We start from the raw sequence: 72,089 nt of genomic DNA on the forward strand, positions 1-72,089 counted from the left end.
GCTTCTCCCTCTGCCCCTCATCCCACTCTTGTACTCTCTCTCACACTCTCTTTCAAATAAATAAATAAAATCTTTTAAAAAACAGGTTGTTACTCCCAAAATCACCTACTTGCCCTGTGTGAAGAAACACAACTAGAAAACTGGGAAACATAACATAATGCTGGGGGGTGGCTTTTGGAGAAAAAGATCAGATTACCAAATGCTGTATTAGTGATTAAGCTGATTGACAAGATGTGATCTTATGACTAATCGCCATGGATACAACTTAGAAATTCATTGCAATTTAGCTTAAAACTGTACAAAATAATATGCAATTTCAGGAGCTTCTTTCATCAGTGATGACAATAAGAGAGGGACCACATTTTGCTATTTAAACTATTTTATGTCTAAGATGAGTACCTTTTCTAACATTACTAAATACTTGATAGGGGCTCTCTTCCTTTTAGTCACTCACTAAAATTGGGCTAAAGGAACATTTAACTGTTAGGACTATGTCATTGTTAATAATTATTGGCAGGAGATATCTTTGATGTTAAAAATGTTAAATGCATTGGCTATCTAGACACACTTTTTACAGCTTTGAAACATTTGCACATTCAGAGAAATGAGAGAGATTTGACCAAGGAGTTATTAAACCCAAGCTGTGCAACTTTCCTTGTTTGGACCTGGCATTCAATAATTCTGCTCACAGGCTCTATACTGGAGTGTGAATACACAAGCAGGAGTGGGTGGTTGAACATGGGATCATAGACAATAGAAATAGAACCTGGTGAATGTGTCCTCACCAAGTTACTAAAGAGGAATTATGGGTTGAGAATGCAAAAGAAAATGTGAAGTCCTTTGACTTTATTCAAAAAGTACAGATTCAGGCTCCGTATTTTTGTCTTGCAGAGATTCCTGAACAACTCCACTATTTGCAGCTTATATTTTTAGTCCTTCTGCACAAATCTGATTTGTTTCATCTTCCCAATCACTACTTTTTTCCTTCTACACTCTGTCTAAATTTTAGGAATTCTGCTAGGGTTCCTCTCCCCAACTCCTCTTAATGTCCACTCCCCAAGTGTTTGCGTGTGTGCACGTGCACTGTAAGTTTCTGGTCTTGAATAATTCTTTCTGTTACTTGGGTGACTTTTCTCCCAAACTGATGTTTCCTATTACCAGGTTTCCCTGGATGGCACCTTCTTTCCTTGAGGTGGGTGAAAGGTACTGGCTTTCCTATCAAACCAAGGATAAATAGAAAATGCCCAGTCCTTCTTAAGAGTGGGAATTGGTAAGATGGGGTGACCACCTGGTATGCCCTTCCTCTTTCCTCTCCAGTCCTTTTCCCCTTGTCTTGATCACAAAGAAAAATTTTAGATAAATTTCCATAACTCCAGACCTTGGGAGTGATCTCTGTGGTTTTGGGTCTCTGCTGTTCTCACCTATGACTTAGGGAATTCCATCAGCAGTTTCCTGCCATAGAACTGATAGCAATTTGTAAATTCCAAGAAACATTCACTTCCCTGGTTTTCTTTTTTTTTTGAGTGTACTGTGTGGCTGGTCTCAAACATACTCCTGCACAGGAAACAACTAGAATGGAAAGATAGTATTTTTTATGGTTCCCTGCAGATAGCTGAAGACCTTGGTCTGCCAGACCCCACAGAACCATAGGGCTGGGGCTGCTAAAGCTTTTTAATGTGCCTTAAGATGTGTCAGGTATGTTGTAAAAGGCAGTGTGCATGTGTTATGTGTGTGCATGGATGTATGTGTGTTTATGTGTTGTACATGTATTATGGGTGTGTCAAGTGTACATACACTGTGTGTGTGTGTGTGTGTATGTGTGTGTGTGTGTGTATAAAGCAGAGCCAACGGGTCATTACCAGTTTTGACTAGTCATCTATGGTCCTGGGAGGCATCATGGGATCTGACTTGGTGATTCTGGACAGGGGGCAAAGTCAGTTTTGGCAGGATGTTAATTTAAAAAATAAAGATCTGAAAGTCTGAGTTAAACATGTTCAGGGTTCATCCTGGAAATTAAGTACATTGTTTAGCCAAAGAGAATCCTGGGTTTTCCCAATGATGAGCCTGGAATGGGTAATGGAAATGGGCCAAGTCTTCGCCATTTTGTAGAAAGTAAACAAAGCACTTTATAGATCTCAATGAACAAAGTCTTCTCACTTCACATCAGATGCTACAATATGGAATGAATATTCTTCCATCTCACTAGAAGGCTTCCCTTATCATGCCTGGGCAGAGTGTCATATAAATGGCACTGTTCAGCTGCCACTGCCTTCTTTGTGCTTCAGGGAAGACCAGGCAGTGATTCCCTGAGCCATGCCATTAAGACAACCCAGGTACATGCCTTTGTGCCTAAAGTTATACTAGAAAAAGCACAACCAACAGGTACAAATAGAGTCATTTCTTTTCCAACTTCCTCCATCAGTGTACACTATATCTAGCTTATGGCTAGGAGTCAAGAAAACTGGGCTTCTATTTGCATATCTGTGTCCAAGACACACCTGTCCTTAAATGTAACCATATGTCCATGGCCGTGATTTCCTATTTGCCTACTACAATTATGATCATGATGAATGGGACACATCCTTTCCCCATTTGTTGGTGAGTCAGCTGCTGCAAGTGTGTGCATGCATGCCTTGTGTAGACATCTCAGGATAGCCTGGGAACAGCCCTTCCAAGCACATGGTATATTGCTGCCCCACAGCTTGTACCTATATAACTTGGAAGTAGGCTGTTCTGATCCTGGTTCTTTAACAGGACCCTCTTTCATATGTTGGCTTTGTTGGATGCCCTGTGTATGTATGTGTGTGGGGTGTGCTTACTGTAATTTTGAGGCTACATATACTTTGCTGCAACAGTGAGAATGTGGTAGCAACCTGGTATTCTTCCTGCCAAGAAGAGCACAGTGCAGAGGGGTCCTTTCCCCAGTTTTGCCCTGGAGAGTATGTTCAGCTGGTGCTAGGACATAAATGTGCAAAATAAATAAACAGATGAATGAATGAGGAATAAATGAATGGAAGTAGGCACTTGGCTGAGCATGAAGGGACCAATATTTAGAAGCAGTTTTAGTTTCTTGGAGAAAAGGTGGTTGAGGAACTCTTGATTGCCTAGTAGCCAAAATGAGGACACCAGAGTCACACTCCCAGTGAGGTCTTTATTAATTTAGGACAGTGGTTCTTCACCCTTTTTGGGTCACAGACCTCTTTTGGAATTTGATGACAACTATGAACTCTCTTTTTAGGAAAATGCACATATTAAACATATACACACATTTTTGCATATAATTTAATTTTGGGGAGTTCAGAGTCCTGCCCTCCCACCAACTTATTCATGGCCCCCAGGTTAAGACCCCATAATTTAGATACATAGAATTTGGCAGTAAAGTGGCAGAATGGAGAAAGGACTGAGGCTAGGAGACTTGAATTATAGTCCTGTATCTGCTTCTAACTAGCTCTGTGCACGTAACTTCACTTCTCCGGGTTTCAGTTTTCTCACGTGAAAAATGAGGGAGTAAGCTTAATTCTATCCAAAGAGTCAACTGGTGTGAACATTCTGGAGGGAGAAGAGACCAGTACATTCCACAGGAACAGTATTCCTTCCACCAAGGTTCCTCTGTGGGCTGCCTCCTTGGTATACATTGCTTTCTTTGTACTTTGAAAAAAGCCTTCTTTCCCTTCCAGGTAGGCTCCTCTGAACACTTGTGGTGCTAATTTTAATCTAACTTGAAAATCTGCACAGAGATCATAGCTCTCTGGTTGCCTCACTTCTTCTTCCTTGTATGGTACCCTAGTAGATATCAAAGAGGACTTCAAACAGATCACCTAGGCAGAAGGGGGGCAGGGGAGAGGCAAGGCTGGGGAAGACATCATGACACTGCCTATTTGGGTGAACGGATTCTAGCTCATTCACTTTCCTCTTTGCTTTCTCCTGGACTGGCATGAAACAGAAATAAACAGTTGTAACCACCACGGGGAGGAACTCTGCCATGTGCTGGCTGCAGCCATCCTCAGGTCTTTGCCAGAGAATCCACTAGTACTAATTTATTATTTTCCTCCATGTCACAGCTTTACCATGCTTTTAAAAAGTGGGAACTTTGTCTTCAAATACCTGGTGCTTTTTGTGTAGCACAAACTTAAAACCAAACTACCCAGCAAGAGTGTTCGAATATTCAATCAAGTCAGGCATAGTAATTAAATAGCAAGTGCCCTTCCCTCCCGACTCTCATCTCCAAGGGCCTATCACCGAATGGTGATCCAGCTGAATTTTGAATGTCCTGAAATGAACAGGAGAACTCATTGCATCTTCATATAGCCCTAATTCTGTGCCCAAATCTGCAAAAAATGTACTTCTCTATAGCTTTACATCATGGGCCCTAGTGCTGCTGTGTGGGATAGAGAAATTACAAATAATATCTTGAATTTCTTCTCTACACCAGCCCTTGCCATGAGCGCTTTCTGGATATCATCTCCCTTGCCCCTCACAGTAAATCTGCAACATCACTCAAATGTAGACTCTCCCAGGGCTGGTATATTTGATCTGTTCACTGCTCTGTCCCCAGTCTCTAGAACAATATCTGGGTGATATTAGGCACTCAGTATGTATTTGCTGAATTTAGAGATAGTTACTGTTATCATTCCCATTTTGCAGATGAGAAAACAGAGAGTCACAGAGTTCAAACACTACTACAAGCTGCAGGGCTACTTTAATAGGATCCAAAGGAATAAAGCCATTCTGAGGAGGATACCATTTGTGTTCAAGAGGCTCTGCCTCTGCCACACCCCTAGTGTGGCTGCCCCACCCACCTGTTCTTGAGATAGACCCAGCCACGCTCCACTGCGGGGGGCTGGAGGAAAGTGGTGCCGTGGTCCTGGAGTGCCACTTAGAACAACTGGGTGGTGGTTAGTTAAAATAACAGGGTTATTAAGGGCCTCATTTAGAGCAGCATATTGCATAAATAGCCATAGCCATGGAGGATGGCATCTGATTACCTCCTTTCTGAGTGAAAATTGAGGGGGTAAAAATGGTAGGAAAGACGGGAGCAGAACAAGCAAACACAAACAAACACTACAAACCAAACCAAAGCAGAACAAAACCCCCAAACCCAAAATCAAACCAAAACAAAACTTAGGAGCTGGAACAATGAAGAGGGAGCTTCATGAGGGTTAGTCTTATTTTTTTCTGTGGAGAAAATGTCCTCCTTTTAGCCCGAAGAGCCCTCATGGTACTTGTTGTACCATTGGTATAGGGCTAAACAATAATGCCCTGTTCCGGTATCATTTTCTTTCTTGCAAACCCCAAGTTTCTTGCGAATTTACATTTTCTGCGGAGTTCTGTTCAGTGAAAGAATATCACCCTGACCCTGACTTTTCTTTTTTTCACAATGACTGGCCAAAAACGCCCAAGTGTCACAGTTTTTTAGTTGACCAGGAGAAATATTTTTGATGAATGGAATGTTTTCTTTGGTAAACAAACACCAACTCAAAACCAACCAAATAAGTTTCTTTGGTAAAGTGAACATCAATGTCTTGGTTGGAATTAATTGAAAGATAAAACTTTTGCAAGTGTTTGCTAGGCTTGTTCCTTCCCTCTTTATAACAATTGAAAAAGTAAAACTTCATGAAGTAAAGACTTAAATTTTATGGGAATGTGATTTGGAGTTGCTTCTGAAGTGTCTTCTCCATGGTGGGGCTAAACTGATGCTGTCAGAGCAATAATCATTAACAAGTAAATAATAATGATCTAACAATAAATAATAAATCTTGGCATGCAGAGTCCCCTAGTTAAAAAAAAAAATCATTCCACAGTCAGAATTCCATAAGCCTTGATTTCAAGTGCTGAAAAGGGAAGTTGACAAGGTTGAAAATGCCCTTCATTTAAAAATACAATATTCCAAGGTATACAGAGACTCAATCAAGTTGGAAAACTACTATCTGTCATAAAACAAAGTTCCACAGCAAGTCATTCTGGTTGACCAAATTGAATGATTAAATTCTCAACAAAATCCATTTAATTGGTGTGTGTGTTGTATCAGTGTTGTGGAGTCGCTTTAACCCGAGGTGCTCCACGTGGCCGACACTAAATCAATGGCTGATTTAGAACACACTGTTCAGAAAATGATTTAGCAACATATGATTTAAGAATAAAACCAATCCCCTCTTCGGCTGTGTTTTATAAATAATAGCCTAGTTGCAGGCCCCTTGGAGAGAGAATTGATTGCAGGTCTATTATGCGAACTTGCCCTTTTTCGAGGACTGTACTTGTCCTCAGATTAAAGCTCATTATCTTCTAGTTGAGTGCATAACACGTTGGTATGATCGCTTAGTGTGTCTGCAGGAGAGACTGAACAAGTGTGTAATGCACTAGCTATGTATTGAGAACTGTGTGAACAACAGTACAGGAAATAGAAAGCACAGGTTTGCACTTGGTGCAGTTACATCTGAATCATTTGGGCATTTTTGCTGTTTGGAAAGACAATGGCAAACCTAAATCCCAAACATTACCCAGACATTAAAAAAAAAAGTCTGCCTTGTGGCCAATAAAGTCCTATGTTCTTTCCTTGGAAATGTACTTTGAAGGGAGTAATAGCCCTCTTAAGGGAAAATCTTAAAGTGGCCTGCCCTGTCTTAGGCATGCTAAAATGATGGAAACACTCTAGTGGTGTGACCCTGGCTGAGTCGCTTTATTCTCCTAGGTCTCAGTTTCCTCCTGTGCGGAGGATGGGGGAGTTGCACAGTACATTCGCTAAGGTCCAGAGAGCAAAGGTGCTTTGGGGAAATGCTTACCACTATAGATGTCTGAATAAGCTACATCTCTAAAAGGGAAAAATACTGTAGACATTTGCCTCAAATGTGACCAGGAATTAGCTTCATTTTTATAGACATAAAGAAATGCAGGGGTCTAGGGCAGCATACACAGCCACTTCCAATCAAAGTGTTTCCGTTTAGAGCCTGTAAATACTGCAATCAACAGTATAAACATCTAGGCTCGTTAATGTACAGAAGGGCCATGCAGCGCATTAGACGGGCACCAGCAAAAGTGTTGGGGGTTGGGGGGGTACCAGGAAGATGAAAGTGCAGCCAGCTTAGCAGGAATGTTTGACTGCCATCATTGATAATTGTGTATTTGTGATTACATCTTCCAGTCATTTCCATCTATCTCCACTTCCGTCCTTCATCTCCCTGCGGGCACTTCTACGAAGTTTCTCAGTTTTGGGACTTAACACTCACCAAAGAACTTCCTTTTCTCCTCTGTGTCTCTGAGCAGCCATGTCTCATAGTGAAGGCAGACAGGCTCTACCAGTTGAAAGCTATGGCAGATAACCATTTCAGTGTTCATTTCTCCTTCCTGAGCTATGCACAGGCAGATGTTGTTTCTGGGCATCCACGCAAAAACTGCATGTAGGGTCAAACCACAAACAGCTGTACCAGCTGGCTGTATTTTTTGTTAAAATGGAGACACTGCCTCTGGGTTCAAGTTGACACCAGCTTTTCCTCAATCCTGCCAGGTATTTGGGTTTGGCTCTGCAGTTTGGGGTACTCAGAGCCTCCTGCCAAGAGCTGTAACTAATAAAGCAGATCCGTTTGGTGACAAGCAACAAGATATTCCAAAATAGAATTGCTACAACTCTGCAGTGCTGGGGCTGTCATTGGTTTAAAGGTGTATTCACCAAATCATACAAATGCTCAAAGTATACTGATGGGGGGCTATGATGGATTCATTCTAGACAACAAAACTGCCTCACCTGGGTGAATTTAGGGATCACTCAATTTCATTCCACAGGTGATGGCCACTCTACCATGGGTCACTTCCAAGGCTGTGGCTTGCTTTTCCTGGCCAGAATTTTTGAAAGCATCTTCTTGGGGTGCTGGGGAGCTAGATGAGACAGCTAAGATCTCAAACCACAGACTCTGCCTGGAGCTACTGCTCTGCAGAAGTTCTGGAAGCTTTATTGTTTGAACAATGCTTAAAGCTATTTCTGCCTTGGCAGCTGACCTTTCAATCAGTAGGTTTTTGTCACAATATCAGCAACATCTGCAGTGTGAATAAAATAGGATTCTGCTTGCTAATAAGCTTTCTTCTATTTGATCTTAGTTTAAGAGACGTGTGTGTGTGTGTGTGTGTGTGTGTGTGTGTGTGTGTGTGTGTGTGTGTGTGTAAATTATTTCTGGTAGCAATCCTTTTGTTTTAAAGACTGAAAATATGCAATGCCCATTTCCCCCCTTGTCATTTACTTTGGCAATGTCTGTATCTTAAAAAAGAAAGAACAACTTTGAATTTGTTTCATTAACATAATCTCTTTGCTCTCAATAAGACCTAGGGTGAAAATATACAAGCAGACTCTATCACACTGTTGTAATTTGGTCAACCACTCGGGTACTGTCAATATCCACCATTTCCACACATTCAATTTCCTCCCGGTTTTCAGGATTTTTCTTCTCTTTCCTTTTTTTCTTAGAGGGTGGCAGGAAAGTCAGTATCACAGGTAAAATGGCAAAGCAGTGAAAGAAGGTGACAAATGCTATTAAAAACAAGCACCTGAACAGTGTACAGGTCAGATTTGAAGGCACAGCTGCGAGAGGAATCAGACCAACGATATAGCAGAGGTAGCTCTGTAAAATAGCTACCCCGTGCACTTCCAGGGCATTCTTTACCCATTTAGTTCTTGTGAAATCCTTGCCCAGAACGAATGTGGATAACAGTGGAGCACAATTGTCAATTGTGTAGTTAATTCCATAAATTAAGCATAGCACAGAGATGCAGTCCAGTTCTACTTTCCATAATGTCATGAAACCTATAACTCCAAACTCCACGGACACAACCGTTAGAGTGAGCCATACATTAATCAGAGAATCTGCAACCAGAAATGCCGAGAAGAAGAGCAGGAACAAAGCACTGATGCAGGAGTTGTGCAGGGGGGCTCCCAGAGAGGAGGCATATCGATCCATATACACGAAGGATGGGTTGAAGACAATGAACTTCACCTTGGAGGTGACAGAAAGTCTCCTGAGGGTCTCCAGGAGATCATAGAGTTCTTCTCTGTTAGTTTCCATGGTCTTGGCCACCAGAAACATTCTGGAGGCCACTACATCAACCTCATCATTGTACTTTTTAGAGAAGATGATGTCCTCTTGAAAATGTGAAAACTGGGGAGCTTTCAGGAAGGAATTCCTCAACATGTCTGTGAAGTTTTTCTTAGGTAAGCCAGTAGACACATTGAGTTTCCGAAGGTAATTTAAATAGCTCTCAAACCAGGATATCCGCACGAACCCCTTGGTGTATTCTAGCACATCTTCTTGGACACTAGTGTTCCAGTATTCTATGGACTCGTATATATAAAACCCAATCACCGGACTGTAGTTACTAAAGTACTTTTGCTGGGCAGTAGTGTACTCAATGGTTTGCGTCGCAGTTGCTACGATGTTACTAAGGTCTGACCCTTCACTGACCTGCAGATAGCCCATTAAGGCAAAGGAAATATAAATAAGGTAAAAGAGAACTACAAAAGGCTTGACATAGGTGTTGGTTATCCAGTCACAGTAATAGCGTTTGAGGAAACATACCAATAGGTGACTCTCGTAAGTATTCGCTTCCTCGCCGTCGGTTGTGTCCTCGCTGAATCTGGCTGTCAGGAGAAACCTGTACCATGCCGGCTTCTCCTGCAATGCCTCGGGCTTTGGGACTTTTCTACAGAAGATACTATGCTGGTAATTGTTTTCTATGTAGCCAGTGAATACCAGGCTGGAACCATAAAACGAGAGTACATAGAGGTAGTTGAAGAAGATTGCAATACAGGAATTGCAGCAGAAAATCCTGGCTGCCTCAATGTTCGTGAAAGGGCTGGCCCCTATGCCAAAGGTGACCAGGTACATGGCAGTGGTGAGAGAAAAGGAGAGCATGGAGTCTGCATAGACTGCTGCAGTTCTCTCTTTAACATGTTGGTCTTCTCTAGTTTTCCTCCAGGAGGATAACATTTCAAAAGTCCCATATAATCCATGACCTGAGGGGGCAGAAAAAGACCAGATCAAAAATTTGAAGGGAGTAACCTCTTGAAAGAGAGGAACTAACTTGGTCATGGGCAACTACTGGGTCAAGGGAAATACAACCAGCCTTGGTGGTGACAGTTTGTAAATGCCAAGAATTTCTCCTGTGGGAGAGAGCCCTGTATTTTAGTGAATCCTAAATGGTAATGGCAAGTGAAAGAGAAGATCAAGGGGCTAAGATCTTCATGCTCCCTTCTGGCTTAAGAATGCGGGGTGGACTTTTGCCTATGGAAGCCAAGTAGACTGGCGTCTGTCCCTTGGGGATTATATACAGCGAGAGGTTAGGGCTGTGGATGCAGCTTGCAGAGTTTGTGTTTCCCCTGGTTGGTGGAACACTCCAGAGAAGGTTCCTGGCCACTCACCGCTTGGCTTGTCATCCCCACAAGTCTGGCTGGAAGTCAGCACAGAGGAAGGTAGTGGGCAGAGGGTTCTGAGTTAATGTCTCATCATCTCCTCTAAGTTTGGCCAAGTGGAAGGCTTTAGGGAGAAGGAGGCACTGTATTTAATTTGAGTCTTGACGGGAACCTAAATCACAGCCTCTTCCCCATGCCCCCCGCCCCCACCAAGTATCAGTCCAGGGAGCAAGAAATCTGAGACATAGAGGGAAGCACAATAAGTAGCACTGAGTTTGAGTGAATAGGAAATGTGGAAGATGGAACATGATTCACACAAACTCTCCCTGCAACTGATAAAAATCAAAATTCCACTTGTAGGTGTATAGCTTGCATTTTGTCTTCAGGGATCTGTTTGACCAATTTTGCTTGTTCGTAGATGATGTATCAAGCAGGGGCTGACTCTGCTGGTTTCTCTGCACTATTTGGCAATGGCGTCTGACGAGGAGAGCCAGATCAATAACCTTTTTCCTTAACTACTTAGTGCCTTGGCCTCCTTGGTTAGTATTCCAGAAGCACTGGAATAGCAGAGGTACACTAAGTGCCCATGTTTTCACTCCATTCTAGTGCTTGAGGCTGGATCTAGCTAGACTTCCCCCACCTCTCCTGCTTGGAGGCAGACACTCTGCCTGGCTCTCCTGGGTTTCCAGGCCACTGTGACATTGAAAAGCCCACCGGAAGTGACCTGTTGTGGCTTTCAGTAACCCCTATCTTGGCACTGGGATCAGCAGATCTAATTTTCTCCTTCTATGCCTTGGCATATTCAATCCCATTATTGAGGATAATAAAATCTCTACCCGGTGGTACAATAGTCTTGTTTTTAAAAAGGAATTAAAAATCTCTGGCCAAGCGTAATGCTGAGTGAAGTGAGTCACTGTTATTTTGTGTGTACAATAACTGGGTGAACATCTTCCCTTGTGCCCAGGCTGGTATTTATATCCTTATTGTGAAGTCTTGCTCAGTCTCAAACCTGAATGCCCATTCCATAGTCGTGATATAGACCTGTTTCCTCAGAAGGATTTGGCATTTATCTTAATTTACTGAGCATCGTTCTGCAGCCACTTGAGAGGGCAGGTAGAGACTGTCAATTAGATAACTAGCACTGTGACCCCTACTAAATTGGAGGCACCTAAACTCCCCAGACCTGAAGTCAAAAGTGCACTCATTGACTGGCATCTGCTTAATTATGTTTTAGAAAGTTAACATCTAGTCTCAGAAGGGAAGACTATTTGTTAAGTTTGTTTCCACATTGTTCTCAGGAAGGATTGACAGACCTTTTATTAAAAGTAACCAATTCCAGGACAATGAGCATAAAAGGAGGATTAATATCTCCAAGGTGTCTGCACCCTGGGCAAACAATACTGACCATTTCATCTGGGGCCAAGTAGACTAAATTCTCTTGGATAAAACACACTAAAGTTTCCCTGAAAATGGCAAATGAAGATTTTTTTAATAGTATTTACATGCTAGAAACAAGAAAAATGTTTTAAAACAGGGCTTTAGTACTGAGTCATTAAATATGGTAAGAACATAAGAAGGCATATAGCAGGATTAGAATTAGTCGTGCAGTGCATTAGAGGGGCACCAGAAAAGGTGTTGGGGGCTGGGTGGGATGTTTTACGACATTATCTGACCCTGACTCTTGTTGGAAAATACCCTAAGAATCCATTTCTTACCATGCTGTTGAGTAGTCTTAGAGGCTAAGTGATGAAAAGAATTGGAATTAACAGAGCTATTAGGTGAAGAGAGTGAGGCTTGAGGGTCCAGAATGAAAATAATCAAACTCAAGGAAAGATGGAAATAGGCTTTGAGCTTATCTCCTGAGTTCTGTTGCTGCATCTTAAATGCCTTGTCCTTCTACAGTTTGATCATTTTTATTGAGTCCTGACTCTCTTTGCATATGCTCTTGGTTCTGGGGGCAGCTCCAGAGAGAATTTTTATTTCATTCTTAGGGGCTGTTGGAAACTACGCCTTTCCTTCTCTCCTCTCCCTACAGGGGTGTACATGTGGACATTCGTAGAGGCAAGAAGAGGAGGCCCCAAGAAAGAATACATTCTACCAGATCATTCAGAATTTGTTGCTAGTCATTGTTGGTCTTGCCTCCAAAGGCCCCCACTATCCTTCCTGATATAAGGCCAAATTCTTGTTTCTCAAGCCACACCTTTCTGGCAGATAGATGCCTATACCCTAAATTCCAAACTGGAGGTGTGCAGTGTCTTTGAAGAGCTCTTTGGATTTCAGGGACAACTGCGGACACCATAACTGGGCCTCCTTCCCGCAGTTCAGTCAGTCAAGAGAAGGACGAGTGCCAACAGAGCTGGAGGTGCCTCCTGGGGATTAACAGCCTGGGGCGCCTCACTGCAGCTAGACCTGATTCACAGCTGGGTAATTATGTTGAAGAGGTCAGTCTGTTACCCTAAAGGAAAGCTGAACGACGGGGTCTCTGTTTCCTGGCCTGGACTCAAGGGGAGTCATATTCTGGGAGTCCTAGGACATGACGAATACCCTGCCTGCTCCCACAACTCCCCAGAATGCCTACTCTGCCCATAATTATAGCCAAATTACCTTTGGTTTTGGCCTTCGAGGGTGTTCTTATAAATGCAGACCCCTCCAGGACAGTGGTGTACTGAAGCAGCTTCCCTTCAGTCTGGGGGTGGGGGGTGGGACAGAGGCTGGAGATGGGGAGGCAGTGAAGAGGAAATTATAGGTAGGTGGATTTCACAGAGACTAAATCCTTTGCAGTTTTTCCTTCAGCCAGCCCTGGCCTTAACTCTTGTAGCCACTTCAGAAATGGGCCAGTGAAATCAAGAAAAGGCAGGGGAGAAAGGTTTTGGTAGGTTCCGTTCCTCTCCACTTTCCTCTCTCAGCAGGTGCCTCCCTTCTTTAGTGTCACCATCATCCATCACCTCTTAGTTTTGGGGCTGAGGTCCAGTAAACAGGACTCTGAGGCCAAATCTCACAGATGTAGGCAAACAGATACTGCATGTGGATGGAAGATACTTTTCAGAGGTTTGGCTATCATTTCCCCTATTTTTAAAAGATGCTTTAAAAGCAGAAATATTGCTGTCTTCTTTGCACTTCAGTTTTTAAATTTTTCTCTACGAAGTCGGAACTCCGTAAGCCTCTCTATTAAATCTGACCAAGGGGCGTATGTCATTGGCGCAAAGCATTATTTCAGCAAGGGACCATTATCCATCTCCAATGTTGCAAGACTGTTCACGAGCACTCCCTCGTAGCAGCACTCACATAGGGAGCTACCCAAACCTGAAGTTCCAAACAGACTTAGCCTTTGGTGACCAGAGGCCCTGTGGTGGTTATAGGAGCCAGGGCTCCACATCCCAATGGCAGGTCCATAGCTCAAGACCCGGAAGTAAAGACTATCCTGAGCACGCCAGGAACTGATCAATATCCCACAGCTTCCCTGTCTTACAGTTAAAGTGTTCAAGGCTGAAGAGTTGCCAAAGGGAACTGTTAAACACCACATATTGATTCTATCAAATTCTTAAGATAAAGAAGCTTTTAAAGTATTCACTTGTCTTTTAAAAGCACATGCAAGATGTTTGTTTCTATTTTGGCACACTGCGTGTCTGTATAGTTCCATGGGTGTCAGTATGTGTCAGGATACATGTACAGGCCCAAGTTCTAATTAATCATGAGTGAACACTTTGAAGCGGTGGGGGCTTTTAGCCAGGTCCTGGGATAAGGACTGTAGAGCTCTTCACCAATGTTCAGATACAGTTTGTACCAGGAGTGCAATTAATGTTTTATTAGCAGTAGGCTTTGGGACTGTCATTTAGTAAAATCAGATACTAGAGAATTTAGGCTAATAGTTTTCCTTCTTTTCCAAGTGATTTTATATCTGTATGTGCACATGAATTTCAGGCTTTGGAGCCATGAAGAGAAAAAGCAACACAAGTGATAAATAACACTAATGGTAGAAAAACCTCAACTGGCTATCCTCCAGTCACTTAGGGTGAGGCTCAAGAACACTCGCAGATTAAATCTCATCCTCACCCAGACCCTTTTCTGGGGCCTGACCAAAGCCTTCAGGGTTGTTTATAATCCACTAATGCAGGAATCCACCAACGAATAGTTGAGAGTTAACCCAACTTTTCCCAGTAGATGTGCTTCTGGAAAGCTGTTCATGAAACGAATCATATTTTCAATGTATTTAATGGTTTTGCTATCAGAGGCAGTCTGGGTGATTTGTTTATTTTTTTTGTCAATGAATAATCACAAGCAAATTGATCTATTTTGTGCATCTGGATTCTGTAAGGCAGATTTTTCTCCAGGCCCATATTCTCCTGCCTTCCCCAACACACAGTGACATAGCACAGAGGCTGATGCCTTTGGGCACTACTCACATTTTCATCCTTTCCATACTAGCAGGATTTCCTCATCTGGAGTTCCAGAACATAAGGAGTAGCTGAGAAGATGAGGAGGTGAAAAGGGATGGCTTGCTAATGGATGATCTTTTAGTTTCAGTGCAAAAACATTTAATATCAGGAGACAATGAAGCCATTTATAGAATGCCTGGGCAGTGCCAAATTTCTTATGTGGAAATAAAATTACTACATTCTTCTAGAAGATCCATAGTATAATGAATGCATGAGCAAAATCTGCTAAAACATATTTTACTCTTAGATGAGCTTCACTAAGTAGCTCATGTTCTTAAAATGCTTTACTTTCAGTGACATCCCCATAAATTCATGATTTTTGGTTTTTTTGGGAAGAAATTTGAAGTGTATGAATGTCTGGGTTGAGTAACATCTATTTTCAGGGAGAAGTTCATTAATTGGGTTACATTTACACTTTGCTAGTTATAAACATTTATTTTCTATGCTGAATTGTTTGGTTTATCACAGCCTGTTTTGTGTCACAGTTAAGAGTGAGAGTAAAGGGGGGCGCCTGGGTGGCTCAGTTGATTAAGCGACTGCCTTCGGCTCAGGTCATGATCCCAGGGTCCTGGGATCGAGCCCCACATCGGGCTCCCTGCTCAGCGGGAAGCCTGCTTCTCCCTCTCCCACTCCCCCTGCTTGTGTTCCCTCTCTCGCTGTCTCTCTCTGTCAATTAAATAAATAAAATCTTTAAAAAAAAAAAAAAAAGAGTGAGAGTAAAGGAAGGTGTACTCTGCTTAATTTAAGAAGGATGCACACATCAGGGCAAATACACACATCTTATGCTTTCTACCAGAGACTTGTCACAGTTTGGCAATTCTAATCATAGCATTGGATTTTAATCTGAGAAATGCTTTTCCCTCATCAGAGAGCTGCAAATAAGAGTCCAAGAAATGAATATGCTAATAGCTCTTCCTTGTTGAAAGAAAGGTATTTAGATACTGAGTGTGTGTGGGCACTATATAAAATCAGTGTCTGTAAATGGGGCCCACAGTATATGCTATGGTCACTGTGCAATATCTTTACATATAAGAGACATATGTAATATATAAATATATACATATATGTCATATCCTATTCAAACATATTTTATATATTTACATATAAAATGTGTGAATATATACTACATAATAGGGAAATATATAGTATTTATACTCAAATATGCAAACAATATATGTTACATAATGCTATAAACACATGAAATACATATATATGTACATGAACTTATTGCATAATACATATTACATATATACCATGCGCGCGCGCACACACACACACACACACACATACAATGAATAGTAGGCCGATTTGAAAGTTATTTTACTGGTAAGGAAGAGAAATGCGAGTGCTACTACACTATCAGTGCAGAGGAGAGGCTAGAATCCCTCGCTTAGGTTCCATCTGCATTTTGGTTCTTGGCTGCTGAAGTAGCTTAGGTGAAATGCAGGATTTCCTTGAGGATGACTGTATATCTGCTTGCATTGTGAGCTCCTATAGACCCATCTGGTCACTACTACCTGGTCCCAGCAGTGACTTTCTCAGATGCTGGTCCAAATGCAACACCAAACTAGGTATTTTTCTTCATGGTCTATTTTTACCAGCTCAGTGTCCTGACGTTGCCTCTTGCTGCCTGACCTTTGTAACATCTGCCGGTCCACCAGTCCCTAGACTAGGTGGGGCTAGACGACCCAGAGTATACCCGGAGATCAGGGTCAAGGAGGAAGTGTCACTGCATTCCTCTGCCTTACTGAGCTCCGCATGGACCTGCCCCCTCAGTCCTATTCTTGTCCTCCTTTATGGTTAAGAATAGAACAATAAAACACGTTTTGCTCCATCTCCCCAGACCTATTTCTCCCCACCCACCCCGTACTGGAATATGATTGGTGGAGCATAATAAAAGGGTGAAAACTACCCACAAAACTAGATTGCACAATCTCCTTGTAAATCAGTCCCCAAATGACCGTCAGACATTACAAAAAAGATATCCAGGGAAAAAACTTTGAAAATATTGTATGGAATTACTGTCTTATTTTAAATCAGATGTAAACAAAACTGAGAACAATAAAACCCTTATCAACCATGGTTTTTTTCTCCAGAAATTACCGAACCAATTAGTGATTTATATCCAAGCAGAGTATTTCCACAGCATTCTGCTCCATTATGTAGACTGTCATATTGTTGCAAATAACGGACTTGTACAATAACATATTAGGTTGACCCATAAGAAATTACTGCTTTGTAGTTCAAAAAGGGCTAGATATTGGTACTAATTTTGTAGGTCAAAAATAGTTGAATATTGGCAATTTCTTATGGTTTGAACTTTATTATTATCTGGCTGATTTCCCTGCCCTATGTGTCTCATAATTTTAGAAATATGCCAGAATGGGGTGCCTGGCTGGCTCAGTCAGTAGAGCATGTGACTCTTGAATTTGGGGGTCCTGAGTTTTGAGCCCCACAATGGGCATAGGGATTACTTAAAAAAAAAAAAGAAATATACCAGCTCAACCTGAAAACAAAACCTTTCAGGTTTGCTTGAGTTTAGAACAAAAATAAGAGTTCTGATTTCTCAGAACTAAATTTCCTGCACAAGAACTTTCACCTCTTCAAAGCCTGAGCTCCATATTCTGCATTATATTCCAGGTGGCATCAAATGAGAACAAATTCTTGGAAAACTGAACCTGATCTTCTGGTTTCTGGTAAATACAGATAATCTTAGAATATACCTGAAAGGTACCAAATGCCCCTGCTATTATTCTCCTAGCACTTAATTACATCCTTTCTTCCTTTCCCATCCTTGAATTTGAGTGGCCTGGCTTGATAATTCAGAAGGAAGAGGGTACCCTGGATGTGGTATTTGACCCTCTCAAAAGTCCCAAACATTTGAAAGGGCTGTAAATCCCCAGTAGCTCACTGTGATCGTATAGTGGTTAGCACTCTGTGTTGTGAAAGGGCTTGAAGAATATTTTTCTTGAAGAATATTTTTTCGTCTCATCCGATCTCCATGGCTCTTTTATCTTGATAAATGCAAAGCAACCCTTATAAATTAGATTACCACTTACAAACTAATATCGAAACTCTTTCACCACAACTTCGGTTCTCCCCTTTCAGCTGGTCAGAATGTACATGAAGCCACAAACCTTCCAGATGAAAAAGGAAGAACTCTTCCTTCTGTTCCCTTCTATATTCTTCAACATTCCATTCCCTTCCTGATTTGTGTCTGACCAGGAATGCTGTGGAAATAGTAAGCCTCTAAGGAGAGCTTGCATGCACAAAATCTTTGCCAATTTCTTAAATCATAGCCAACTGGAGGACAATGGTGTAAATCCTCATCCTTTAAAGGAAGTTCCATAATGGATTAAAATGATGAGTGTCCTGTGTTTACAAATGGCAGCTCAAGTACTTCAGTACCTGATATTAATACAGTTTGGAAAAAAAGGATAGTACTTTATGCATAACGGGATGATAGAAGCTCTTCTCCAAGTTTATAGTAACTAAAAAATGTCAATGGGCATTTATAATGCGGTAGACCTTTAAGGATTTCAGCTCTAAATAAACTGATCTGACTCATATGGACGGGGTTTTGGCAGAAGTGGGATTGTCTAATATGCATGACACTGATTAAAAACATTCTAAATCATGATGTATCTATGCTTACATCATTGCCAAAATGATTCATCTGTGTAGGATATATTCTTATTGCCAGAGATGTCACGTATCGTCTTGGCTAGAAACACATAGTCACATCCCATTATGGCGTACTCTCAGAGTTTTTCCAAATTCTTTCCTATTCTGGAATTTTGTCAGGTTAATACTGCTTGACACACGTGGTCTTAAAATTTTCCATTCTAAATCTACTGCCATTTTGGCATTTGGCTGGATCTGGCCTTATGTGACCGGCATCACACTGAGAATGTTTAGTTTGCTGAATTTTAAATATAATGTTTATCACATTATGGACCTGTTGTTGGCCAAGGAAATCTCTGTATTAGAGCCTTTTTTCTGAGATACTTTTCCTTTTAAATGAGGCCATATAGTTTTAAATTTTTATTTGATATTGTATTTATATAACATGGAAAATCAAGACATTTTGCTTAAATCTTAGTTTAGGCATAGCCATTTTATGTCATAGACAAATTTTAAAACTGGACAGTTTATTGACTCATAGTGCAAAACCCTTAGCACTGCATTTCTTCTTTGTCGTTTGAAATATTTATTGGTATTTTGGGACTGGTCATCAAAAATCCAGAATTAAACATGGGCCCTAAACGCAACATTTATGAACATGCTCTTGCCTATATTTCATTTTATAATCAAATTCTGAGAACAAAGAGTTTATCTGTGAAACACAGAAGGGTGACCATCCTAAATCCAGGCACTGTTGGCTTTCTGAGCATAGTAAGCACCCATTACATGGTGCAAAGTATTTATTGCAGATGGGCCCTAGCTACTAAAATGCATAGCTTCCTTTCATGTTGTGACTAAGTAATAGATCTCTTTGGGCTAAAATGTGCAGAAAGTTTGCATACTGATTGTCAGCAGGGAAAACTGCCATCAAATCAATGCATATAACTTTCCTCACAAATTGCAAACAAGGGAGTATTGGGTACCTGCGGCACTTGGTCTCTTTCACCATGAACGCCAGATTTTTCTGAATTGAACTTTGACGTCAAGTTCAGTGATCCTCGGTGTCTGGGGAGTTGCGGCGCTACTATTTCTGGATTTGTTTTCTAAAGCCAATTCTCAGCTAACATCGTCCAATCTCTTACATCCTTCCTTGCACCAGTCCTAGCTGGTATATTCCTTTTTGTGCTGCCTTTGATTTACGATGTTTAAAACTTCTTTAGGAAGTACAAAAAGAAGTTTTAAGAAATCTTAAATATCATAACTTAGTTTACTTAATAAAATTAATTTAGAGAAGTTTCGAATATGCTATTTCATTTTATTTGGTGAAATTGATTTTTTTGTGAGGTTAATGTTAAGAAGTTTTGACTATTGCTATGTTGTTTTACTTGAAAATAATTTTAAGAAGCTCTAAATATTGAAGTTTTATTTTAATTAACGCAGTTAGTTTTTAGGAAGTTTTAAATACTGTATCATACTTGGGGCTCACTGGTCACAACTTGGGAGTGTCATCAAACCTGGGCCAATAGTCCTTTTTCTAGATTTGACATTCTTTCTTCTTGATCTTAGAAACCCACTGCCTCCCTTCAGTCCCCCACTCCTTCCTTATTCCTGTTTTTTCTTCCTCCCGCAAAAACAGTCACAACAAAAACCACTGCATTTTTAAAATGAAAAGCTAAAAAATAAAACCCAAGCGTGGGACTAATCATGGGCAAAACATCTTCATTTAAAGAAACCTTGACTCAAGCCTCCATGGAAGCTACTACCCAGTTGCACTGAGTCTTCAAGGAACTGCCGTGGAGCCCACCATCAGTGCACATCGTCTTGGGGTTCAGGAGGCTTCTTATGCTTCCTTCTTAAGGGACTGACTTCAGGAGGAAGTATGGCAGCCCCCTTCTCTGTTGTGTTTGGCAGTGATGAGCAAAGTGACCTGGTGAATGTAGGACTTGCTCCATCTCCACAGCGCCCCCTTTCCCAGGAGCTACCATATATGTTTTTATTGCCCAGGTCTGCATTCCCACAGGCCTCAGAGCCTGGAGGGCAGCATGTCATTCTGCGACCTTGCAGCCCTGCCACTCTGCTTATCATTTAACTGAAAGGCAGCTGAGATCTGAGTATATTCTTTTCTTTCTTTCTGCTACCCCTAAACAGGGCATTAGGCATTCTAATGAACTCAACCATAGTTCTTATCTCATTCAATGAAAAATACAACTTCATTTGTCATGTCAGTATCTGATTCCAAATGACATTTTAATTTTGCTAAAGGAATTGATGAGAAGTGGCCACAGAAAAGGGACAAGCGAGCCCCTGGAACCCTTGGCCCACAGGAAGCCTGCCATCAGGCTTGCTGGGTATGCCATCTTCAATACCAGATGAACAGAGCAACTGACACTGTATTATAACCACACTGGCTTTGTTTTCACCGTTATCTCTAATAGGAAATTCTTGCAGCCCCTAAGAGAGAATATACTGGGATTCTCACACCGTCATTTTAAAACATTCCCCTGAGTTTATAGCAAGGACAGGAAAAAAGATACCTTCTTATTTATTTCTCACTTGTTGCTTTCAAGGTTTTTGTACATTTATCATGTCCCTTTTTTGTGATATTCACATCCATTCCATCCATAGGGTGGGGAAATGGAGGGTAGCAGACCCTGTCAGTGCCGAACCTGTGTGCCCTCCTAGTCACTATTCTGGAGCTCAGGGAAGGCTTCTCACGACAAACACCATCCACCTGGGGGATTTTTGCAGCTGCAGGAATGTGTTCAGTCTTCCCCGGGGAGAGCCGTCAATGACTCATACACAGGGTTTCTGGGTACATGGCCCAGCTTGCAGCTTCCTCACCCCTCAAGGAGGACCTCTCTGAGGTGTGTTCTGTTAAGTCTCCCAAAGGTCCCCAGTGGGATTGAGCCACCAGAGCCTAAAGCAGTAACCTGCCCATTAACATAGCCTGAATTGTCTTCCTTCCCTGACTCACATTCTCACTCCCACGCAGGGGCTTCCTGGGCTCACCTCCTAAATTAACGACTTACATCTAAATCCTTGTCTCAGGGTCTGCTTCAGGGGAAGCCCCACCTAAGACACTGGGGAACCAGAGAAGATTAATATGTGCTGAATGCCATACCACTCCTTACTGGAGAACCAGGGCTGGGACCCAGGGCTTGGGACTTAGGGCATATTTACCAAGTGAGGTTGCCCCTTGCCAATGGCCAGCACATTATAGAATTGGTCCCAGGACTTTTGGGCAAAAAGAAGACATGATAGACAAAACAAAGTCATGAGATGGCTACTCCTTGCCTTTTAGGGAACCAGTCACCACCAGCAGCAGGAGGAAATAAAAACAAAACGAAGGGCAGTAATTACCTAGCATGACGAAAGGGACTCCCAGGAAGGTGGAATTGTATTTCCCACCAGTAAGATTGATGATTCCGGCCGCGGTGAGAGTGGCCAGGGTTATGGTCACCAACCCGAGCAGGCCCAGCCAGGGTTTGCTGCGGACGCAGTCCTGCATTGAGCAGCACAGGATGGCCATGGTGACCACCAGGATCAGGCTGGTGACCAGGTAACGTTCCGATACACGGCTGGTCTTCTGGAAATCTTCCCTCAGTGAGGAGGACGTGTAAGGGTACATTTTGACTTTGCTATTGGATTTCTGGAACAGTCGGACAGTGTCGCAGAAGCTGGACTCCCACCTCTCAGCCACCATGTCATTGAGACTGTTGATTGACTGCAGGTAGTAGGTGAGCTGGACGGCCTCTGCGGATTTTACCCGGTCCTTGCTGTGCACAGTGACGCCTCCAAGCTGGTGTCCGTTGTACACTGCCCTCCCATCCTTTAAGTGAGTGATCGGGTATGTGATAGCAAAATTGGTCCGGTTGGTGGCCCGAGCATTCTTTAGCTCCTCCAGAACATGCACTATGTCATCCACGATGCAAGTCTTATCATTATTCAGGATACATATGTGGGCGAATGTGTAATTAAAACCAGGCCTTGGAACCTGGATCCTGGTCACAGCAGCATGCAACTATGGGAGAAAAAAAATGAAAGTCAATTTATTATTAAAAATAAGACATCAATGCATGATATTAGCTCTGTGGATTCAAATATCTCTATTTGGGGTGGTGGAGTCACTTGGGTCATCTCCAAGTTGAAGAGTTCAAATGAAATGTTATAACCTTATGATAGAAATAGGTAGTAAGGATGCAAAACCAGCATCAGCACAACTTGGGAACTTGTCAGAGATGAAAACTGTCAGACTCTACCTCAGACCTGGTAAATTAGAAATCTCTGGGGTGGGGCCCGGGAATCTGGGTTTTCACAAGCTCTCCAGAGGATTCTGATAAAGGTACAGTTTGAGACGAGCTGGGTCAAAGCACCAGCATTATTTCCACATGTTCTCTTCTTTATTTGTGACTCAGTTGGTCTATAAATGTCTGAAAATCTCACATACGACCACCGTCTTGAAGATGTAATGTACCAGGTGAACTAAGGTACGACTTCTTGTGGAAGCCCATCCTCTGCTGCCAATTTCTAGGGCCCCTAAATGACTTCCCCATCCAATTCAGTCACTTGGTGCCATAAAAGAAAAGAGGCTCACCTTGAGGGACCTCATATTCTCTGGCTTTCCTTGTCTGCTTATATGGGAGGGGAGACGTAACTGCAAGAGTCTGGCTGGGCTATATGGCGGTCACGCTAAAGGAGCACAGTGGGATTTATTCTATACACCTCACCCCAAGTCAGATTCGCCATGTTCAGGCTCCATACACCTGTGATCAAAGCGGACACTAGGAATACAAGCGCTCATTTAACAACTCCTACCATATGCCAGGCACAATTCTAGGCCCTTTATGCAGATTAACCCACTTCACCCTTACAAGAAACTACGATGTGGGTACAAGTACTAGGCTCATTTTACAGATGAGGAAACAGACGGTTGCTTGCCCAAGGTCGCACACATTGTAAGAGAAAGAGAGAGCTAGGCTATCCCAGGCAGCCTGGCTCCAACACCTGTGCTCCTAACCCCTGACCACAGACCTCTAGGCTAACAATGCCGGGAGTTGAGTCAAAGTTCTTGCTAGCAACTAATGGTTAAATTGGGGCTTGCCCTGCCCAAGTGCTAAGGTGGCCTAAAAAATCACAAGTGCTCAAGTTCAGATATGTAGGAGTATATGTACTCTACAGTCTAAGGTGAGAAAATAAGCCCTTTTCTCTGTAAAATGAGTCCAGTCTGCAACATGAGGCCAGCGGTAGACATGTAATTGAGTGTTCAGTAAATGAGTGTGCCTGTGCCTCCCACTGAGTGGGCTCTCGCAGGAGCAGAGATAGCCACTGTGTATCTAATGAATGAAGAAAAACATTTCATATGCAAAGGGAAGGAAGTTTAACATCCAGTTCTACACCGTGACTGTGCCATTATAACTCATAACCTTCTGAGCGTCTCCATGACCCTGATATATTTTCTCTTACATCTGCTCTAGATGGATTATTTGTGAAGACATTTTGCTGTGCATGTGCCAGGGTGAGTGGGATATTTATTATGCTTTTTGAAAATGTCGGAGGGGTACCAGCTGGCAAAGTCCTTTAGTTAGCATAGAGCATGAGTTGTTAATCCTAATTCTCAGCGCACCCTCCCCCACATCTCCTCATGGGCACCAACCGTCAGGTTCAGGAAACACTTCACCATATTATGTTTGGCTGAAATAATTTTGAGTTCTTTCCTTCACTCACACACACACACACACACACACACACACACACACTCTTGATCTCCCAGAGATACCGAAGAGATTATTTTCACAAAACTCTTACCATCTGCTTAATTTTTGCTTTGGTGCTTTGGGATTAATGATGAACAAAATGTCTTCAATGATTTTAAACTCTGTGTCTTTTTATCCATTCTTCTCTAAGTATGGCCCAGTGAATTTTGATTAAAAGAACTTCTAACTACAAAAAAAAAAAATCCCAAATATAAAGTTATTTTAGGGGAGAGAAGAAACGAGAGGAATTTAAAGACAAGAGAGAGTTTTGATTAAGTGTTGAAAGAAAGACTTTGGGGAAAGATTCAGAATAGGCTAGAAAAGGAGTGGTATTGAAAGCATGCATATGTGTAATATTTAGTGCATTGTTTGTTCCTATGAACAGTCTAATAAATCTCCCTTAGAGTGATTACTAAATATGTCAAGAGAAAGATTGCCAAATAAGATGGTGTTAAGCCACAGGGCCAAACCCAGTTATAGCAAGGGGATATTTTCCATCCATTCTCTAAGGCGACCATGCCCTGCTGGGTGGGGAGTTATAAACTATTTAGTGATCTGCCAACTCTGCAGATCTGCTGCTCCGATCCTTGGGACCACAGACCAAAGAAAGCAGACACCCTGTTAACTCCTGTACCACCAGATCATAGGAGGGAGACTTGGGAAAGCAGACCTTAGTAAAGTTTGAGAAGGAACGTTTCTTAATTCTCAGCACCACAGCTGCCGTGAGACGCAGCTGCTTTGAATTGCCAATGGAGAGGTGGGTAGAGCGTGTGTCACTCTTGCTTCTGAGTGGCAGAAGCATCCATAGAGGGAGTGTTGGCTGTGGCCACCCACCTGGCAGGAGGCATCTGTGGGATTCTACTGTGGGATAAGAGATGAGAGGATAATAAGAGGCATGCAGAAGAACCGGAACTCCTCAGTTCTGATCTTTGGTTCTTATGACTGCGTATCAAGCACGCACGCGATGTATTCTTGGCTGCCTGCATAGCCTTCGGCAGGTATGCTGCACATGCTACCTGGATATCACCCTGTTAGGGTTTTAGAATGCCCTGATTTACTTTCCTAAGGGATCCCCACTTAGGACAGCAGACACATTAGTAGGCATTCTTAGATATATTCCCAGGGAAAAAGGGAAGCCAGAGATTGAAGCTATGCTCTCTCTCTCTCTTTTTTTCCTGTATACTTACTTTAAATTTCTGCACTGGGAAAGGAAGATGAAAATGATGACAGGTTAATTTATGGTGACTTCATCTTTGTCTTTAAATTAATGTTTTCTCTTGGGGCCAGAAAGGGGAAAGCAAGCCAGGAAAACATGAAAGCATGATAGTGAAATGGTGACTAAGACACCTCTGTCTACGAAACGGACAACCTCCAGCCACACAAGCTTGTTTTTTTTTAAAGATTTTATTTATTTGACAGAGAGTTGGAGAGAGAGCACAAGTAGGCAGAGAGGTAGGCAGAGGGAGAGGGAGAAGCAGGCTCCCCACTGAGTAGGGAGCCTGATGTGGGGCTCGATCCCAGGACTCTGGGATCATGACCTGAGCCGAAGGCAGCTGCTTAACTGAGTGAGCCACCCAGGCGCCCCCACACAAGCTTATTATTGAGCTTGGTAAGAGACCCTCAGAAAAAACAAGGGAAAGTGACACAAAGCAATAGTCCTGACCCTTAATACAGTCTGAATCTGTCATGTAAATCAACACATAATCCATGTTTCCATAACTATGTATAGATTCTAGATTATTCACTCAACACACATTCAATAAATACTCATCAAATCTACCGTGTTGTCAATAATAGGATAATTTCCCTGAATTTAGTGTGCTCATGCTCACACATGGAAAATCACAGAAAAGATACAGCATTCGAAACAAAGGGAATATTCTAACAGTGGACAATGCCAAACACTTTGTACTAGTAAAGCCCAATCCAATGTCGATCCTGATCACAATATTTTCTATTCTGTATTTGCTGCCAAAGAGGCCAGAACTGAATGTTAAATTGAGATTCATTCCCAGGCTCTGAACATACCATTTCAGTTGTTAGCTTCTTTGCTCTCATCACCCCTCAGGTTAAGAATGATAACAGTAATAGTACTACTCTGCTAAGCACTAGCAGTACTAGTACTGCTAAGTACTCTTTACAGTTTTAACAATTTATTCAATATAAGACTCAATGGAAATGATTAAAGGATTATCCTCATTTTATAGCCGGAGCAGTTGAGGCCTCAAGGATGTCAATAGGTCACCTACACTGACCCAGTGAGTAAAGGGCAGAGGTAGGATCTTGGGGGTAGCGGGATGCGTGGCCCTAGCCCAGCACAACTTTGAATGAGGACTAAGAGGATTTGGGGAGGGGTGAAGCGCTGTCAGCTCACCAGGTTCACATGACTGGCCATGGCTGTGATTGAGCTGTGGGATGGCCATACTTGGGGATCTGGGGTCCATTAAGAGAGACCACACGTAATCCAAACAGCCGAACCTCATCTGTAGATGGCAGCATTACGTGGCAATACTAATAGGTAGCAAAGGGGATGGGCTTGGAGCTTCCTGACTTTTCTTATTCTCTGTCCAGCCTCTGTAGTTGCCAGATAAAACTTTTCACAGACAGGCTTACCAAGAAGAAAGGCTGTGGGACACAATGGAATCCAGTAATAAGAACTTCTGGCTTCAAGTCTGGCTTCCGCTGCTTCCACTGCTTCCGTGGGAATGTCAGAGACCCTAGGAATGTCATTCCTTCAGGTCTCAGATTTATCAGTAAAAAACAGGAGGTTGGTTTAGCTAATCTTTACGGACAGACCCTTTTGGTTCTAACACGACATAATTCTAAGATGAGTGACATCCACATACTATACGATCAGATGCAAGGTGAGAGAAAGTTAACTTCATAAATATCAATTTGAGATTTATTATAGCAGCTTGAAGTATGCTTTTCCAACACACTGAAGTTCTTTTTAGGTCAATGACAGATCTGATAGTAGATGAAACCCAGAAAGAAAACCACAGGGTAGGGAAAATAGGTTTACTGAAAAAAAAAAAAAAGACTCCCTTCTCTGAGTGATTTCCCGTTACTGGGGAGGCACTGGCTCTTCTAATCCCCTTCTGCCAGAGCCTGGGACAAAGCCAGTGTAGGCTGCCGGTCACGACAGGCCAGAGTCTAATTTCCTCTCTGCCTCTCCTTGGCACACTCAGATCTTCCTCAGAAGACAGCAGGGGCACCTTGTAGAGAGTACAGAAGGGATCTGGGAGGAAGGAAGTGTCTGCTCCTGAGTGATGATTAACATAGGAAAAATACCTGTGGGTTCACAGGATCTTCTACAAAACCTTTCAGCTCCTCTTTGTATTTGTTTTTTATTGACAAAGGGTAGAGTCAAGGCCAGACGGCCACTCTGCCAGGCAGGGCAATTAACTGGCTCTGGGAGCAGCATCAAGCTTTCCCCAGCAACCTCGCCTGTGAGGAGAGAGCAGCAGGAGGTGAGGGTCCCCAGCTCCCTAGGGGGAGTCAGTCTTTATCAGCTGCCTTCCTTTCCTTGCCTCGCCTTCCTACCCCCTCCTTCTGACTGTCACAAATAAGTTGCACTCGTTAAAACATTTTTTAAAGATTTTATTTTGAAGTAATCTCTACACCTAACCTGGAGCTTGAACTTACAACCCTGAGATCAAGAGTTGCTTGCTCTGCCTGCTGAGCCAGCCAGCCGGGCACCCCCATTAAAACACTTTAAAAAGGGAGGTCGTTAGTTAGCCTTTCTAACTTACATCATTTGCCCCCAAGTAATTACCTTCAAAGTGACACTAAATCAAAATTGCTTTAAAAATGCTTTCAAGGAATATCTGGTTTTCACCCCCAAATGAAATCTTTTCTTCGTTGAATCCCTCCAAATTCCACGTCTTAATCTGGGTCTATATTCTGCAGCTGTAAATGGGTAGGAACCGACTGGCAAGGGATCCTCACCCAGGACACGAGAAAACACCTTGAAGTGGATGGACCTGGTCTCGGCAGTTCATCAATTACACTAGCTCCCTTGGTGTTATGTTCTGTCTTTGCATGATCTCACTCTCACCCACTCTCTTTCCTCTTCTTTTAATAGAAATGCATTACATCAGAACACCAGAAGTCGCAAGTTGGGGATTGTTACCGTGATTCATTTGTAGTGCAGCCAAAAGCAAGTTAGTCATCCCTTAATAAGTGAACAGAAATATCATTCTGCCTTTGAAACATTACATGTTTGGAGGACACCAAATTTAAGCTGTGGATGTAGCCAAACAAGTGACTATCTGTCTACACGCTTCTTCTGTACATGTGTGCCCAGTGTTGGCCTGACCTGCTCTAGTGTCACAAGACAAATGGGTGCCTCTGTCAATACTGTTGTGTAGTGGAGCTCTGGGAGAGTGGCATGTGTCTGTTGTTCTCCTTGCTTTCCCGCCAGGGGGTAAACACTCTTGCTGCTGATGTTGACACTAAAAAGCAGCCAAGAGAGCCCCACATTGTAATTCCCCAAACAGGCTGTTTGTCTTTGCAGCCTTGGCTGAAAAAGCAATGCAGCTTTCGATCTGAAGCGAATAAATCTGAGATTTTAGAAACAAAAAACAGTAATGATGGAGGAAAAGGCAAGTATAATATCTCCTTGCAGCTTTGGCCCAATTCCACATTGGTCTGGAGGAGAAAGACTATGTGGTGAGGCAGAGGTCCCGTAACCTCTATTTGCATAGTCTGGGGGAAATTTTCATGTGGTCTTAATTTAAAAAATTCCTTGATATCATGAAGACCCCTGGAAATGTGTTATGTTAAACTTTCTGATTAGAGTGGTTATCTTTTAATCCCATTGTCCTCACTTGACTTGCACGGTCAGGAGTAAGCTCTGGTAGAGCAAGTTTGTGGGTCATGAGTTTTGCTGAATATCTCTAAGAGGACAGGATGCCCTCAGAAATGGGAGAATGTTAAAGCTGATTGGCCAAGAGGCAAAGAAAAGTCCCAAAGAGCCACATGCCTGGGGAATATGCAACAGCAGTTTTAAGATTTGGTCAGGAGAACACAAATAACTCTTCAAGGGACCAGAAAAACAGAGTACCAAGGACATCCAAGTCTGAAAATGACCATGAACCTGAGTGGGAAAAGCACTGGATCAGGGGTCAGAAGACTGGAATTTAAATCCTGGTTTTATGTCTTGCTGATCACATGAGTTAGAGAGAAATTTTAAAAAAATGGGCCTTTAAGAACATATATCATGCCACTTCCGTGTTCTAAATCCTGCAGTGGTTCCTCCCAGCACTGAGAGCCAACACCTAAGTCCTGACTGTAACCAACAAGATGGTACACTGTCCTTGCTGACATCTGGGGACTCACGTCTCACCATCCGCTAGTCACATGGCCCATCCCTCTCTTAGTTCTGCCAGGAATGTCCTGCCTCCACACAGCCTTGCTTCCTTCACTTCCCTGCTCAGATGTAATTGGCTTCCCTGACCCCACCCCCCATTTTAAAAAACAGTATCCCTCGTCATCACCATCATTTTTTCTCACTTAAAGTTTTTCATGGCACTAGCTGTGATATGATGTTATATTATGCATCTCTTTTTGTTTCTTTATTCTGCTGCCCCCGCTAGAACACGAGTTAAGCCACGCCGGTGTGTCTGTCTATTGGGTCTACTTCTATGTAGATCTTTGCTACCTAGAACAGTTCCTACCACATATGCTCAGTAGTTACGGAGTAGACATATGAATATAATAATCTTGTGCATGAATGGATTTTAGTCTGTGTCATGTGCAAGAGGCGGGCCAAATGAAATGATAGAGTGTGTGCGTTTTGTAAACTTTAGAGGGCTATGCAAAGGTGACTGCAGTTATTCTACAGCAGGGAAGCACGGGGTGGTATTTCTTGTGGGAAAAGTGTCTTACAGCTGTCCACATATGACCTAGAGTTGATTCCTGATCATCCTGCAGGCCCTGATCTTTCCTGGGTTTTGACAATATCTTGTGCTTTAGTGGGAGGGACATGGGTTATGAGGTCAGATGCCGCAAGTTCAAATCCTGCCTCTGTTGGTGCTACCTATGGGACCACAGCAGACACGGCTGGGCCCTGCCCTTGTCCTCTCACGACTTCGGTGCAAACTGGCCTTCCTTCCAGCCTGATGCAGGAATACAGGGGCATTAACATACTATACTCTCTTAGTCCCTAGCAGCCTGGAGCTATGACTAAAAACAGTTCGTGTATAAATACCCCAGCTCCCGGTCCCCAAGGTGGGATGACTCCGGGGCACGTGTTCCTCACCATTTCCCAGAGTTCCCCGGCAGGATTAGGCTGCCGTTCCCCGGGGGGGGAGGAGGGGGTAAACTAGCTTGACAAGGACCTTGTAACTGACCGCTTGCTTTCCCTGTTGCATGTTGCCACTCTCTGACCAGTGTTTCCTGGGATTGTCTTCCAGATAGACTGCTCGTATGGAGTCCTTGACTCTGGGTCAACCTTTGGAGGAACCCAAACTAAAACAATGACTAGGCATTTAATTCCATTTCATTGTCTGTGAAGTGGGGTCATAGGGTCATTAGGAGGATCGAGTGTGAGAAGATAGAAAAGGTGTCTGCCCTGGCATTTATTATGCAGTAAGCCATATGGAATCGCCATTTGTGTAGGGAACAAAGTGGTTCGGTGTTGGCAATTTTATGTAGTTCACCAAACTGACCTTCAGTGAGGGTCTGTTCTTTCCCCCCTCTTGGCCCCTCTTCCTTTCCAAGAGTCCTGACAGAACCGGGGCTACCCTCGTTGGAGCACCAGACAATCTTATTTGGTTTCCAAGGTATAGTTTGGTGGTACCAGGACCGGCTTTTAGGAAAAAGACAAGAGTTCTGGGCTGACAAATGTCTCACACATCCACAAACAAGACTGCACAATGAGCCCCTGCATGCAGCTGGAATTCACACGTGTAGCAGTTTCGGCTTAAGAAAAAAAATGTAAAACATCATATAACCCACATCCCTGAAATACTTGAAACTGCAATAATTAATAATAATGTTAAATCTACAAAATTATGAAAAAGTGTCACCATCAGATGAACTCTGGCAATTTTTTTTTCCTTTTAACAATTTACTAAGTTTCTCATGAGCACTGAGTTTGAGCACAGTGTAAATTATATGGCTGATAAAAGAAGAAACAAGAAAAAAAGTTCCACCTGATGACGTGGTAATGGCCATCCTGAACGATGGACCGTGAGCTTTCTGAGGCTGAGCATGTGATGCAGTTCATAAACGAGTGTGTTACCTGATGCTGCATTTTTTCCACTGGAAATAATATTGTTTTTGGTTTTGTTATCAAGCTTCTCTAACAAAACTACTGCCCTTAAGAATCACAGGAGTGATCCCGCCAGTGCCCTCCTTTTCCAGATCTGCAGAGGCCTATGGAGCAAATAGCCAAGGGTGTGATGGTGTCTGTGATTCAACGTGCCCGGGGCCTTGACCCTTCTGGAAGTGCTACTGCTGGTGGCCTACTTTGGCTTGGCGGACGTTGAATGCTGGCTCGGGCACTTGGGAATTGTGTGATCCTGGCCACAAAGCTGTAGCAGCTCTTTGTGCCTCACTTTCCTCATGTGTAAAGTGGGGCCTAGAGGGGACTATGAGGAGGACCTACGTAGTAGGACTGCTGGAGGGTAAGTGAGAAACTGCGTGTGAACTGCTCGATACTGTCTCTGACACACGAGTGGTACCCAGTATAGGTTTGTTAGCAAAAACAAAATGCCCCATTTCTATCCTCTCCTTTGCCTTGTCCCCCATAATGTCTTTTTCCTTTAACTGAACAACTGTTTCTCAGTTGTTCTTGAAAAGCATATTCAGTGGGATGTAAAAGTGACCTATTTGTGTTCACATCTTCCCTGAGGGACTAAGGGGTAGATGCCTGCCTCAGTACACAGATTTGAAGAGAACAGCTGCGTTGTATGCGTGTAAAAACTGGCGCTCCCTCATTCCAGGATCAGCTACGGCCTGACACCATCCCACCTTTTCCAGGTGAGCTGCAGGGAACTGTGGGGTGGGGGGCAAAAGGAGGAAACTAAAAGGTTTGAAGTGCCTACTGCATGCTGGGTTTTGTGCAGAGAATGCTGCATCTGTTACCTCATTTATCCTTGTGACAACTCAGGGAGGTATATGGTACATTCACATTGGCAGGTGGGGAAACTGAGCCACAAGGAGCTTAAATAACTTGCCCCTGGTCACAGATTGAGGATGTAGATCAGTCTACATTTAAATCCTGGGCTTGGAACATTGTTCCCTCATGGGAGTTCCTTTGGCAGAGTAAAGACTTCACACTCTGATCTCTGTGCCTTGGCCACTGGGATAGTGATGAACCTGTATTTGGGTACTGGGCTTCAGCCCAGTCCAGCCACAACGAGAGATGTTTAGCATCAGTTATGAATTGAAAGGAGTGGTGATGTAGCAAAGTCAAGGGGCCGAACATGACAAAGCAGCCTAGCAGAAGCAGCAAGATTCAAGTACTGAACACTGAGGCCCAACCAATGCCGGATATTTACAACAGAAACCTCAGGGAGAAGCCACAACCCTGTTACCAATGACAGGCATGTACGACCCACTGGAGATGAAGAAGACAGATGTGTAAAGAGATGAGACTTTCATCAATCCAAATAACATCCTTTCTGTCTTGCATGTTTCCTGTGTGACTACCCGCCTCCCATCCCATGCACACGCCGAAGGAAAAAGGGAAAAAAGTGCTTTACAGAACATACTAGTGGAAAGGGCTAGCAACTTCGGAATTTATTGCAAAACACTAGGCTGAAGTTGGGGATGCTATAGGATGCAGGTATCATCCCTCCCCCAAGGCTGTTTAACACCAGAATATATATGTTCCATGAGGGCAAGGACTCTCTTTCACTCCATCCCGTATCCCTGACACAGACGGGAAGCCCAACAAAGATGTACTGACTGAACTTTCTGTGTTTGTTCCTTCTTGCTGATTTACATTTTCTCTGGTGACACTGAATGATACTTCATTTGTACCCAAAGGCTACTGTGCTACATGCATATCATTTCCATCTTAAATAAACAGATGACATTGAATTTAGTCCTGTCGCTTACACACTGCAGACAAATGGCTGATCTCATTAGATAAATGGATATGGTTAGACTATAATCTAAAAAATATAAGAGCAGAGAAGCACTTTAGGTAGGAGATTGGTAACTGGAATAATTATGTATTATACTTCATTATAGAGTAGTTTGAAGTTTTATTGTGTATTTGTTTGATTTCTGTTTTTGAGGGGAATTCTTTTTAAATACAGAAATGTTTAGAGACTAATATAAAAATGCTCAAGTACCTACATCTAGTGTCATTCTATTTGAAGATTCTGCCCACCCCCCCATGTTAATGCTGTCGGTGGGTAGGTTGATCATATAATTTATCATCCAGACTGGAATACTTTTTAGAGTGCAGGAAGGCACTGTTTTTTTTTTTTTAAAGAATTTATTTATTTGACAGAGAGAGACACAGTGAGAGAGGGAACACAAGCAGGGGGAGTGGGAGAGGGAGAAGCAGGCTTCCCGCTGAGCAGGGAGCCTGATGCGGGGCTTGATCCCAGGACCCTGGGATCATACCCTGAGTTGAAGGCAGCTGCTTAATGACTGAGCCACCCAGGCGCCCCCAGGAGGGCACTGTTAATTTCACAGAAACACCAGGCATAATGTGGGACTGTCACAAGCAAAGCACGATATTGTCCTTATCTATGAATGTCTCAGAGGATGTGAGCACTGATGTGACTTCATCCATTTATGTCTCACAGTGGGCATGAGATGGCAGTCCTTTGGTTTGCAGACCCATCGCTGCTGATGGAACCTAGACTTTTACTACAGGTGACACTAACCTGTCATCAGACAGTCCTCTGGGAAAGGAATCTGGGAAAACTACTTCTGTCTCTAACTACTTCCTACTCTCCCGCCATTGCAACTGCCTTCCATGGTAAGGCTCTGATGTTTTGCAGAATTCAGCTCTCATGTAGCCCAGTTCTGCTCTTTAATGCGGAGGTGGAGTGCATCTATAGCATCCTCAGAACATTCCATCTACTTGCCCCTAAGCACACCAGCCCTGCTGGAATTGACAGATGGCTTCCACTTAGTTGTCTCAGTGACGTGGCTTCACCCAGCCAGGAGCAAAGATTGCTTTCATGTCCAAAGATGTCACTCTGGGTGATTCTGTCTTGCTTTAGGGCTGGCAATGGCTCACAGATTTGGCTGATTAAGGTTTTCAAGGCTCGCACATGTAAAGTCTTTGATTGGTCTGAGAGAGGCAGCAGGTGGAAGGCCAGAGCATTTTTGCTTTGTTGCGAGAAAGTCTTCTCCATTTCCTCGCCAGTTATAGCAATGAACCATTTACTCAACATTTATTAAATGTCTACACTATGTTGGTTATTAAGAAGCCCTGGGAAGATAAAGAACATCAAGAGAGTTTTACCCTCAAGAAACTTAAGAATCTAGCAGAAGGACTTCAGGCAGAGTCTCAGAATTGATTAGCACATGCAAACCACAAAATGAAGTAAAGTGTTACAGTTCCATGATAGAAGTAGCTAAAGGGTGTAATGGGGCTACGGGGAGACTAGTATGTTGGCATGTGTGTGAGTACAAGTGCACGCACACAGCATGTGTGTAGCAGTGGGAGGGGCACGGTGAAATGCAAAGTTGGAGCCGAAATGGGGCCAGATGAGGGAAGATCTTCCCATTCACCCATTTGAGGAATATTTCTTAGTAGCTATTAGTAAATCTTACATCAAGCTGTGTGAACAAGACAGATAGGGCTCTGCCTTCACAGAGCATTCAAACTCTGAGAGATACACCAACAAGGCAATTACAAGATTTGCATGAAGTTCTAAGATGGGAGAAGTGGGAAAGGGCATCTCTGGCAACCTTGCTGGCACCAGGGAAGACTTCTTGGAGGAAGTGACTTAAAAATTGGCACCTGAAGAATGAAGAGAAATTAACCACAGGCAGAGGCTTGGCATGGGGGTATGGAACCAGTGGTGACAATTTGGGCAAAGTCTGAGAGGCACAAAATGGATGTCAGGGGAAGCAGAAGTGGTTCGGGCTGGTGGGAGAACACGGGGGAGCCAGAGGCAAACAAAGTCCAAATCACACAGGGCCTTGTCTCCTAAACTTGAGAGAAAGACTTCGTCCTGCTGGTAACTGGGAGCCAATGAAGAGTTTCAAGCAGGGGATAAGATGATCAGAACTGTGGGCAGATTACTCTCTCTGCCATGTGGTAGACAGCCTGGGAAGGCTGGAGAGCAGAGGCAGGGAGATGGAAAAGAAGGTCTGAACCACAGTGTACATATTGGCAGGAAGGAGGCAGAACACTGATGTCTCTACCTTTTTAGAGATCGGGATGGCCTTAGCCCAGGGAGTAAGCCACGTACTCAAATTTGATGATAATGTTTAGATCCATGGTACCGATTTAACATTTGAGCTGCATTTCCTAGGTTTGGGTCTTAATGTGTCATCTATCAATTGTGGATTTATTATTGTGCAGATCTAACTCATGTGCGGCCTTGCACTTTTCTATATGTCCGCTTCTAAAGTACAGTCATAGATCACCCAAGTACAGAAGTTCTTGGCCAATTGCTTTAAGTTCCTCTGTAGCAGATGCACTTGGCATCCTGCTCGTATCCTCTAGTGCTTACCTCTTGAGAGCACACCTGCCCCACTGCAAATGCCAGCACCCATGCTTCTTTGTCAGAGAGCCCACTTTGCCATCTGCTTGGCAGACCATAAGTTCTGGGGCATTAACACCCCCTGGGAACAGACTTCAACCAATGACAGATGGGAGTTGGCATGGAAATACCCAGTTTCCCTCCCCATGGGTGGGACTATTCATGGGGGAGTGTGTTTTAAATTGGTTCCCAGAGCTTCCCCAGTGGGGGTGTGCTCCATTTGTTTCCAGCCATGGCCTGCCTGATCACACACCCTTTTAGGCTCCTTCCCCTTTCTGTCTTGCTACCTTGTTCCCACCCCACTTCTGGTTGCCCTTCACCTCCCAAACAAACTACCTTTACTTGGTTTCTTGTTTCAAGTACAGTTTCTGTGGGAACCCAAACTAAGAAAATGTGTAACCATGGTCAAAGCCTCTGGAATTGGAGTTTCCTACTGTTCTCAAAACACTAAAGCATTCTAAAACCAACTGCTAGTTTCCTGTGTATTCAAATATGTTTATGTCAAAAGAAACAGACTCTTAACTCTAGAGAACAAACTGATGGTTGCTGGAGGGGAGGTGGGTGGGCGGATTGGGTGAAACAGGTGAAGGGGATTAAGGAGGGCACGTGTTGTGATGAGCACCGGATGATGTATGGAAGTGTTGAATCACTATATTGTACACCTGAAACGCATATTACACTGTATGTTAACTAACTGGAATTTAAATTAGAAAAAAAGTAAGTATTTAGAGCCCCCCACGCCAAAAACCCCTCAAAACCTAAATATGGTTCTGTCAAAATAAAACAACCCATAGGGAGCAAAGTTAGGATCTTTCGAGCTCCTCTTTATACTCAATCTTTTGATGGTGGACACATGTTTGGGGATGGTGCCCACTTGCATACAGTAGGTACGTAACAAATATTTCTCAAGTGGCTCTGAAAAGTTCATGAATACAGATGGCTGATGCTATCAGCAGCACTTCTCCCTCATTTGGGATATAGTCCAGTCTTTTCATTCAAGTTTAAAGCTAATCACATGTTGGGTCCAAGGTACACTGACGACAAGAAGGCACCATAACTCCTCAAGAAGGGCTTAGGCCTGCATGCTGCCGGGAACAGGGAACTGTGAGATGACATGATCTCTCATCTTTCTTCTTGATGATGATGAAGCAGGCATTTCTTTGGCTTTTACTTTATTTGGAAAAAAAACCACCCAGAGACACAGCAGCCTCTTTGCATCCTTCTGGAGTATGTCAGCAGGTAAGGTCTCAGGCTTCGGTGTTTTCTGTTGACAGCAAATCCTGGAATATTGCCCAAGTTGGATGAGAGTCCCTATCTTTACATTTCTGGGTTTCTGCTGTTATGGCGGTTGGTGTGTGGGAGAGACAGCTGATGTGTTCACTGGATTCCTTCCCAGGCAGTGATGTGCCTGGGGAGTATGTGCTGATGGAGGCAGATTCTTCATGTGTCAGCCCTGCTGCCGGTACAGGTGTGGAAAGGTTCTATGATGGCAGTGTGTCCGATGTCAGGAAAACTGAGCTGACTTGTCTGCCAAGATTCAGGCTGTCTTTCTTGTCGTTCCTTACCACCGCTGGCTGCTCTGCACTGCTAGGATGGTAGCCTAACTCTTCCACCTTATTCGCAGGATCACTAAATAGAATGTATGTGAGTATACTCTTCATTATTGAGGTATAACATTTATAAAGTATACAAATCTTAAGCGTACAGCTCAATGAATTTTATGTGCACATACCTCTATAAGTATTGCTCGGATCAAGACGGGACAACCAGCCCCCTGACCCCCTGAAGGCTCCCTCATTTCCTTTCACAGTCAATACCCCCACCACCCCCAGGGCAAAATTATTTTGATTTCTAACAACGCCGATTAGCTTTGCTTATTCCTGAGCTTCTGATCAATGCAACCATGCCGTAGGTACTGTTTTGTGTCTTCTGCCTTTTACTCAACCCACAGCTCGTGAGATTCATCCATGTCGTGTTTATCAGTAGTTTTTTTCTTTTTGCTGTATAGTATTTCATTGCATGAAGGATACCAGAATTTATTGTTCTTTCCTGTTGGAGGACCTTTTGGGTGGTTTCCAGTTTGGGGTTTTTATAAATAAAACTGCTGTGAACATTCTTGTGCAAATCCTTTGGTGGACATACACGGTCGTTTCTTTCAGGTATATATATAGTCGCGTTGCTACGTGTTTAACAGTAAATTCTCTAACCTAACAAAAACAGCTCTGATGGCCGATTTCAAGCTCCCTAGGGGACGTGAGTTAGGAAGAGATATGCCAGGAGCCAGTAGGGGGCGCCAGCCTCAGGATACCACTGGGTGGGTAGACAGGCCCAGGAGTGGAATTTGGGGATCAGAGAGTAAGCATATATTTAAAGTTTTCCAAAGTGATTGTACCATTTTACATTCCCACCAGCAATGGGTGAAAGTCCTAGTTGCCCCATATCCTCAGCAACACTTTGTCTTTGAAATTTTCACCATTCTGGACAGTGTGTACTGGTATCTCATTTTGGTTTTGATTTGTGTTTCCACGATGCCTGAAGCGAAGCTCCTTTGCACAAGCACATGAGCCCTGTGGCTATCCTCTTTTCCAGCCTTCTGCCCCTTCGGATGGTGGGTTTGTTTTGTCTTTTCCTTGTTGATTTGTAGAAGAAGATCTAAATCAAGACAATTGAGACTGACTGGAAGGACTTCCAGAAAGAAGCGCTCCAGAGGCAGTCTGGCATGCTAGAAAGAACCTGACACTGGGGTCATACAGACTTGTGTTCATAGAGAACTAAGTCAGTGACCACCTGGTAACCTTGAGCAGATTCCCCCCCCCCTTTTTTTTAAGATTTTATTTGACAGAGACACAGCAAGAGAGGGAACACAAGCAGGGGGAGTGGGAGTGGGAGAAGCAGGCTTCTCGCGGAGCAGGGAGCCCGATACGGGGCTTGATCCCAGGACCCCGGGATCGTGACCTGAACCGAAGGCAGCCACTTAACAACTAAGCCACCCAGGCGCCCCCAGATTCCCCTTCTTGAGCCTGTTTCCTCCTCAACAAAATGGCATTACTACCTAGAAGAGTCCGTGAGTTCTGAATGAGACAATGGAGAGAGCGCGCCTGGCAGAAGAGCACATGACAGGTTCTTAGTAAATGGTGGAACCTCTCCCCACCTCAGTCGGAAAGTGTAGCTGGCACTTTCGCCCATGGGTTGCTATTCATGAGACACACGATGGTTTTCATTTAATGCCTGGAAAGCCCATATTCTTCCTGGCTGACTAGTGGTGTTCTTGTCATAGAGCAACTGCCTGTCTCTTGATGTGAGGGTTTCATTCTTTGTGAGAAGCAGCATGTGTCTTTTTGTGGGAGGTGCAACAGCAAGGTTTGCTATCACGACATTCTGTCATGCCTTATTTGATGTGAGGCAGGGAGGATCTGCAGGGCACTTTTTAGAGGCCCATCTTCTATTTGAGGAGAAGCGGCTGCAGGCCAGCAGCCCTAAGAAGCAGGCTGTGTTGGGAAGGGCTGCCAAATGAGCAGTCCAGTCTCGGTCCCCAGCCCTCCCTTTCAGGAGTTAGGACTTGTGAGGAGTGATGGGCCTGGCTCACGCATCACCTTCTCCAGGAAGCCTGCCCTGGAAAAGCAGATGAGGTCCTCCCTGGTCCCCTGTATGGGGACACATCTGTCATCACAAGCCACGTTATAAGGACGTCTTCTTTCAGCTCTTTGAGCCTTATTCTTTGTTACATTCCCTCCTCCCAGCACCGTGTAGCACACAGTACTCAAGACAGAGTTCTGGACAAGCCAACAAACTCTCGTCCAGTCACCTTGCCATCACCGGCATGCATCTGTGTCCTGAAACCTGCTTAAAGACTGTGACTGACTGGACTGAGCAGCAGTACTAGCTAGTTTGTGAAGACTTGGGGGAAAAAAAGCAACCCAAACAAAAAGGCAGACAAACAAGGGCGAACTGGAACAGGTTGAAAAAGATGACCGTTACAATGAGTATATATGTACTTTTATGTCAAAAGTTAAAGATGTTGTGGCAATTTACACACAAAACCAAATAGCATAGCAATGCTTTTCCAGCCCAGCCTTCAGGGGAATACACAGGCTGATATTAATATATGTAGCTCCTGAAAGAACAAGACATTAGAATTAGGAATAAAGAGATTTTTAAACTCTCAGTCTGTCATTTCCACTCTCCTTTTCCAAGCTTTAGTAGCTTTATCAGAATCTATAAAAACAAGCCTGCAGATTGCAAACTAAGTTTAGATTCATTTAAGAAGTGGATGAGCTTAGGTGTTACTCTGTTACCTTGTAAATAACATAGCTAGTAGAAGCTGAGGTGGAATAGAAGAACCTGGAACAGAGAAGTATCCTTGTAAATGCCACCTTAACATTTTTTTAAAAGATTTTATTTATTTATTTGAAAGAGAGAGACACAACGAGAGAGGGAACACAAGCAGGGGGAGTGGGAGAGGGAGAAGCAGGCTTCCTGCTGAGCAGGGAGCCCGATGCGGGGCTCGATCCTAGGACCCTGGGATCATGACCTGAGCCGAAGGCAGACCCTTAACTACTGGGCCACCCAGGTGCCCCCACCTTAACATTTTTTTCACATTAACCATTTAAAAGAATCAAAGTCTGCGATGTGCTTATGTGATTTTATAATGGTTATGATCAGGTTTTGTAACTTCTCTTTTTAAGTTAAAAAATGGGCAAAACTGCACTTAAAGGGGAAAATTGAAATGCTAAAGAGCAGACCATTTTGAAATGGAAGCATTTTCACGGTGCTTTGCACACAACTTTATAAAGACAGCTCCCAATAGGCAGCAAGCAACTCTCAGTAGGGAAACCCCAGATTGTTTTTATGAGCGGAGACTGGTGGCTTTGGCAGGTCACCCTGTAAAAGACAATCCATTAGCCATCGGCTGCTTCCCACTTGTGGCTCTGAAAGCATGGTGCAGGCTCCCAGAACACCTTCCATGCCATCTGGGGCTTTATTAGCAGAGAGTGCTGACTTCAGAGGCCCCGTGTGCCTGCTGCCCCAGGACAGTGGGGCCAAGGACCACACTCCGCACCTGTTGCAGAGTTTGGATGGATTCCAAAACACGGCGTCCCAGGAGCAAAAACCAACCAACCCAATATCAAAGACTTGGGTGGAGGAAGATGGAAAAAGTATCTGGGTGGATGAAGGAGAGAGGTTGGGAGGGGTTTTCCAGAATCTGCAGAGGGACCAGGAGCAGTAAAAACAAGGAATTTCACCTTGTTTCCAAAGCATTTAGCCCCAGCCTCCGGAAGATTTCTTTACTTATATAAATGTTTCAAAATTTGGTGTTAACAGAAAGTTGTTTTTAATAAGCTGACGTGATGTTTAGATGACACAAACAACTGAACTAAGGTTTTATTTTCATTTAAAAATAGATTTGTTTAGATAAGCCACGAGACGAGAAGATAGCTAGGTTGCAAGGATTATGGATTTATACACTTTAACTCGAAAGTTTTACAATTTTACTCAACATACAGCAAGTGGAAGAGGAAGGGCTACCTCCCTGATTTATCCTGCTGTCTCTTGGCTGCCTCCTCCCCCTCTCTGCTGGTGAGCGGCACGACTGGATAGAAAACCTGTGAGGTTTCCCCTGCGCTTCCCGCCGCCTCCTCAGCCGGAGCTGGCTGCTCTCAACCCTGCTCACTGGGGACCACCTGTGGAGCGCTAGGAACTCAGAAGCCTGGGCCCAGCCTCACCCCTTGGAATCCGACTCTCTTGGCCAGGTCTCAGGCATCTGTATTGTAAAGAGCTTCCCAGGGGCCTATACAGGCAGCCAATGTTGACAATTCTTGAGTCGCTCAACAAATCCTGTTGATTTCACCTCCCCAAACTCGCAGATCCATCCTCTTGTGTTCCATTTATATTGCTCCTGATTTGGTTCTGGCCCTGAAAATCTATCTGGACAACAGACATGGCTTCCTAACTCTTTTTTTTTTTTTTTTTTTTTTGCTTTTAGTCAGTCCTCCAAACTGCCACCAGATTTATTTTTCCAAAACACAAATTCAAACCTGTCATCTCTGCTTTAAATCCTCCAATGGCTCCCTTCCGAGTGAATGACGGAGCCTGTTTATTTCTTAGATGATGATGGAAAACAGCTGTTCCTCATCCTAGGCAGGCTCTCTCTTAGCTTAAAATGCTTTCTTTTTAACTTTATATTTTAAAATAATTTAAGACTCGCAGGAAGATGCCAATATAGATCAGAGTTCCCATGTATCCATCACCCAGCTTCCCCTAATGATAATTTCTTAAATAACTATAGCACATGATCAAAACCATGAAACTGGCTTTGGTACAATACTATTAACTACAGGTCTTATTTCGATTTCTCCAGGTTTGTATGTGTGGGCACGCACATAGAATGTGATGACGTTTATCACATGGGTTAAATACAGTTTAAAAATATCTCTTTTTCTATGTAGCAGCAGTTCTTAACTGTGGTTGCACAGAAGTTCCTGGGGGACCTTTAAAAAAGTGCCCATGTCTGGCCCCACTCTAGACCATGCTTTAGTTCGGCATTTATCAGATTTTCACGTGTACACAAATCAAATGGGGATGTTGTAAAAATGCAGACCCTGATCTAGTAGGTCTCGGTGGAGCCTGGGATTCTGCCAGGCGATGCAGCTGCTGTTGCTGCCAGTCTGTGGACCACATGTGGAGGAGGCTACCCTGTTTCCAGACACAAAGAATGAGAATCTATGGGAGTGAGACCGAGGCATGGTATATGTGAATCCCTCCAGTGATTCTACCATGGAGTCAGGCTTGACAACCACTTAGGTATGCGATGGAATTTGAAGACTATGTCACCCTTGGAGTTCACAGTCCCAACCCGTATTCGAACCATTCTAGGTCATGTCAGTCTCCTCTGATGAGTCATCCAAATGCCAACCAACTTTTGGAGTTAAGAAATCCTTCTTTCAGGCACTTGGATGGCTTGGTCAGTTAGGCGTCTGCCTTCGGCTCAGGTCATGATCCCAGGGTCCTGGGATTGAGTCGTGCATTGGGCTCCCTGCTCTGCAGCGTGTCTGCTTCTCCCTCTGCCCCTCCTCCCACTCATTCTCTCAATCTCTCTCTCAAATAAATAAAAAACTTTTTTAAAAAAAGAAACCCTTCTTTCTACATAACCCACATTGTTTTTCTGAAATTTAGAAGTATCCAGTGTGAACTCTCTCAACTTGCCTTTCACTTCAATTTCTTCTCTATACTTTGCCCATCTTGAGACAAAAGGGAAGGTGAGACTCTTCCGTTTTCAAACCCAAATTCTGCTAAAGAGATGGCTTCCAATTTACTACCAGTTACTACCTCATTGCCTTGTCAATTGCCCTCCACGCCCATAGATAATAGACAAATGCTCACTTTCTTTAGCACTTGACAAGATGCACTTTCGGCTACCGACCTTGTTTTCCGTCTTGCTGAGAAAACCCCAAGCCATCATTTAGAAATTGCCTTCACCTTGCTATCACCACATACAAATATCCACATCTATCTGTTTCTATTCTCTCACCCTGTGGAAATCAAGGCCCATGATCCTCCCTCTAAGATCCATTTCTTCCACTGGGTTCTGGCTTTCCTCTCCTTCTTCCCAGTCTTATTAATCTCCTCTAACATGCCCTCTGTTTCTTTTCTTTTTTTTTTAAGATTTTATTTGTTTATTTGACAGAGAGAGACACAGCGAGAGAAGGAACACAAGCAGGGGGAGTGGGAGAGGGAGAAGCAGGCCTCCTGCCGAGCAGGGAGCCCGATGTGGGGCTCGATCCCAGGACCCTGGGATCATGACCTGAGCCGAAGGCAGACGCTTAACGACTGGGCCACCCAGGCGCCCCATGCCCTCTGTTTCTACTAGTTCCTTCGCATGAGCTTTGAGATACACTCATGTCTTTCCCATGTTAAAAAAAACAACAACAAGGCCTCGGTGACCCCACTTCACTTCCAGCTTCTGCCACATCTCCCCTTCTGTAAAGAGCTCTTTACATTTTTTGTCTCCAACTACACTTCAGAGAGTGATTCATGCTTGCTAACTTCATTTCCTCACCTCCCACTCACTTCTCAAACCACTCCAGACTAGACTCTAGCCCAGCACTCAACCAAAACTCAACAATGACTTCTAAGCATGTACATCCAATGGCTACTTTTCAGTCCTCACTTACCTAAACTCCCAGCAGATACAGTTAAGGCAATAATGTGGGGTCAAAGTAATACTTTAAAAATATCTAAGATGATTAAGCATGTTGAGATTTTCAAGGGGAATCCAGTCGGCTCCATTAAAGCATGGGTGTGCTTTCTTCCCTGCTGCATCCTGTACTATATGCCTGGCAAACGAAGGTGCTCAATAAATATGTGTGGTTTGACCTAAACTCTACCTCTCTGCCATGATGAATTCCATGACACGACTTTCTCCTCTCCTCCTGCCTCTTAACCTGGCTATCCAGCGTTGGTCTGACTCCTCTACCTTTGCCTACCTTGTACATCTGATATTACTCAAGGTTCTGTCTCTGGCACTTCTGATTTTTTTCACATTCGAATGCACTCTTCTTAGGCAATGAATTCCACTGCCATGGTTTGGCTTGTCACATTTATGCTGTCCAATCACTGGTTCACATCAGTGCCTCACCTCTCCAACTGGTATATATCCAACAGGAGAAGCTTTTCTTCCAGATTTTTCCCCCACCTGCTTCTTCTTATGGTTTACAGCGTCCTCTTTCTACTCACCCAGGTGGGGAACCTCTAGGCCACTGTCACCTTTTTCCCTTTGTTTACTCACACATCCAGTGAACCTCAAGTCCTATTAATTCCACCTCCCTATTTTAGGGATAGTATTTTCCATGTGTTTTGAAGCATGTTAGTTCCTTGGGATGTTAATAGGGGTCACCAAAAAAGTAAAAAGTATCCATGACCAAATAAACTTGAGAGATGCTGAGCTGGACAGAGTTAAATAGATTTCCTTTGAAAGCCTTTGATATGTTAATGTGCACTCACTATGGGGGTTCTGATATGTAGATACCATAAACATTGTTTCCCAATGTTATTTTGTCACAGAACCCAAATTTTTTTTTGCAACATCAAAGGAAACTTTCCTAAAACACATTTTGGAAAATGGTGGTCTAATCTAGCTCCTTTTTTCTCCTATAGCTATCCTATTCAAAGCCTCTTGCTTACAGACTTGAAGTGAAAATTCTCTGGGTGGAGGAGGGGATCTCCCTATCTCCAATATCTTGCTTCTCCAACTTAACCCCTACAATTCTATAAGAGCTATCCTTATAAAAATTAAATCATGACTCTCCCCAGATTATTAAACATCCTGCCGCTTCCTTCTGTCCAAGTCATCTGTATACTTACTGACTTTCTGCCTGTTTGCCCTGTCAGTTACTGACAGGAACGCTGAAGGCTCCAACTATAAGAGTGGGTCTCTTTCTCCTTTCAGTTCTATCAGTTCTTGCCTCATGTATTTTAATGCTCTGTTGTTAGGTGCATACATGTTTAGGATTTAATATCTTCTTGGAGAATTGATCCCTTTATCATTATGTAATGCCCTCTTTATTCCTGATAATTTTCCTTGCTCCAAAGTCAGCCACATCTGAAATTAATATAGCTATTCCAGCTTTGTTTTGATTAGCGTTAACACGGTATAGCTTCCTCTATCCATTTATTCTTAACCTGTCTCAGTCTTTATATTTAAAGTGGGTTTCTTATAGGCAAGATAGAGTTGGGTCTTGTTTTTTCTTGGTCCCCTCTGAGTCACTGTCTTTTAATTGGCATATTTAACACCATTCACATTCAAAGTAACTACTGATATAATTGGATTAATATATACCGTGGTTGTAGCTGTTTTCTCTTTGTTGCATTTGTTCTTTGTTTATTTTTCCTCTTCTTTTTCTGCCTTATCTGGTTTTAATTGAGAATTTTAAGTTATTCTGTATTGTCTCCTCCCTTGGTATATCAACTTTACTTCTTTCAAAAAAATGTTAGTGGTTGCTCTAGTACTTAACACTATGTATTTATACCTAATCTAAGCTCATCTTCAAATAATACTGTAATGCTTTATGTGTAGTACAGTTGGGTTATAATAGAGTATTTCCAATTCCTCCCTCCTGTCCCTGGTGACATGGCTGACATTCATTCCACTTAATCTCTATGTTATAATCACGTAATATGTTATTACTATTATTGCTTTAAATAGTCATCTTTTAGATTAAGAAAAAGAAAACTAAAAAGACTTTATTTCACCTTTTATTCCTTCTCTAACACTCTTCTTTAGTAGATAGGAGTTTTGGACCCATGTAATTTTTCTTCTGCCTAAAGAACATTTCTTGCAGGACAGGTCTGCAGGCAGTGAATTCTTTCAGTTTTTGTTTATCTGAGAATTTTTTTGTATCTCCTGCACTTTGAAGCATAGTTTTGCTGGATATAGAATTTTAGGTTGGTGAGATTTTTTTCTTTCAACTCTTTATAAATATTTCACCCCACTGTGTTCCTGCTTGTGTGGTCTCTGATGAGAAGTCTGATGTAATTCTTATTTTTGTTTCTCTGTATATACAGTGTCTCCTCCCCTGCCCCCCACACCAGGCTTCTCTCAAGATTTCCTCTTTGTTTTTGTTCTTTTCTAGTTTGAATATGATATGCCTAAGAGTGGTTTTATGGGTACTTATCCTCCTTAGTGTTCTCTGAGCTACTTGGATCTGTAATTTAGTGTCCATTAATTTTGGGAAGTTCTTGGTCATTATTACTTCAAATATTTTTTCTGCTGCATTCTCTCTTCTCCTTTTGACAGTCTAATTGTGTGTATATTATACCTTTTGATATTATCCTACAAGTCTTGTATGTTCTGGGGTGTTTTCACTCTTGTATCTCTGTCCTTCAGTTTGTGAAGTTTCTATTACTTTATACTCAAGCTCACTGATTCCTTCCTGGACTGGATTGAATCTACTGATAATTCCATCAAAACCATTCTTCATTTCTGCTACAGTTTCAGTTTCTAGCATTTCCTTTTGATTCATCCTGAGGGTTTCTATCTCTCTACTTCTATCATCTATTTGTTCTTAATGTCTCCTTTTTCCATTAAAGCCCATAACACATTAATTATAGCTATTTTAAATTTCCTGTCTGATAATTCTAACATCTGTGTCATATCTGAGTATGGTACCAGTGCTCCTTTGTCTCTTCAGACTGTATTTATTTTCTTTTGGCATCCTTGTAATTTTCTTTTCCAAAGCTGGGGATGTTTTATCAGTTAATACTAACTGAGGTGAATGGGCCTTTACAATGAGGACTTAACATTACTCTAGGAGTTGGGGTGTATTTAATGTTTGTTGGGGCTATATGTACCAGAAGCTTCACATTCCTCCACTGTCATTGTTTTTGTTTATCCTCTTGACTTTGGGCTTCCCTAAGTACTCCTTCTCAGAGAGAGTTTATATCTTGCAGCTGTAATCCACTATTATTATACTGGAACCTTATGGATATGGTGGTAAGATTTAGGGAGGCGAAATGCTATATAATAATCTCCTGATGAAATCTCAGTCTTTAAGTGGGCCTATGCTTTGGGGCTATGACTTCCACAAATATTTCTCCAGTGGTATAGCTCCCCCCCCCCCCACTTCCTTCCCTGGATGTAGCACTTCTAGTCTGTTTCCTTGAAGTCTTGACATCTGTGGACTCTTTTCCCCCCACTTAGGTGAGACAGGAAGGCTGAAGGGGGCTTCAGTGGGGAGGAACCTAGGACAAAGTTTCAGAATTGCACTCTAGCAACATCCTCTTCTTTAGAGAGTAGGTCTTTGTTATGGAGAAGACTGGGTGGATTTCACAGTGATTATTCTTCCACCTCTCCCTGCCAGATCTTCACCTTGGGAATCTGGTGGGGTTTCTGGAGATGAAGCCCAAGAAGATGTGAGCCTCCTGATTCCTTCCCCTATAAAGACAGTGACTGCAGTTCCCAGGAGTCTCTCACTCTCATGCTAGTCCACACTCAGGCTCCATCAATTTATCAAAATTACCATTTAAGTGTTTCTACTGGAGCCTTCTGCTTCAGGTAAGCAGATTATGTCTATGTCTGTATGGATGTGCCTGCCTGTACAGATTGTGGGATGACAGTTTCCCTGTGACCTTAGTTCTCTGATGTGTCTAAGAGAAGTCATTGATTTTCAGTTTGTCTATGTTTTTCTTAGTGTATAGATGGGAGTGACAACTTCCAAACTCTTAACATGTTGAAGCGGAAACTGAAGGTTCTCCCCCTTACTCTGTTACTGTTTGAAATACTGCCTCAAGGCCATCAGACACCGAGCTCATGCCTCACTCATCTATTTCTGTATTTCATGGAGGCAATCTGGTATAGTTGTTTTTAAATGATGTTTTACAAGCCAGTCCTGTGTTTGAATCCTGATTCCCCTGCTTATTAGTTAAGCCATAGGATGTATCAGTTATTTTATCTGTGAAAAGCAGCAGTATTGGATAGAAGTTTCTCTGATGGTGAAAATGTTCTTTACCTGTTCTGTCCATTACAGGCACATGTGGCTCTGGGGCATTTGGAAAGTGGCTACTGCAACTAAGGGAATGAATTTCTAATTATATTAACTTAAATTTAAGTCAAGTAGCCACATGTGGCCAGTAGCTTCTGAATTGGACAGTGCAGGTCTAAGGCTTTAGAAGTGTCAACAGTGGAGGAACAGACAGGCTATTTTTTATTCTCCTTGGGTCTTTCAAAGTAAAAATATAGACCAATGCAGTATTACACTATCTAAGAGTATGAGGCCATGTCAGCAAAGCTTCTGCTTCATAAAAGGTAGTCACTGACTCTACAGGTACTTTTTACAAAAGGAAATGGTCATATGAAACATGTCAACCAACTAAGGTACTTACTCTTTTCCCTTAGGAATCCCCAGAGGCTTGTTCTCTTGCCCTGGACAAACATGTGTATTCAGTGCAGGAATTGTGAGATTAGTGTGGCCTTAGGCATATTTCACTTGATGAATTTTGTTCATACACCTGTCTCCTTTTATCTTCCAATCCTGTGATGATGATGTTGCTGATCCCATTTCATGAGTGAGAAAATTGAGACCCCAGAGAGGTTAAGTGATTTGATCAAGGACACATTAATGGTTCACAGCCTCAAACACAGAACCTGGGGGCTCTGCAGTGCTTATTCCACTGTGCCCAAACCAGTACTTACTGAAGTTCACTCCAGCTCTACTTTACATCTCTTTAACAGCACTGACATCAGACAGTAGCTGAAACTGAATAGTAGCTGTCGGGCCCTCCCTGGGGACACCTCGCCTCTGGCAACTACAGAGCTGGGTCCTTGCCTCAAAAACACAACATGCAGCTCCTGTTTGTACCCACTGTGCCTTCTGGTTTGATGTAAAAGAAAGTTTCTGCAAAAGCAAATGGCAGGTGACCCTGTGTGGGAAGTCTCTGGAAAAAGGAAACTTCAGCAATCACACGGTGATGGTAGCAACAACATCAACAGCGTATGTGCAGGTATGGGGCTTATGTCTCCCCTGCCCCCACTCCATCTCAGACTGTCCTTTCTTCTTCTCAGCCCTTTTCCAAAAACCCCAGACAGGCAGCAGAGCTGGTCTCTCTGTCCAATACGCTTGCCTTAAATTGCAAACTTAAAAGGTTCACACTTACGAAGTAGCATTTGCACAATAGCTGCTGCAGCATCATTCAGAATTAACTGCTGAGCAAATATATCTTGCACCCTGCTTATACCTGTTGGCCGGGTTCTACAGAGAGGGAGACTGTATTTTTGGAATTAGACCTGGCAGCTAATTACCAAGATGCTTTATAGAAGTGGCTCTCGGAGTGTGTTCCCTGGGCCAATGGGAACGGCATCACCTTGGGAACTTGTTAGAAATGCAAATTCTCAGGCCCCACCTCAACCTACAGAATCAGAAACTCGGGTGAGACCCAGAATCTGTGTTGGAACAAGCCCTCCAGGGGATACCCGCTCAAACTGGAGAGCCACTCCCTTACAGTATGGAAGCAATTCAATGGCACTGAGTAATTAGTCAGGATACAGAAAGGTTCCTCCGGTCCACTAAGCCACTGCTGTAGTCAGCATGGTTCTCAAACCAGCAGCAGCAGCCCTGGGAGCTTGTTAGAAGTGTAGGATCTTAGGCCTGCTGTCTCAGACCTACTCTGAATCAGAACATGCATGTTAACAAAATTCCCAGGGAATTTGAAAGCATATTCAAATTTAAGAAGAAGTGCTAATCCTCACTTACACTGAGGTTAGTTCCATTTGAAGAGTTCTGGCAAAGAGAACCAGGTAGGCAGGGGGGATTTTCTTTGGTGGATTTGATTTTGATCCTAAATAATTATAGATTTCTTTTATAACCCCATAAAAAGAAATTTTAGAAAGGGGAAGGTGGGGAAATGCACTGACCTAAATGATTAAAACCCCCAGTCAGCAAAATTTTACATTTCACAGTTTCAAAGGGCTTTACAATTATCACTTTGCCTGGTTCTCCTGATCTCTGGCAATTCTGAGGGCACTTTCCCTTTGAAGGGCTTGTAGATCTACTTATGTGGGCAAGATTTCTCAGGGAAACACTGTAGTGATGTAAATTAAGTGAGAGAGGAGAGTTATCAACTCTCTCACCTAAATAGCTGGAGAATCCCTGTCTGGCATGCTGTGAGGAGTGGTGAAGGGAAACTTGAAGCGGGAGCCCACAGCCTCCCAGAGCTTATAATTCCAAAGACACTTCCCTGGGTGGGAAGTGAAGGCTTCCTTTGTGTGTGAAGCCCTGTCAAGCATGAAGATGAGGTTCTGAACCCCGAGAAACCACCTCGAGGAGGCAAAATGCAGTCCACCCAATCGACAGCTCTGCCTGCCTAAGAACTTAGGAGCTGCATGTTCAGCAGTAGGATGAATCCAGTCATCTGTTACAACCCAAATGGAGTCATTAAAAACCAACAAATTGCCAATCTGAGTATTAAGAATGGAGATTGAGCACCCATTATGGCCTGCTGGATCAAAGGGGGAAAAAAAGTTTAGATGTGTTATTTACTCAACAGGCGACAATGGCTCTGGGGGAGTTGGCACTTAGGAAGGAATGACAGTCATTTTCAAGGCCAAGAGCAATAATGATCACATCCCCTACAGAAGGCTGTGGTTACACAGAGCCGTCAGGTACCTTATCTCAGTGTGTCCTTACCATAAGTGGGTGCAGAGGACGCGATTACACTCAGTGTGGGTGAGGAACCTGCTTCTCCGGGAGGCTCGGCAACTTACTCAAGTCACGGAGTTCTGGAAATTGGGACTTGAGCTTGATTTCCCTGACTCCAAATCCAGCGTTCTGTTCACAACAGCTAAGTCCGAGCCTTGCTACTCAGCATGTGCTCTACTGCCCAGCAGCGTTGCCTGAGAGCTTGTTAGAAATCCAGACTTGCCGGCCCCACCCCGGGCTGAAGCAGGACCTATATTTTCACAAGGTGTCCAGGTGACTGGACTCTTAAAGAGTCCAAGAGCAATTCCTCTTTTACTCAGTATGACCACTCGCCTAGATGCCAAACCGAAACAAGAACAAAAATGAGGCGATAAGGTGAACCTCACAAAAGTAAGGTATTATCACAAATATTTTTTTTGAGTGCTTATAGTGATCATCCTATAGCCAAGATGCATTTTTTTCCCTTGAGACAATTAGGATTTGGCACAGCTGTGGTATTTGGCAAAGTCGTGGTACCCATGGAAAAATGGGCAAAGGAATCTCACCTTTAATGCTGAGAAATTAGTTCTAGTGTGACCAAAATAAATCAATAGGGAAGGGAGAGCACATTTTCCATCCTATAAACCATCAACTGGCAATAATTTATTAACTACCTGCTGCACACTCCACATTATGCTAGGTTCTGGGAGAAATTTGGGAATATGAGACATTGTTCCTGCTCTTGAAGAGTTTATGGTCTTATTTAAGAGAATATATCAGGTGACAATACAGTGGATTATATAATAATGTATAGTTAAGTATTAAGGAATGTGGACATGACTGAACGCCAGATAGATTTAAGGGAGGGGGGAGCCATGAATGTGGGAAGGCCTCACAAAGTAGGAAGCATGTGAGTTGGACCCGAAGTAAGGAGTGAATGCATTTCTAGGGAGGAGAGCAACAAGAGTCCCTGTGTGCAGATGGAGCTATGAGAAGCAGCCTGCGGACTTGTATTCATGAAGAGGGGCTGGATCGGGGCCCCTCAGACCTGGGGGTTTGGCATAGAAAACCCCCAGTCCTGGTGGTGTCCAAGCCCTGTTGGGAATCATCTTTACCAACATCCAGTGGCGGACCTGAAAATGAGAACGGGTTTTCGAATTCAAGAGTAACGAAACAGCTCTGCTGGATCATTCTTGGCTGTAGCTTCATGGAGATGCAGTCATGGCCATTTTGTTGAGTGAAGGGAGGAACATGGCCTAGGAATGTGAGCCCTAAGCTCCGAGACATGTAACCCTAGATGGGGGTCAGACCTGTGGGGCGGACGCTCTCAGGGCCCCCTCCCCTCCGCATTACAAGTCCTCTTACTAGAAACACCTGCAGCTCTTCGCCTGAGGCTTTCATAATGCAACAAGGACAGTTCTGATTCTAGGGGGCACATAGAGCATCTGGAATTGTCAGAGGCTTATTTAGTGCCCCAGATGCAGCTCGATCGACTGATGGTGGCTGGAGAGTTGGGGAATAAATAGCTGGCTTCTTCACCCACAGGTGGGAAACTTGGACATGTGTGCCCCAGTGTGTCTCAGAGCTCCCCAGCCACACTGAGCCCCGGGTGCCCATAGTGGACACCTGGCTCCCCTGACTGGCTGCCCGCCACCCCGTTTCATGTCCCCACATTCTTACCGGGATTTTTGTATATCACCTCCCAAGGTATCTGCTTGCATGAAAATCCTCATCTCGACTCTACTTGGAACCCACAAGTTAAACTTAAAGTGGAAGACCTAACAATGGGGATCTTTCAAAATATCAGAAACAATATTCTCAGGAGGATTTCTTAGAGAGCAAGAAGATAAAAATAGCTTCCTTCTTCCCTCATTGCCTCCTTTTGTTCAAAATATGAATTCTGAAGTTGAAGGCATGACATATTATTCAGGGCTTCCCGTATGAAATAACAACTAGTGTTGATTTCCTTTTTTTTTTTTTTTTTTGTCTTCTAAAGGTTAGCTATTACTCACCTCCCCTGCTGGTCATTAAATCAGTCTGGCAGGAGTCCTCGGAAGTTCTGCGGCCTTCCGGGCATGTGGCGGCGGCACAGGCAGCCCCGCAGACAGGCCTGCTTGCTGTGATGTGCTACCAAGCAGGTGACTTCAAAGGTCTGCTTCAAGCCTATCTCAAGTATCATTTGGGGCTACCAGATGGTGCATCTCACAAAGTCAAAGTTGATCAGATTCCCCAGCACCTTGCACCTCCCTAGCTCCCGTGCCAAGGGATGCTGCGCCCTCTCAGGCAGGAATCAAAGAACTTCTTTTAGCTTCCTTCTCCTTCTCTTAGTGCAAGGAGTCACCCGTTAAATGCTCATCTGTTCTTTTTGCGAGGTTTGTAAGTCTGGTGAGTCGTGAGAGGTTCAGTTTTTGTGTTAATTTTTTAAGATCAGGCTTCTCTTACTCTAATAGAGCATCTATCAAGATACTATGCATCATTAAAAAGGTGGGCTTCCTATCCCGCTATGGCTTTATTTTTACATTTCAGTTTAAATGAACAGTTTATCCAAATTTGCCCCCAGTGGTCATCTGCATGGGGAAGTAAGAGATTGCTCCCCAAGTCTAAAGGAGACAAGCAGGGTGGCCATTCGAGGATACCACTCACACCACTGAAATGTACAGTGAAGGCAGACAACCCTAGCATGATATCGTGCTTGGATTACTGGGATGCACCATCTATGAAATATAAGGAGAATGAATAGTGATCTCGGTCTCTCCTTAATTTTCCCCTAGTGCACGGATAAAATGCAAAAGGCCCGTGGCTGGCCCAGGAGATGAACAAATGCTGCCCTTTCAGGCTCAGGCTCCATCTTTTCTAAGAGTACCTGCCACTCATGTAGCTCACCGAAGGGACTGGGCTGCTCCAGTGGCCATGGCACCTGTCACCAGAAAAAGCACCCTGAGATGCTAAGAGCAGATTCCAGTGTCAGCATCTGCAAAGATGACCTTTAAGGTGGCCTCCAAACCCAGGGGTCTTTGGCCCACTGTTCCTTGGATGCAAGCTCTTTTTTCGTTTTGTGTTCTGAAAAGCCAAGCAGTTGGACCAGGCAACAAAGCACAGCTTCCCGCCTCCTCAGCAGGTCACGGCTCCCAGTGGGGCCTTACACGCTGTCGGGAGGCGCCTGGCCTAGCAGACGACTGTTAGAGCTGTGGGTCCGGCCTGCCGGCTACAGCCATCCCAACAGGTCTGAAGGCCAGCGTCAATGGAGCAGCTTTGCCATTCAGGCAGCTACACTGCTTTGGGTTTCTTGGGTTCCTCTACAGCAGGGTTTAGACTATAAAGGACAGAGGTGGGAGGGAGAGCAAGAGAACTGTATCTTGGGGAAGATTACACTGGAGAATCTGATCTCTGCCCAACTGCCCTCAAAAAGCATCTCCTCAAGAGGTCATAGTATTTGTCTCCAGCCAAAGTTCTGTAAGATGTGAACTTCTCTTTGGCATTTTTTCATTTTACGTAATCAGTGCAGCTGAAAAAAAAAAAAAAAAAAAGCCCTAACAAAGCCAGAGAAACACAAAACACAAACCCTTGAAGCAGGGTTTGGGGCCAGATAATTCTCTGCTATGGGGCGCTGTCCTGTGCCTGCAGGATGTTTAACAGCATCCATGACCTCCACCCACCAGATGCCAGCAGCCGCCCCCCCCCAGTACTGACAGTGAAAAATGTGTCCAGCCGTCACCAAGTGTCGCCTTGGGGGCAAAACCACCCCTTGGCGAGAACCACTGCCTTCCACTTGACTTAACAGTGCTCACTTCTGGAAATTGCTCCAGTAAAGGGGTTTGGAAGACAGTACGGGAACTTCTTGATGTAAAGGACCAAAGGGTAAATAGATTTAGGCTCTGAGAGCCACATGCCATCTCTGCCTCCTATTCTTTGTTTTTGTTTTGTTACAATATTTTAAAAATATAAAAACACCTTCTGAGCTCCAAAGTCGGCTGGAATTGGCCCACCCTTAGACTGCAGAGAGAGGAACGATGGCTCTTCGCACAGTGGTTACAAGTGCTGGGACAGTATTTGGAAACAACTGGCATCTGGATCCAGCTACGAGGTCTTCGTGACCCGGAGCCAGCAGTTCGGCCGCCCTTCTTGGAAAGCCCGAATTAATGAACTCCAAGTTAAACGCTGTTACTCTTGTTTTGCAACTGAGTTCTATTTAACGTATTTAAGTGTAAAAAGTTTTTTTTTTTTTTAAATTGAAACTCAGTATTTGAACAAAATGAGATTCCCCCTAATTGGAAGAATGTCTGCATAGTGAGGATGTGTCTTTCCATTGGTTTGGAATAAAATATCCTAGGAGCTTCCTTCAAAGAAGAAGAAGTTGTACAAAGTAAATGCCCCCACACAATTTGAAAACTGAAATATGTTTTAATAGGACTACAGAGGTTATCAAGGAAGGAAGAATGGTATCATGGAAAAAAGAGAAACCTAGAAACTGCAAAAATAAAAACATGTCATTTTGAAAATACGTTTCAAGGTAGTTTCTATGGAGTTTTCTTTACCCCTCACATAAATGTCTGAATAAACTAGGGCAGGTCCATGTTACAAGTAGTTAGTGAGGGTTTACAGTGTGCCAGCGACTGTGTGAGGCACCGGGGTTGACTCCACCTGGACGGTGAACACTGCTCAAGTAGGAAGTAACTTCACACAATCATCCAGAGATTTTTCCAGTAAAACATTTTATCTTTCTATCTTTGTGTATTGCTAATTCCACACATCTTATGCTTTACTTTGGGCATTTAGAGTTTCTCTCTGGGGATTTTCACGGACAGAATCAGTCAAGAAAATGTCCTCACCATCCAGCTACCACTGTCAAGACAACACTGTGAGATGAGAATGAGACTTTAGTCAAATATACTTCGTTTGGATTTAAAAAATGTACATTTAAGTCATTCGAGTAGTTTATCATATGCGAGGCAGTAAATTCGAGTGTAGGGTGCTGGATGGGAAGTCAAAACCCTGTTCTGTCCCTGTCCTCATCTTCTTGCCACGGACAAGTCAGTGAATGTTTAAGGAGCAGATTTCCCCTCCGTAAAATGGGATCACAGCACTTTTACCCTGAGGCATTTGCTGTGTTTAAACGTACTGTGTGTGGTATTCTTGTAAGGACTGGGCTAAACTGGTTCTTCATTCTAGGGATGATTCTGGGATAAATCAAGTAGTGTTCTGGTCACCGCCCGGATCAATTACCAACAAGACCTCCTTACACTTCATTTTTGGTGATCAAGAAGAAACAGGTTTATACAAGCTCATGAGGGGCTACTCTGAAATTTGCTCCAAGATGAACATCATGGATTTTCTGTTAAAATATAATAATGAGCTAAATTTAATCTTCTAGAAACGAAGACTTTTAAAGATGTCCAGAAATTAATGGTTGATCCTTTATCAGCACCATCAGGTCCCACCCCCTTCACCCCAAATTACCTCTTTGCCCCACAGACCTCAGAGGAAACCATTGCTAGGGACAGTCACCCCTCATAGTTTGCGGTGGAAATCTACACTGCACACTCTGAGTATGGCAACCATGTCACCTGCACAAATTTGAGAAAGCTTCTCCGAATGAGACCAGTGTAGATTTTTTTCCTTGGTGTTACTCTCAATTGTATTAAAAAAAAAAAAAGTCAACCTGGGTTTGTATATTCTGTTGTCATCCCTTCCCAGTCTATTTTTGCTGAGAAAATAGCTGGACTAATATCCCAAGAAAGATCTCCTTCATAAAATGGGTACAACCGCAGAGCACCATGAGGAGTAAATGACACAGCCCTGCAAGGTACTTCCTCTGGTTTTGTAACGGGGCCTGAGAAAGCCTTCATAATCTCTGCTTATGTTTTGTCCACTTCGTTTCAAATGTGATGCCATCAAATAGACAGGAGCTGGATGGTGCTGTGTGCAATGTTAGCTGTCAGGGCTATCCTAGATTCCAGCAGCAAAGTATCAGAATAACACAAGTACGGGCAGAAACAGTGACTCTAACCCCTGACACCTTTCGTAAAGGACACATCTTCATCTCATGGGAAGAAAGACAAATGATGATAAGTGCTCATTTCCCCACTTCACATTACCATGACTACTGGAGGTCCATTTTTCTGTCCCCCAGCTCTGAACCGTCCAGATATAAGAGTTAGATGTAGAAAGAAAAAAACATATAGAAAATTGAGGCAATTCCCTCAGTTTCCTAGGTCTGAGTTTTATAAATTGTATGAATTCATTTGGCCAGAGAGCCATCAGCTTGAAATGGCTTCTGACCACTATTTGACTTGGTTTTGATTTTCCCCAGACACCTAGCACATGAAAAACCATCTTGAATCTGAAAACAATTTACTGACAAGACAGCTGTCCTTTAAAGTTGCCCTTTAGCCATGGAGGCAAAGACAGCCTCCCTTTCTCTCCAGTCCCAACTTTCTCTGATAATATGGTTTTGTGTCCTGAACAGATCAAAATCAAATAGAAGAGAAACAATCCTGTTGAAAAGAGGTCTGATGTGCCTGTTGATGTCTCATTAACCTTGAGAGTGAATGTAACTGGTGAGTGCCCGTCACAGTGGCGTGACGGTTTGTTAGGGGGGGAAAAAGCCAGTAGAAACATCACCTTGGAAAAAAAAATACAAAGAGAAACATCATTTAGTAGATCATCTATCAAAACGTGGGGCAGCTTTCCAGCTGTCAGGACTGGCTAAATTATAGTTTCCTTAAGCCTGTGATGAAACTACTATGTGTTTTCTTGGGGAAGCATTTGGGGCAGTATTTTCCTGTGTCAGAATATGTTCACTGGAGTATTGAGACAAAAAAAATAAAAACAACAACAACAAAAAAACCCCCCTCACTTCGATGTTGGAAGCATAATCATGAGAAAAGCAAGTATTTCCAGACCACTGTTACTAAGGTTCTATGATGATGTGTGTGCCATTTAAAATATCACAAGCCACTCAACGTGGGAAGGTCCTAATTCCACTGAGTCCCTAGTCGGGTTCCCCTCATTACTAATTGCCCATAGGTAACACATCCACAGAGAGAGGGAGGGAAATAACACAGGAAAATTAGCTGGTCTCCCGGGATATAGAGGGTACCTGTAGAGGGAAAGAGGAGAGAGTTCCCCAGGTTCACTGGCTGACTCCCCATGGCATAAGTGGACTAGAAATCTAACCAAACTCTAATCGCAGATCTGGACTGGAGACCCTCACAAAACCAGCCCCTTTTATGCCTCCGCCCCAGGGCTCCAGCTGGGACTGGTTGTCCCCTGCCCTCCGCAGAGGGGCACCTTAAGTAAACAAGCCCTACAATTCCCACCAGGGACTTGGATGGAACATTCTCACCTGTTTTTGCTTTTCTCTCTGAAGGTCTCCACTTTTCCATCTCTAGTCCTCACTCCTCTGCTTTTCTTAGGAACTTCCTGAAAGTTATCACCATTAACCTCACTTTTCACATCAAATTTCCACCTCAGGCTGACGGCACAACCTGTTTCCACGAACGTCCCCCTCTAACCAGCTGCTTGGTTTCCTGTGCTTTTCTTAGGGCCACACAGCTGGGCTTCTGTCCTCACCCTTCTGGCTCTGCCCCTCAGCCTCACGCCCAAATGAACCCAAACAAAAGTGGATTAGTCGAATCCCTGTTTTCCCAAAGAAGTTTTTGCATTTCGGAAGAAGGGAGCTACTTGTGCAACACAAAATAACTGCGAACGACAGACACCATTTCCTACCCCGAAAGACAGAGATGGCCACCTCGCTCTGGGAAGAGGGCAGCAGGGCAGCCCCGCGTCTTAGCCAGGGACCACACTTCTTTCTGGGTGGGTAGGAGACATTTTCCTCACCATCCCGCCTCACATTCCTTTGCCCCCTCACGGCCCCGGCCCCTCCGAGCAGCCTTTCTGAAATCACTCCAAAGGTCAGAGGACGGGGGTAAAGAATGGGGACAGGGAAGAGGGGTCTCTGAATCCTTCCCCGCCCCCCAAGCGTAGTATTTTGTTTTCAAGTACCAGGACTTTCTACAGTGACTTCTCTTGTTCTGCTCCTTCTTGGCCCAGTTACCCCCAAGCCTCCCCACCCCCAAGACCACTGCGACCAAAACAAGCGCACGGACCACAGCACCGTGGCTGCCGCCGCCCCAACTGTTGCAGCAGCTGCCGGGGTGGCGGCGACAGCGGCGAGGGCAGGGCCGGGCCCGGACCCGGACGCTCCCCGCCCAGGAGGCTAGGAGGCTCCGGGCGGCCTCCGAGGGGCGCGCGGTGCAGGGGAGCCCCTGCGGCAGCCGCCTGGGATGGGAGAGGCGGCGCTCTCAGCCCGGACCCCCGCGCAGAGCCAGCCCAGCCGCGGCAGCGGCGCCGGCGGAGGCTGCCCGCGCCCGCCCCCCTCTCACCTTTAAGATCAGGTCGGTGTGATGCTGGTCCAGCATGTTTGCTTTCTGGAAGGAGGTGACGATGACCCGACCGTAGCGCCCGGGGGTCTGCAGGTCCGAGTAGAGTCGGTGCTTGGAGCGGTTGACTGGGAAGAGGCTGTTGACGAGGTTGCGCTCGATCTTGGCGAGGCTGTGCTGGGGCGCCAGCAGGTGCTCCACGCTCTCCTCGACCTGGTAGCGGCTGAAGCTGGCGCCGAGCAGGATGGAGATGAGCACGGGCGCCGAGGCGAAGAAGACCGGGTGACTGGCAATGAAGTGGCCGAGCCGGGAGAAACACGTCCTCAAGCCCCTGTGCAGAACCTGCCGCAGCATCCTAGAGCAGAGCGGGCGCGGGAGGAGGGCGAGGCGCACGCTCGGCGCGGGCTCGGGCGGCGGCGGCGGCGGCGGCGGCGGTGGTGGCGCCCGCGGCGGCGACGGCGGCGGCGGCGGCGGCGGCGGAGGCGAGACCCGGAGCTCTCCCGGAGCCGCGGCACCACCATCGGGGAGTCCCGCGCCGCGCCTCGGGAGGGTCCCCTCGGGCCGGAGACACGCCCTCCTGCCCGCGGCCGCGCCGGCCCAGAGAGCCCCCCAGCCTGGCGGCCTCCGCGCCGCCCCCACCCCGCCCTACCCCGTGCGCCCTCCCCACCCCCCGCCGCCTCCCAGCCCGAGGGGCTCCGCGCGGCGGGGCCGCGTCCCGGCTCAGCGCGGGAGGGGCCCGGAGCAGCCCCCGCGGCGCGTCATGACCCCACTCACCCGACCCCCAAGGCCAACGACGGGGTGGCGCGGGGAGCGGCGGCGGCGCTATCTCGGGGAGACTCTGCGCGCCAGCCTAGGAACACGAGGACGGAGAATTCCAGGCTACACCCAGTCCCCTCCCCTCCCCGCGCTCCCCTCCCCCGGCCCGGCCCGCCTCGAACGCCGTCCCCTCCCCTGTCCTCCTCCGGGGAGACCCAGAGATGAATAAAGAAATGGCCCCTATTTTCCAAACAGAAAGTAAAGAGTTCTCCCGGGGGGCGTCGGGTGGACCCGCTCAGAGCCAAGTACCCCCAGAGGCGGAAAGGAGGAGGCTGAAGACTGCGTGCGCCCCGGCTCTCGCCAGGCTCAGGTGGTGGCGCGCACTGGCTGGTGCGGAGAGGGGGTGGGGAGCGAAGGCGCTCGAACGTGGAAATCACGCCTCCTCTCAAGTAAGAGCCATTTAAATTATCCCCAACACTGCAGCTGCCGCGGGACCACGGGGTCCGAGTGTGCGTCTGGGGCACGTCCACGCAAAAGGCGTCTGTGGAGAATCTTTCTTCTCGCCCTTATTTAGGGTCGCTCCAGAGTGTATTGGGGTTGGGCAGTTCTGCTGCGCGCCCCTCAACCTGCGCGCCCACCCCGTCGCCCAGTAGCAAAAGTGCTGGTACTGATGGTCAGTCGGTGGAGCTCCCGGACTCCCGGCTCTCCGCCCGGACTCCCGGCTCTCCGCCCTGCCTCCTCCTCCTCCCTCTGTCGTCACAGGCGGGTCTGGGGGACCTGGTGCGGCGGGGCTGGAGCGGGCGCCCCTGCGGGCGGGCGTAGAGTGTTTGTGAACCGGGAATCCGGAGCGTTACTCCCCTTCTCTCCAACACCCGCCCTCTCATTCTCAAAGACGCAAGTGTGGGAGTGGGGGACACATTTTCTCAGACCTGGAGAGATACTGGTCTCCGAGCATGCCGAGCCGCAGGGGGCGCGGGGGAGCCCGGGGGGCGCCGACGTCTCTGCAAAGTTGGGCGTGTGCGTGTGCGCGCCAGCCTTGAGCTACCAGGCAGTCACTGTGGTTCCCCTCGCACTCCCCCTCCAGAGAATTTCCCGAGAAGGCGGGCGCCGGCTTCCGGCCCGGGATAGACCTGCGGCGGCGGCGGGAACGGCCACGCACAGGTACAATTTAGCGCGTTTCGTTGTGCGCTCTAAGCCCCGGGGTCCATCCATTGCAACTCAAACCGAACCAGATCTCGGAGTCTGGGCCACTGAGGCGCTCGGTCCGGCTAAGGGGGTGGGGACTGGTGCGCGGTGAGGGGTCGCAAGGTTTTGCGCTCCGAGCGCTCGGTTTTTCCGTTGCACGCCTCCTATCGCTCCCGCTTGGCCTCCCAGTGCCCAGGTCAAAGGAGAGGCTGTGGCGACTGGAGGCGCGGTCGCTGGAGTGTAGTCCGTACTACAGAGCATGGACAAGCATACTGAAGCTGAAGGAAGACGGAATAGGGAGAGGAAGAGGAGGAGGACTGAGGGGAGGAGGAGGAGAGGACAAGAGGAGAGGGAGAGAGAAATGGGTGGGAGAATGCGATTTAGGGAGGTATTCCCCTAACGTTCCCATTCCAGACTCCCCAATGCCAAACGGCCCTTCACTTCTCAAACTGAACTTGGGAACTTGCACATTAGAAACAGGAAGTCCTGGGCTGGGAAATCCTCCTTTTTTGGTTTCTCTCTTCCCTTCCCCCACACCAGACCCTCCTTCCTACAGTCCCTCAGCAGTACCTGCAACTGCTGCGCTGCCCACCCCGGGGGCGCACCCGCTCTCCTCTGCCTGCTCCCTAGCCCCTTCTACCCATCCACTCTAGTCCACTTTCCCGGCTCACCCTTGCTATTCCCCCACACCGATCTCTGTTTCCAAAGGCTCCCCCGGGGCGCCTAGGTTCAAACAGGAGCTTCCAGCCAACACCTCCCCCACCCCCACCCCAGTATCGTCGTCCCCGGGAGGGTCACGTTGGGAGGGGCTAGAAATTCCCCTGCAACACTCCACTTGTGCCCTTCCCCCAGCATCGTAATTTCTGCTCGAGGAGACGCCGCTGCTCTGCAGCGCTTTGCTGATTCACGATGATCGCGGAGGGAAAAGCCTCTTTGACTTGTGCCCCTGCAACTGGCGAGGCAAGCGCAAGTGGCTGCGAGGGCACACGCTTTGGGAAACCACCCACCACTGTGCAGCCGAGGTGCTAAATGGCAGGGTGGATGCCCTGCGTGGCTCTCAGCCGGGACAGAAGGAAAGGCGGAAAGGGCGGGGTGTGTGTGTGTGTGTGTGTGTGTGTGTGTGTGTGTGTGTGTGCGGTGGCAGTGGGAAATACTGTGAGCCCAGTTCTTTGCCGCTGAGCTGGCGGCAGCTGGTGGGTGGGCACCTCTCAGGAGGCCTAACTAAAGTCGTTCTTTGCGCGCGGAGCGAACAGAGATGTTTTGTATGCCCTGACGCCAGCTCAGCGACAAAAGTAAGAGAAGGGAAACCAACCGACAGGTCTCCTTGGGAGCCTTTAACATTTTGGCGAAGCTCTTTTCATTCTGAAGTCTTTGTCCCTCCAAATGGTTCCCTCCTAACCTTGGTTCACTCGCGACCTGAGAATTTCCGGCCTCTTAATGTGAGCCCTCACGCAGGCTGAAGAGTAGGCATCCCCTTTCTCAGCGCCTGGGCTGAATCTGAGAGCTGGAGACACCCAGCGTTGGTCAGCTGGCCCGGGTGGGACTGTTGTCCTCCTACACGGAAAGGCCTTTCCTTTGAGACCCAGGCATTTTGCTTCTAGTTCTTCCAACTCTATTCCTAATCGTCTCGATGTATATTTGGGACAGCTTCCACCCTGCCTCCTTTAGTTCAAAGACACTGAATGGCCTCAGAGTGGATCTTGCTGCCACTTTATATTGCGGGAAATTCCGTTAGTATTACCTAAATTGAGTTGGAGCAAGAGGGTGGGGTGTTGCCTCCTCCCGATTTGATTTTTCTTCTCTTGATTCAGATGTTCAGGGGAGCGTTACCACCACCAAAGACCTGGGTTTGCATTTGGGACAATGACCTTGGGAATAGAGCTTCCATCAGTACATTTGTAAATTATTCCTTTGTCTGATTAAAAATTGATACACTTTAATCGTAGAAAATTTAGAAAATAAGAACTAGAAAAAGAAGGAAACAGAACGACTCTGTAGCCCTGTTACTCTCACTGCCTTTCAAAGGCCACCGGTGATAATTTATTGTACACATAGACAATATAATGCAGAGGTTTGGGCTGCTGGTTCCATAGCCACTGAGTTGAATCCATGCTCCACTACTTACTATGATAAGTTGGGTGAGTAACTTCACCTCCTTATGCCATACTTTCCTGTTCTGGAAAATGGGAATAATTAATAGTACCTATCTCATAGAGTCGCTGCAGGGATAAATTGGTTAAAAGATATAAGGCACTTAAAACAGTGCCTGGAATATCACAAACACCTAGTTAATGATTATCTGTCATAATTCTAGTCTTTCTTAAATATGTGTGTGTGTGGAAAAGAAAATCAGTCCCTGCCATCCAGGAGCTGGCCTGGTATTATCATTTGGGACTTGGTATTGCTAGGAGCTGCCCTGGTACTCACAACTAAGCTTCCGTGTTCTCCTTTTGAATAAAAACTATTCTCCAGAACACTAATGTCAGATAAGGTCATTTGGTAACTGTGATGGATCCAGACAAAATTAGGATCACTCCATAATCATGTCTGAACACAGATGAAGAAGCATGAGCGTTGTCCAAATCCCAAAAATGACCAAACAAGTCCCTATCCTGGCTAATAGGAGTGATTATTGTGTTTTTTATTTTTAAACAAATTCCAGCTCTAGCTTTGGTCTAGTCTGCTCTTTTAGATAAAGATTTGTTAAAACACCCAATCATAAAACTACCCCTACTTCCTGACAGCACCCAATCTACAGCAAGCCCCGCTGCCTTAAACTTTCCCCCAAATTACTTAACACAAACACAAACCCTTCTTATTGAGATGCCCCTCAGTTCCCCATGGTGCATGTTCTCCTTCACTGCAACAAAAAATAAACCCAGCTCATTCAACTACTGGTGTGTTCCTGGTGGTCTTTGGCAGGAGGGCTTAGGCAATGTATATGAAATGTTTATACACTTTTTCTGAAATTGAAAGTCAGGGTAAAGGTTCTGTTTGGTAAACATTTTTTTCCTGTTAAATAGATCGTAAGCTTTTTCTCATGTTGATTAATATTGTTATAAAACATTTTAATGGCTGCATAGGATTCCATCAAATGGCTAAAACTGGATTTATTTAACTTATATTCTATTTTGGGGCATTTAGGTTTTCTTTTTTTAATTTTTACTGTTGGGGTGCCTGGGTAGCTCAGTTGGTTAAGCATCTGACTGCTGATTTTGGCTCAGGTTATGATCTCAGGGTTGTGAGGTCTAGCCCCGCATCTGGGCTGTGTGCTGGACAAGGAACCTGCCTAAGATTCTCTCTTTCTATCTGCCCCTCTGCCCCTCTAAAAACAAACAAACAAACAAATAAATAAATTTTTACTGTTATAAATAACACTGAGATGAACATCCTTTACATAAATCTGTGACTACATCTCTATTAGGGTCAAATATCCATCACTACTCTTTAAGTAGACTGCTCCTTAGAGATGACTTTCTAATTATTGTTAAATTGGAAGGGACAAGGGCATTACTTCATGGGAATTAAATTTGTTGATAAAACTAATGAAGTATTCTCACTTGGGAGGGGATTCCTATCATCTGTTACATTTGGAGTAAGTCTCTTGGCTCAGTCTTGCTCGGAGATGCCAGAGGGATTAATCATGGTGTGGAGGGAGTGGGGACTCAAAAGAAAAGCGTATTTGGTTTGATAAGGTTAGAAACGGGTCTACTCTTGTGTAACAAGTGTGTCACTCACTAGCTTTCAATAATCACACCACCATTTTCTGCCAGAGAAACAACAAAATATTTTCATGTATATATGTCAAATCTAAACAGTTCAATGTCAACCATGAAGTCACTATGCATAGCAGGATCATGCAAAGGATATTTGGGCAGCTACAGTTTAGTGTAGCACTTAGGATAGTGTGCTTATCACTCCTTTATACTATTCCAATATCAGTAACACTTATATTTTTTAAGTGTTGGGTGTTTCTGCTATCCTAAAGGAAAGTGTGCTAATTGGATATCTTGTGTTTTTCAGGGTATTCTGCCAACTCAGTCAGTATCATCATGAGTCTTTTAAAAAAGTGATCTATCATGACATAAGGAAAAAAGTCATGCAGAATCATTTTCCTGAATAAACATAGGACTCAGGGCTAAGAGAGACGGATATTTCATGCACTGACTCAGGGAGAGACATTTTTGGGTTTTTGTTTTGTTTTTGTTTTTTTGTAAATGGGATTTAAAAAATTTCTTTCTTTCTTTCTCTTCTTTCTTTCTTTCTTTTTATTTTATTTGTTTAAATTTTAGGTAGTTAAAATACAGTGCAATATTGGTTTCAGGAGTAGAATTCAGTGACTCATGACTTACATACAACACCCAGTGCTCATCACAACAAGTGCCCTCCTTAATACCCATCACCCATCTAGCCCATCCCCCACCCACCTCCCCTCCAGCAACCCTCAGTTTGTTCTCTATCTCTTACGGCTTAGTTCCCTCTCAGGAAGAGACATTTTGGAACACACTAGCTGGGTGTCTGTGCTCACCCAGGTCCAAATCTGTGCTTTACTTTTTTCTCCTAACATAAAGCATGACCTTACCTTCTCATCGCGTTCCAAAACCTTTCCATACTTCAAGGTTCTCTTAAAATCCTAGCTCACATGTCTAATAAGCTTTCTTTGGCACACCACCATTGATTATTTTAACTCGATTGGGTAATTTTATTCCAATTAGCAGTAAGTTTCTACTGTATTCAACAACTAGGAGAAATAGAGCAAGGGATTCCCTGCTCTCAACAAATTTTTAGTTTAATAGAGTTACTGATACATGTACCGAAGATTAAAATATGAACCTGAGTAAGGGAAATGTCAGAGGAGAGGTCACAACAATGGTGTGGGTCTCAAAAAAAGGCATAGATGATATCTGGTTAGTCTCTAGTTTTAGAAGGCCTTTAGTCTAGAATTAGCATCTTGCTGATTTGAGTGTCTTTGTTATCTAATGTTATAGATATCTACATGTTAATGATATTATGTGTCAGTTTTTTTTATAGCCCTTTGATCACTTGGCTGAGCTGCTAGAGGATCCCTTCTCTCTTCCCTTGGGATCATCTTAAAGTTTTGGGACGTCCTGAGTAATGCCACTTTCTTGATATCAAACTAAGTGCAGCTCAGGTTTTTTCATTTAGTTAAACTAGCTTTCCGTCCACCGCACCTAAATGAGGAGCGTTTAGGTACATTTTTCACTTTCAGCACCAGGGACAGATCCACTTAAACCTAGGTGCTCCTCCCCCTTCCAGCCCCCATCGCTTCTAAACCGTTTTTAGAGAAAAATTAGAGCTAAAGAGATTCTTTAGAATAATATAATCCAGGGGATCGACAGTTTTTTTCTAAGCCAGGCCAATTAAAATGGAAATATATTTAAATTGGTGGAACACTAAATCCAATAGAATCATACTTAAAATTGTGCCCAATACTTGTATGCCTTTGTGATGTGTTTGTATGGGCAGGGGGACATTTACAGGGATACATTAGAACTGACTCTAAAAAATAATCTCTTGAATTTTAGGACTAATTGTGCAGACAACTTACAGAAATAATAGAACATGGGGGAAAGAACATTTATAGCATTTTATGTGCTAAGTTTAGCCCTAGGCACTTTCCCATATCTTACCTTTGTAATTTGCAAAATTACCATGGGCTATTAAGAATTGTGATACCCATTTTAAAGAAAGAGGAGACTGAGGATTAAGGAGATTAAATATCTTGTGCAGGGTTACACTGCAGTGGAAGTATAAATAGAATCTAGGCCTATCTGATATCAAAATCTATGTTTTTCTGTTCACTCATTCTTCTTCTCAGCACAATTCACTTAATTCCTTTTCTAAAATGCCTTGACTGGGGCGCCTGGGTGGCTCAGTTGGTTAAGCGACTGCCTTCGGCTCAGGTCATGATCCTGGAGTCCCGGGATCGAGTCCCGCATTGGGCTCCCTGCTCAGCAGGGAGTCTGCTTCTCCCTCTGACCCTCTTCCCTCTCGTGCTCTCTGTCTCTCATTCTCTCTCTCTCAAATAAATAAAATCTTTAAAAATAAAATAAAATAAAATAAAATAAAATAAAATGCCTTGACTGGGTATCATAATACATCAAAAACATCTTAATCAGATAACATAATATGCTATGAATATTATAAACAATTTAATGCTATTTCTGTATTTGCTGTTCATATAATAGTGTTGTAAAGTGGCAATTTTGTGACCTCCTGTCCATTAATCAGTTTTTCAGTGTTTGGATTCATTTCTGATGTTGGTATTCCTCAGAGGAGTTCTGTGGACCAACAAAATATTGTTATGGAGCCCACAGTGTTTGCTGATCTAATACAACCCACTCTTTTTGCAGATGGTAAAACTTCTGCAGTACTTGTCTAGATTTTTCTACCAAGAAAAATCCCTCAGAATGTTAAAATGGAAAACTGTCAAGTGGTTCAAAAATACATAATGAAAAAAGCTACCAAATAGACTGACCTTATGCCTGTTGAAATTCTTCCATTTTTTAGTGGTTCACCAACAGTCATTATACTGCAGAGGGAAAAATTCTTTAATTCTTTTCCTTTACTTTCCTGTGTAAAGTGAGTAGAGACCATTATAATCACCAGATCCATTGTCTTATGTTTGAACATAGGGGACATAAAAAAGCAGGGGGTTTGCTGATACAACTCTTAGCTTCAGGGCAGTCTTTCTTTGATGTTTATATATTTAATCCCTTTAAAAATTGTACTCCAGAGCATAACCTAAGAACAAAGCACTTCATCCCTTCTGTTATTAGAACTGTGTACTTCTTGCTTTGACTTTTAAAAATGACAGAGCTACAAGGCATTGTGTTCCCCATGGCTGATCACTTCCTTCCAGTGAATGGCGTTATGTTGGTGAATTAATTAATAGTAAAATCTGATTTACATATTCACAGATATTAGAATTGTAGAAAAATTACATTGGGAGGCAGTTCCTTGGAGAGGTTAAGTGAGAGGAGAAAAAAAAATCAAAGTTTCCTTTTTCAGATATAGCATAGGACTTGGCATTTCTAGGCCTGCTTTGCTTCCACCTTCAGGCATCTTCTGAATATTGTAAAGCAGATTATTCTAGATATGGAATAGTCTGTTCTGCCATGGGTTGAAAGATTTAGCCTCAGGTGAATGCTATTACCTCCTGTAGTGCGCCAAGGAGCAGAAACTAGTTTGGCCACTGGCCTAGCCATCAGCAAATGTGGTCCTTCATCTAGCTCTGTCTCATCACTGTATTTTAGCTTTCTGTCCATAAAATCAGAATGATTAAAGATGATGATGCTATCTCCCTGGTAAGGGGATTTTCAGATATGAAAGACAATAATGAATATAAAGTGCTTTGAAACAACCTCACACGTTATTGGGCTAGGTAGAAGGTCCAAGGCACTTTGTTAAATGTGGTGCATGAAGGCATATAAAGTCCTTGCCTTTGAGGAGTCCACAGTGTAGTGGACTGAGGCCAAGAGATGAAACCACAAAATTGCGGAGTGTGGCAAGGACATTGGTGCAATGGGACCAGTGAGAATGTTTCCCTAACCCAACCTGAAAAGTAGAGGTAGGATTTGGAAAAGCTTTGGAGAGAATGCGTAGAGATGCTGTCTGGTGCTCCATCCTCACCGTCTTGGCTTAGAAGTTCACTCTAGGTTGTTCCTATATACACTAACGGCTTCCTGCCTTTCTCTGTTTGAGATAATTCTTTGGCCGTGGGGTAGGCTGGAAGTGCCAGTGGGCTAGCAGCTCTGGGAGTGACTCTCAATTAATGAGGAACAGGAAAATAAGTACCCAAATTTCTTTGCCTCTCTGTGGGACAACTCAGAGATGTGTTTCACGCAGGCTCTCAAAGACTTCCCAGCAGAGTTGACTGCCCTAGTTGCCCACAGCAGTAACCCACTCTTGAACACACCCTTTGTTGGCTTTTCTCTCCTCTCCATCTCCCATCTCTACGCCCTCACTTTGCTCTTTGGGAATCCCTTCCTACGTAAACCACTTGCACCCACACCTTTGTTTCAAGATCTGTTTTTGAGGGAGTCCAATCAAAAACAAGAGATGACATCCAAATGGAGTCTCAAAGGTTAGTAGTTAGTCTAGCCTAGTGAATTTAATGGTGTGTAAATTATGCATCAGTAAAGCTGTTTGAAAAAGAAGAGAATTAGCTAACCCCCATGGAGGGAAAGAATATTCAAGGCTACTTGGAGTATTCAAGGCAAAGGAAATATCATTTGAAATTCTAAGGATGGGATAGATAGAGAGCTTAGCTTGTTTTGGGAACTATGAATAGTTCAGGATGGATAGGCAATAGTTGGGAAAAGAAGACAGGAACTGGGTTAAAAAGGGACTTACAAGCCTAGATAAGGAGCTGGGTGTTCATTCTGAAGGTGATGGGAAGCCATTTCAGGGCTTTGAATCGGGGTGGGGGGCGGGTTATGGCCAGGCTTATGTTCTATAAAGTTACTCCAATGGCCACATGGAAGGTGGATAAAGGAAGGGGAAGACTAGAGACAAAGAGACCAATTAGGAGGTCATGATAACAATTAGGATGAGAAGAGATTAGGGCCTGAAGCAAGGTAGAGGCCAGTGTGATGGAAAGGGAAGGGTTGGTAGGTTTTTCGGAAGATAATACTGGCAGGACTTAGATGACTGCAGAATGGAGCTAAGATACTGCCTCAAGATTTCTGAAGACACAGTGTTGTTCCAAAGAGCTACGCTAAACCATACGCCACCCTAGAGGTATTAGCGCATTTTTACCAAATTCCACTGGAGATCGGAGCCTCTTGTCAGGGTGAGGGAGAAGGAATGGGGAGACTGTGTCAAGCTCTAAGCTACAACAAATGGGGGTTGAATGTAAACGTTTGGACATGAGAGCTGGACAAGAGAGGTCAGTGGCCTGGAGGAGTTTACAAGGTGGAGGTGAAAACTGATCAGGTCAAATTCATAATATGGTGATTCACATGGATTGATGAATGTCCTTCTTCAAAGGGAATTGAGTTATACCTTAGGGCTTTTGCTTACATAAGGCAGTTTCATCTAGAGGAGAAGGAAAGGAGATCAATGAGAAACGGGGGTTGGGAAAATGAAATGGTGGCTTTCATGGGTGAGAGTCCCCAGAAACCTCCCTCTTTGTTTCATCTCAATTCGCTTCATCTTTATAATGCATACCTGTGATTTCCCCTCTGCTGACTCTCTAGGACCCATCCCTGAAGGTGACCGAAGAACATACTCTATACATAAGGCCCCATTTCTGGTGGCAGCTTATACATTGTTAGGTCACACACACACATTTCACATTTGTGTGCTTTAACTGACACAATTAGCAATCACATTGAAGAAAATAGGCACCGATATTTTACAGTATTAGACACTCATTCTTTGACACCTGTGTGGGGCACTGTAAATGGGAGACCATTTTAGTGAAATATTTTTAGTCCTATTATAAATTATGCTGCTATTAACATTTATCACAAGTTTTTGTGTGGATATATGTTTTTGTTTCTCTTGGCTATGTAACTACCGCTGGAAGAGCTGGGTCCCATGGTAACTCTATGCTTCACGTTTGAGGAACTGCTGAACTGTTTTACAAAGGGCCTCACCCATTTTACATTCTTACCAGCAGTGTTTTCTGTTTGTTTGCTTGTTTGTTTTAATCATTATATGTAATCGTTTTTTCTCTACTTATTGTTAGATGTTAGTTTCACAAAGCCTTTACAATCTCTTTCTTGTTTTTTTTTAAAAGATTTTATTTATTTATTTGACAGAGACACAGCGAGAGAGAGAGAGCACAAGCAGGGGGAGTGGGAGAGGGAGAAGCAGGCTTCCTGCTGAGCAGGGAGCCTGATGTGGGGCTCGATCCCAGGACCCTGGGATTATGACCTGAAGCAGATGCTCAACGACTGAGCCACCCAGGCACCCCTCTTTCTGATTTGTCTTCCTTTTAAATTCTTCTTGGTGAAGCACTTTTTTAAAAAAATATCTTAGAATGTTACTTGAAAATCCCCATATTAACTTAGTAAGAATTAGGATAATGAGATTATCTAGAAATTATACTAGATTGGACCAGTGTATTACTTAGCTCATTGTTTGGGGATTCTGAATTTCAGATTGTGATGTCCACATCTTGCTGTGGAAACCCAAATCTTCCATAGAGTCTCCAGCTTGGGGGGATTTTTTTCTTTTTTAAGTAGGCTCCACACCCAATGTGGAGCCCAACATGGGGCTTGAAGTCATGACCCTGAGATCAGGACCTGAGCTGAGATCAAGAGTCAGATGCTTAACCAACTGAGCCACCCAGGCACCGCCTCCCCCCACTCCAAAGGCAGATTCATTTAACCTGTGGAACAGCAAAGATGGAATATGGGGACCACTATGATGGTCTCTTATTTTACACTGAAAAGAAGAAAGAAAGGAAGGAGGGCCAAAAGTAGGTGAAAGACTGAGAGGGAATTGGGTAAGGCCATGAAGATGTAATGTGCTGACTATCGTTACAGCTTTGACCTTAGCAGAGGGCCAGCGCCCAAGGTACAATAGTGGGTCTTGTTTGGACCTTGGAAGCTTGCTCATTTCACTTCTTCCCCTTCTCCAGTTCAGACCACTCTCCCCAGTTTACTCCTTCCAGTTCCACCCTACATTTATCCATCCATTCCCCATCACTCTGGCCATTGGGTAGTGAGGAAAATTGGG

The 72,089-nt window shown here is 44.2% G+C and overlaps 1 protein-coding gene across 1 annotated transcript; it reads right to left on the bottom strand.

The window, feature by feature from the left end:
* Window positions 1-8,339: 8,339 nt before the first annotated feature.
* PTCHD1 (patched domain containing 1) lies at window positions 8,340-59,792 on the bottom strand. Its single transcript, XM_028122541.1, has 3 exons — window positions 59,442-59,792; window positions 21,811-22,471; window positions 8,340-9,994 (listed from the first exon to the last, which is right to left on the bottom strand). Exons 1-3 carry the CDS (start codon window positions 59,790-59,792, stop codon window positions 8,340-8,342), a joined length of 2,667 nt encoding a protein of 888 aa, XP_027978342.1.
* Between the last annotated feature and the right edge of the window lie 12,297 nt (window positions 59,793-72,089).

This window comes from Eumetopias jubatus, unplaced genomic scaffold (assembly GCF_037043125.1).
Source record: "Eumetopias jubatus isolate StellerSeaLion01/CBP00866 unplaced genomic scaffold, mEumJub1_p1.0 scaffold_11, whole genome shotgun sequence".
Lineage (NCBI taxonomy): Eukaryota > Metazoa > Chordata > Mammalia > Carnivora > Otariidae > Eumetopias > Eumetopias jubatus.

Excerpts from the sequence above, each read along its gene's own strand:
- PTCHD1 (XM_028122541.1), bottom strand. The coding sequence starts at position 59,792 with ATGCTGCGGCAGGTTCTGCACAGGGGCTTGAGGACGTGTTTCTCCCGG. Across the intron at positions 22,472-59,441 it reads ACACCGACCTGATCTTAAAG|TTGCATGCTGCTGTGACCAG; the intron begins GTGAGAGGGGGG and ends TTTCTCCCATAG. Across the intron at positions 9,995-21,810 it reads AGTCCCTTTCGTCATGCTAG|GTCATGGATTATATGGGACT; the intron begins GTAATTACTGCC and ends CTGCCCCCTCAG.